The sequence below is a fragment of the Gossypium hirsutum genome, chromosome A11, assembly GCF_007990345.1.
Source record: "Gossypium hirsutum isolate 1008001.06 chromosome A11, Gossypium_hirsutum_v2.1, whole genome shotgun sequence".
In the NCBI taxonomy this organism is placed as follows: Eukaryota; Viridiplantae; Streptophyta; class Magnoliopsida; order Malvales; family Malvaceae; genus Gossypium; species Gossypium hirsutum.
In genome coordinates this window covers 123163088-123222658 of record NC_053434.1, presented here as the reverse complement: position 1 = coordinate 123222658, position 59571 = coordinate 123163088, and the positions used below count along the sequence as shown (strand labels likewise).

At 30.3% G+C, this 59571-nt stretch overlaps 4 protein-coding genes and 2 long non-coding RNA genes across 9 annotated transcripts; all 6 read right to left on the bottom strand.

The window, feature by feature from the left end:
* Positions 1-1516: 1516 nt before the first annotated feature.
* LOC107936787 (uncharacterized) lies at positions 1517-14906 on the bottom strand. 2 transcript variants are annotated; one of them, XM_041080297.1, is made up of 7 exons: positions 14720-14906; positions 4429-4730; positions 4089-4313; positions 3985-4011; positions 3866-3913; positions 3311-3340; positions 1517-2291 (listed from the first exon to the last, which is right to left on the bottom strand). In XM_041080297.1, the coding sequence occupies exons 2-7, from the start codon at positions 4717-4719 to the stop codon at positions 1815-1817; spliced, it is 1098 nt and encodes a 365-aa protein (XP_040936231.1). In that variant the 5' UTR covers positions 4720-4730; positions 14720-14906; the 3' UTR covers positions 1517-1814. The 2 variants fall into 2 exon arrangements, with proteins under 2 accessions (XP_040936231.1, XP_016725043.2); XM_016869554.2 differs by lacking the exon at positions 14720-14906 and adding an exon at positions 4936-5234.
* A 1479-nt stretch (positions 14907-16385) lies between these two features.
* On the bottom strand, positions 16386-35323 carry LOC107936764 (uncharacterized). Of its 2 annotated transcripts, XM_016869527.2 has the most exons (6): positions 35247-35323; positions 34678-35090; positions 33182-33445; positions 33050-33097; positions 31933-31962; positions 31240-31427 (listed from the first exon to the last, which is right to left on the bottom strand). In XM_016869527.2, exons 2-6 carry the CDS (start codon positions 35077-35079, stop codon positions 31383-31385), a joined length of 789 nt encoding a protein of 262 aa, XP_016725016.2. In that variant the 5' UTR covers positions 35080-35090; positions 35247-35323; the 3' UTR covers positions 31240-31382. The 2 variants fall into 2 exon arrangements, with proteins under 2 accessions (XP_040936229.1, XP_016725016.2); XM_041080295.1 differs by lacking the exons at positions 31240-31427; positions 31933-31962; positions 33050-33097; positions 33182-33445 and adding exons at positions 16386-16474; positions 16559-16822.
* LOC107936750 (uncharacterized) lies at positions 17831-22537 on the bottom strand. Its single transcript, XR_001694483.2, has 2 exons — positions 22286-22537; positions 17831-17996 (listed from the first exon to the last, which is right to left on the bottom strand). It is a non-coding gene; the product is annotated as an uncharacterized lncRNA (long non-coding RNA).
* On the bottom strand, positions 17856-21161 carry LOC107936748 (uncharacterized). The gene is made up of 7 exons (XM_016869509.2): positions 20868-21161; positions 20362-20657; positions 20037-20261; positions 19933-19959; positions 19817-19861; positions 19181-19210; positions 17856-18573 (listed from the first exon to the last, which is right to left on the bottom strand). The coding sequence occupies exons 2-7, from the start codon at positions 20644-20646 to the stop codon at positions 18100-18102; spliced, it is 1086 nt and encodes a 361-aa protein (XP_016724998.2). The 5' UTR covers positions 20647-20657; positions 20868-21161; the 3' UTR covers positions 17856-18099.
* LOC107936749 (uncharacterized) lies at positions 23994-27459 on the bottom strand. The gene is made up of 6 exons (XR_001694482.2): positions 27321-27459; positions 26852-27144; positions 26415-26743; positions 26248-26295; positions 25709-25738; positions 23994-24621 (listed from the first exon to the last, which is right to left on the bottom strand). It is a non-coding gene; the product is annotated as an uncharacterized lncRNA (long non-coding RNA).
* A 14425-nt stretch (positions 35324-49748) lies between the features above and the next one.
* On the bottom strand, positions 49749-52823 carry LOC107936759 (50S ribosomal protein L20). 2 transcript variants are annotated; one of them, XM_016869523.2, is made up of 3 exons: positions 52628-52823; positions 52322-52527; positions 49749-50031 (listed from the first exon to the last, which is right to left on the bottom strand). In XM_016869523.2, exons 2-3 carry the CDS (start codon positions 52505-52507, stop codon positions 49840-49842), a joined length of 378 nt encoding a protein of 125 aa, XP_016725012.1. In that variant the 5' UTR covers positions 52508-52527; positions 52628-52823; the 3' UTR covers positions 49749-49839. The 2 variants fall into 2 exon arrangements, with proteins under 2 accessions (XP_016725012.1, XP_040936228.1); XM_041080294.1 differs by having other exon boundaries at positions 52322-52547; positions 52628-52815.
* Between the last annotated feature and the right edge of the window lie 6748 nt (positions 52824-59571).

The following is a 59571-nucleotide window of genomic DNA, read 5'->3' as shown; positions in this document are numbered from 1 at the left end:
TTTTAATTTAATTAAAGTTCAAGATAATTATTAAACACAAAACGATACTGTAAATAATTATATTAATTAAATAGTTTTTTATTTTTATATCTATAAAATGAACTTGACCGTTAGAATACAAAGAAGCAAAAAGAAGAAGATAACAAGCTTTCTAATTTATGATAATCGAGAATTGGGAAGACAAATTAGAACAGAAGATGTAGGAAAGTTGCCGAACATGTGAATATTGTAAGAAGATTAAGAGATTGTAGGGGGAAAAGCAATGGAGAATGAAGGTAGATCCTGTATCTGATCCCACTCTTGTTTGTTTGTAAATGTAGTGTTTATAATTTAGTTAAAATTAAATTTAATTCGGTCAGAGATAGGTTAATAATTTTTTGAAATTTTATTTATCGATTAATTCGGTTAGAAATAGAGTAATTAATCGAATTAATCGAAATAAATAATATATATTATATATAAGATATTTTTTATATTAACAATGTATTTTTTGAACTATTATTTTTTATATTAATAAAAATATATGATAAATTTTTTGAACTGTTAAGAAAAAATGAAAATTATTAATATATTTTTTTATATATTTTATACTTATTTTAATCTAAAGATAAACATAGTGAATCTAGCAGATCTGGAGAAGAAGGTAGAGGAAGAGTTTTGTGATAAGGGGAAATGGGAACTGTCTAGGAAAAGTTGTTGTAGGTCTGACGGTCTATTCGATTCCCAAGGGAGTGGGCGATTACTGTTAGTTATTATTAAGTCTGTTTCTTTTTAGTTTCCTTTCATTTCTTTGTGGTTTTTATTTTAGGCTTGGGTTGATTTGTTTTGCTTTGGGCTTGAGTATTTTTTTTTGGTTAATTTGTTGTATACGTTTTTACTTTTTTTTTTTGTGAATTTCAATAATATAATAAAATTCGAGTAACCAATGTGATTAGCGTGACTCAAATTTAAACCATACTTAGAGTAGTGAACACCCTTGACCATCAAGTCATCACATGGGGTTCGTATAAGTTCTTACTTTGAATTAATAAAAACCTTGCTCCTGTTTTATTAGAAAAAATATTAATTTCAATTAAATTGATTATTGCATCATTTCCTTAAGTTAGTTATGTGGCTTCAAACCTCGGAACTCGAAGCACTATTTGAAATATTAGATTTTATTTTATCTCTTACAAATAAAATTTATCAAATTTTATTTCAAAAAACATTATATTTGTTATATAAAATCTTTATCAAATTAAAACTTAATAACCTCCCCTTTTTATATAACAAAATATTTTGATAAATTTTGTTTTTTAATAAAATATTCACCTTTTTAAAAATTAATTTCAATTAAAGGCTCGATTTTATTTTTAAAAATTGGCCACAAAATTGTAGAGATTAATTACCAACAAATTTACTTTTTCTCCCCTTTTTATTAAATCAAAACAAATCAAAGTAAAGCTTAAAGAGAAAGAAAATGGTTAGTCCAATAATATAAAGCAATGAACTAACATTTGAAATAAGAAAATAAACATTTAAGGATCTCAAAATATTAAGTAATCATTAAAGTGCAACAAACATAGAGATAGGAAAACAATGGAAAATATCCAAAAAAACCATGAAAATCCATGAATGCAAAATGAGTCCTAGCTATCTTGAGGAGGCTGTGGTGGAGGGAATTGAAACATAAGATTAACGATATGTTCCTCCAATGTAGACATCCCAGCACCTAAGCATACTAAGTAATCATTAAAGTGCAACAAACATAGAGATAGGAAAACAATGTAAAACATCCAAATAAAACATGAAAATCCATGAATGCAAAATGAGTCCTAGCTATATTGAGGAGGCTGTGGTGGAGAGAATTGAAGCATAAGATAAGCGATATGTTTCTCCAATGTAGACATCCTAGCATCTAAGCCTCGAACTTCATCACGGATGCCACTAATATCATCTCTCAAAGAGCCAAGTACGTTGAGTATAGCTAAAGTTTCGGCAGAAAAAATTGGATCTTGTGGTGGAGCTTGCGCGGGAGGTGGAACCGAATTTCCTCCTTCAACATCTTCACCTTTATTATCGTGGGGTTCGGCTTGAGCAGCCTTCACCCGTGTATCGGTGCAAGGGTTGAAATTTTTGTTCAATGCTTGTTGTAAGCCAGTGAAGTCTTGAACATTCACTTTGTTGTCGTGGTTGGCATAAATTTCGTTTTCCAACTCATTCATTTTAGACCATAATTCTTCACAAATTAGCAAACTTCCATGATTATCCGTTGCAGCAACTTCTTTCATCCTTGGACATACAAAATAATACTGAAATAAGAAACACGAAAAAACATGTCATAATTTAGTAAAAGTACCCCTATACTAGGAGTGAGATTGTATTTTTCCTCTTTCTATTAAAAAAAGAGCAAATTAATCATTATGTGTTAAATCAAAGAGCAAATAAGTCATTTCTGTTAAAAATTCTATCTATTTGTACGGTTAAAAATTGACATGGCTAACGAAATCAACATACAGTGACACGTAACGTGCCACGTGTACCTCATACAGGCATATAGAAGCTAGTTTTTAAAAATAGAAATGGATGAAATTTTTAATAAAATAGCCAATTTGCTCTTTGATATAAGTATAAAGACCTCTATGATACTTTTACTATCATAATTTAAAAAATATGATAATACTAGTGTTACCTTTTTGGGAATATGGATTTTGTAGTTTCAGATTTCTTTTACTACATAAATTTTTATAATATCGTTGTGTATATGATTATGTAGAAATCAAGTGGGATTCAATGTGTGATTTTGTACTTAAAAAAAAATAAAAACATGAAATTTTAAAACAATTCATATTATGGATTTTGAAAAGGTACATAATTTGATACTTGAATTTGACACTATTTTTTCAATATGGAATTTGTGTTATTTTTTAGTCTAAATTGGTACTTGTATTTGACAAAATTTATATATTTTGGTATTTGAAAGTAATGATGTTAACTTTTTAATCTTTAATTCGGATTTTATGGTTAATTGATGAAATTTAATTGCTAATTATAAAATTTTATCAAATCATTTCTAAAATCCGAATTAAGCACTAAAAACTTAACACCATTACCTTTGGTATCAAAACATATAATTTTTTGTCAAATATGATATCAGATGCATCAAAAAAATAACACAAGTACTATATTAGAGAAAAAATATTAAACTTAAATATTATGTATTAAATCATTTGATAAATAATATTTATGTCTAATGCTATTTTCGAAATTCAAGTTTTCAAATCTACCGATCATCACCTACCAATTTCATTTATATGTATATATGCCATACCTCTCTTTGAAGAGTCGTCAGGTCATAATCCTGAAATTTAGGAGAAATAAAAACAAATTATTAAAGATGCAAATAAGGTCAAGTCTAAGGATAACTTTAGATATTGAGACCTGAAAAAGGAAGATATGGGTAGACAACAAATTGATCAAGAAATATGATTCAACATATACAGTATTTTCAAGCTATGTGGCTTGATGTTGGTGTTTGACACATTTATGAATATGGGTTTAGAATATAATTTTCGAGATTTTTTAAAATATATTATTAAAAAAAAAAGTAAACATGTCAAGATTAGACGTGAACTTATATAAAAACATTTATACTCGAATTCAACTAATATAATTAAAAATGACTTCTTATTAAATTTAGAAAAGAAGTGTATATTTTCAAATACATGAATACGTATTCAATGCATAAACCCGAAACCAAACAAATAGCTGAAAAAAAATACTTTTAGCTATGTCTAAAAACAAGTTTAGTGGATAAGGACATGGGACTTTATTGGTACTATGCCCTACTATATTAGTTAATATCAATGATAAGAAATGTGCATACCTCATTATTAAGGTAGATTGCCTCAAGGTTCTTTACTTTGTTCAACTCCTGAAAAACCAAGTTAAATCGTTAGATCAAGAGGATATCGAACTCAGTAATTATATTGTTACTGTGCTTACCTCAAGGTTGTTTGCTTTGTGCAACTCCTGAAAAACCAAAGTTAAATTGGACAATTAGATCATGAAACCAAACTCAGTAATTCGATTTGTAAACATTAGCACACCTGTAGTTGTACATCTACATGATTGAGCCTCTCTTTTAGTTCGAGCAATTCCTGAATCGCCCCATCCTCTTTTAAACGGCCTGCCTTGAACTCGGTTAGGATTTCACTCCTTTTGTCCTTAATTTTTTGGAGATCAGATAGCAGTGGCCATTTCTCTTCAATTTGCTTGATGATGGACATAACTTCTGGACAGTTACTTAGCCGATCCCAATGTTTTTCCTTCACCTTTATGTCATTAAATATACACAAAGCAAGTGTCAAAAGTAAGAGAGAGAAAAATCTCTCTCATGGTTTTTGCTTCAGTTGATGTGAATGGCTAAGTTCAGTTAAGAGAATTTACTTTACAGGCCCTTCTGTTGATTTGGTCAGTTAAGTTTTTCCCACTATGCTCTACAGTAAGCTCTCCCACACTCTCTTCTCCACCGGTTACCCGGGGCAGGCACTGTTTCTTGATGCATTTTCCTTTTCCTTTAGCTTTCTGATTTCTTTTCTTCTCTCCGGTCAACATCAAGCTTGAGGAATTCACCTGATAATGATAGGCCGATGGTTGTCCATCAGCACCATTTGGCGCTCCAGGTGTGGGTGTCGTAACGATATCCCTATGGCCTCTGAGACTAGACCAATTCGTCATCTTTCACGGATCTGAAAATTTTAACTCAAATCAAATTTCTGAATCTAAAACAATCAAAGTTTTTCCTAATTTAGAACAAAAATAGAAACAAGCAAGCAAGTGACAATCATAAACTAACAAAATTTGCTCAAACGGATATGAAATTATAAATTTAGCAAAAATCAAAGCAATAGATGTACAGAAAGTGAGAGGAAATGAATTGAAATAGCAACTCACTGCTTTGATGTGGTGTAGAGAAGAGAAGAGAAGGAGCTGCTGCTGCTGTGTTGATGGTGAAGAAATGACGAAATCCATTGGAGAGAAAGATCTTAACTAAATACAGGCTTAAGAACTCGATTAGAAAGTTGGAGCGAGAGTGAAGACCAGGGAAGCATGACCGCATTTGACTTTTGGTTAATAAATTACTTTTAACATCCTTTTATTTTTTGAAATTTAAAATTTAGTCTGTACTTTATTTTTAAACTTTGAGATGCCACAATGTAACACCTCCCACCCATTCTACCGTTGGTACAGACAGAAGATGCTACCAGAACCTATACGAGTCAAAATCCTCAAAATCATTGAAGAGTTGTAATTTAAAAATATTTTTGTTAAATCGTTAAATCAAATTTGAATTTTTGGATGATTTTAAAATAATATAAAATCATTTTAAAATGGTTTGAGGTGGGTTGAAGGTGTTCATAACTTGTAACGGGTCTCGAGACATTAAAAAAGCTCAAAACAGTATAGGACCATTCAGTAATAAATTAGACTAAGTTTTACAATATTGTTTTTTATATATATATATAAAATCTTAGGAAGTAGATAGATTCAATTTTAGGAATTTAAGATCAAATTGAAATCATTTAAAAATTAATTTCTGAATGTTCAGAGGTGTTCGAGACCAAAACGAACTTTGAAAGGTTAAAAATGGTTCAAAATAATAAAGTGATCTGGGTCAAACATTGTGATGTCAAGAATGCAAATAAAAGTTTTTAAATAAAAGTAAATAAATAATTAATAAAAATAACTAAAATAAATAATAATAATAGGGATTGAATTGAATAAATAAAACTGAAATCAAAGCCTAAATCGTATAGACCAAAGACTATGGAGGACTGAAACTGCAATGTATGTACATTTGAAAGCCACAAAGTGAAAGTATTTTTATTGTCTTTAAAATTTTAAAGTAACATTATTCCACACTTAACCGCCGTCGTCCGCTCGGCTCACTTTCGCGCGGTCCAACCTGGCCTCCGCGCTTTCAAATGTACATACCTTGCAGTTTCAGTCCTCCATAGTCTTTGGTCCTATTTGGGATATTTATAAAATGTATGTTTAAAAAATAGGATTACACGAAATTAATCCGAATTACATTTTTTGTTTAATAATTAATTTTAATTTTTATGATATAAAAATATTTTATATTTAAAGTAGTAAAAATTATCTAATACTTCTTGAAAAGTTATTTGTTTTTTAAAAATATTTTAAAATTTTGTAAAATAATATTCAAAAATCATAAAATCAAACTCATTTTGTTACACTATGTTTTTTGGTTGAAGAGGCATCAGCTTCTGTTGGAAAATTGGTGGCAGAGGAATGGTCTGATTGGTTACTTCAGCGATGAGGTGTTTCCGTTGGGCTTTGAAGTTTGGAGAAGGTTCTTTGAATCTCCAATGTTGGTTTTTCAAAGCTGTTTCCTTTACCGTTTTGGCTGCGATGGTTTTCTGATGATAAACGGAAAGGTTTTGACTGGTATTTTTTGTTGGTTGTTCTTTTGGGGATTGCTTGTGTTTTTTGGTTTTTGGTTTTTGATTTTCGGTGTTCTTTCATTTTCCTGTTTTGTTTTTGCAGTATCTACTTCTGTTGTCTTTTCATTTTCTTCGGGGTGTTTGTGTTGTCAGATATTTTCTTCAGCCAATCCCTTTATTAATGCATACCAGTTTTCGAAGAAAAAAAAAAAACCGAATCCAAAATCGAATCGATAGCATTCTTACATGTGTGACGTCTGTCAAACCATGGTCCAGGGCATGACATTATCCACATAAAAATAAATTTCAAATTAAAAATTGACGACAAGAGAAAGTTTATTTGTTAAAGTATTCTTATATTTTTAAAGAAATAAATTAATTTTTTTATTATTTTTAAAAATAATTAAAATATAATTTTATTTTTATTAATTTAAAATTTTAAAAATTATATAAAAGATCTAAATAAAAACATTTCAAAGGTGACCTAACTACGAGCTTGCTCTTACTCATAAATTCTTTAAGATTTTTTTTTTTTTTGTTTTGAAGTACCACTTTTTTATTAAATTTTAATTCCACAAAGTTAAAACCAAAGAGTTTCATAGAGAAAATTAAAAATATATCAAACAATCCTTCAAAGTTGAGTGTGTTCTAAAAGGTAACAAAAGATGAGTGATAACAATGATAAGTTTATCTTCACAAGCTGCCAAACTTCCATGATCTTAATCAACAGCATAAAGATCATTATTTACAATAATTTCTTCATATCAATCCATGGACATGCTGAAGAAAGCTACAACAACAACATATATAGACAATAAATTAATATTTCAATGTAAAGTTACTTTATTGAAACATGAATTTTAAAGATTTAAATTTGTATTTCATTTACTACAAGTATAAATTTATTATTTGAAAAATAATCATAAATATTACATTTATGTCGTAAAGCTTGCAAACCAAAATTCAGGTTCTGAAAATTGAGTTCCCAAATAGGAATATATAGAGGCGTTTATGGGCTGAATTGAATTTAAACATGTTATTAATATGCGCTATGCTTGTTTAAACCTAGTCCAATTCGAAATATGAACCTAAAAGTTTACATAAGGCTGTCCGTATTTGTAAATAGCTAATCCAAGCTCATTTTAATAGTTATTTTAACTTTTTTTTAATATTTACATTATAAATTCTATAATATATAATATAAAATATTATAAATTTTAAAAAACAAACTTAAGCCTTAAATGTTCAAGTCTGAACTCGATCCATTTTTAAAATGGGCCTAAATTTTTTACTTAAATTCATTTTTCGATGTAATATTTTTGCCCAAAACGTCCCATATTTGAAATGAGTTTTTGGACTTAGATAAATAATCCAACCTATATATAGATTTAGATATATCGTACCTCTTTCTTTAGGGTCTCCACGCTGAAATTCTGAAATTTAAAAGAAATATAACTTAATGATCAAGAAGAGATTTAAACAGGGTCAAGTTTAAGAATTAATTGAGACATTCAAATATGATATATTGGGAAAAAAAAACAGAGGTACCAGAGAAATGGATGGTGAACAAATTAATAAAGATATACATTTTTTTTCATTCCAAATATATCATATGCTTAGAAAGATTCAACTACATGTGTTATTATCATTTTGCTTGTAATGTCCATGTTCCACATATATTCAGATATGGGCATGCATATGACCGTCAAAGGTTCACCTAAATACATGAAAAAAATTTAGAAAAATCTCACTAAAATAGCTTAAAGTGGTCGGGTGCATGAGGAAAGATATTGCAATTGTAAATTGATTTTTAAAAGATTAAAGGTAGAAACACATATTCAAATGTAGGGATCACATATGATCACCAAGGATTCCTCTAAATACATAAAAAAAATTATTATATGTGACGGGCACGCAATATATGGTATTCTCTAGTCACACTCAAATCCAAGAAAAATAGTTGAAAATGACTTTTTTCTAAGTAAAAATATTATAGAGACTCTTATGTTATAAGTCAGATTGTATTTTACCCATTTAATAAAAAAATACGCAAACTAAGCTTTTCTGTTATAACTATCGTCCATTTCTATAGTTAAAAACTGATGTGGATAATGGAATAATAAAACAGTTACATGTAACGCGTTACGTACATATACCTCATGCTAAGGTATAAGGACTAGATTTTAACAATAGAAATTAAAGAAATTTGTAACAGATGGAGCCATTTGCTCTGATATTATATATAAGAACTAATTGTCCATATTTTTTTAGAGGGGACAAAAAGTAATCTGACTTTTAATACAATACCCTTCATGATATTTTTACCATTTTTACTATCTAGAAAACAAGTCTAATGAATGAGGAAAGAAAAATATAATTATAATGTGATTTATAAATGAGAAATGATCATTTTATTCAAGAATAATAATCTAGGTTAATATCAATCATAAGAAACGTTTATGTGCATACCATATTATTAGCGAAGATTGCATCAAGGTTCCTAGCTTTTGTCATGTCCTGAAAAACCAAGTTAAAAAGTCAGAATAATATGTTACATCATGAAACTAAATGTGGTAATTAAATTTGTTAACAATACCGTACCTTCATCCATTTTTGATCTAATCTTTTAAACTCCTCTTCTAATTCGAGCAATCTCCGCTTTGCCTCATCTGTCAAACCAGTGTCCTTGAACTCGAGCTCGATTTCAAGGACCTTTCGCTTAATGTCATCAAGATCAGATCGAATTGGACATTGCGATTTGATTTGCTTGTGGGAGCCAAGAACTTTTGGCAAGAGAGGAGAGGCTTTCATCTCTATCATCTGATGGAAAATCAAGATCACAGATTCCATATATGCCATGTCGTCCTACATTTCACCAAATATAAACAAGTATTAAGAAACATGTGATAGGAATACACATTTCAAGATATTGCTTTTTTTGGAGATAAACAATTCTTACAGCTTTTTCTTTGAAAAAAAAAGGTGACTACTAGGTATTGTTAGTGTCTACTACGGAGATAAAAACCATTCTCATGATTTTATCATCATTGTTACTGCAAGGATTTTCGGACCGTACCAAGTATTTTCCTAAAACTGTCATTAGCTATATTGTCAGTTGAGAAAAGGTACTTCAAGGAAGGTGTAAAGGGTTTTGTTAGCAAAGTGAGAAAACGTTATAATCTAACAAAATGAAATATCTTGGAGAAATAGTGGAGAGGAAAATTAAGGTAAACTCTAAACAAGTGGTGATAATGGACTGAGAAAAATGAGAGCTACAGTGGTTGTTCTAATTGTAGATAGAAAGTTACCGATAAAATTATAAAGTTCTAAATTTGACACAATATCTAAAAGTCCCCCAACAAAACATTCAAACCCCTATTTATAAGTGTTGCGTGGAAGCGTGTGAAAGAGTAAAAATATTGTACTGAAAAATCACACTAAGTTCAATTCCCAGGAAAGAGAGGTAGATCACGAAGATCACTTAAATACCAAGTCTTTCCTAGCCAGAATATCCCTCTATCGTAATTTAATAACACAATAAATTACTACAATCACATTCACAAAATATGCAAAATAAATAATAAAGAACACCAGAATTTTAACGAGGTTCAGCAAATTTTGCCTACGTCCTCGGGCACTACCAAATATATTTCACTTCAAAAATTACAAGTGAAATTTACAAATAGAGAGAGAGAATAATGCCTCAAGTATAGATGCTATTAGCATATCATCAACATATAAGAGCAAGTATATGAAAGTTCCTTCTTGTAGCTTCTGAAAATACACGCAATGATCAAATTTACTTCTTGTGTACCTTTGCCCTTTCATGAACTGATCAAATCGCTTGTACCACTGCCTCGGAGATTGCTTCAATCCATAAAGCGACTTTGTCAGTTTGCAAACCCAATTTTCTTTTCCAGCAACCTTAAATCCATCTGGCTGAGTCATATAGATTTCCTCTTCCAAATCACCGTGTAAAAACGCGGTCTTCACATCAAGCTGAACTAGTTCAAGATCATATTACGCAACCAAGGCTAGCAAAATCCGAATAGACGAATGCTTCACAACTGGAGAAAACACTTCATTGTAGTCTATTCCTTCTTTCTGAGCGTAACCCTTTGCTACCAATCTAGCCTTGTATCGAATTTCATTTTTACCAGGAAATTCTTCCTTCTTTGCATATACCCATTTGCATCCAATTGCCTTCTTTCCCTTGGGCAGTGTCACCAACTCCCAGGTCCTAGTTTTATGAAGAGACTGCATTTCTTCATTCATTGCTTGCTTCCACTTTACACCATCAGGGTTACTTATTGCTTCTGTGTAAGTAGAAGGAACATCATCATCTGCAATTGGAAGTGCATAGGCCACTATATCATCAAAGCGAGTAGGCTTACGAATCTCTTTTCTTGGCCTCCTATATGCAATTGAATCTTGTTGCTGTAGAGGTTCTTGGGTAGGAACCTCTTCATCATTTGTCCCTTCAATATTAACTGGATCATCGTTAACCTTTTCAAGCTCTACCTGCTGCAAAGTACTACTGGTTTTGTCATCCTTTTGTGAATCCTTGTACTTTAACATGGTTGATTCATCAAAAGTCACATCTCTATTGAAAACAATCTTCCTTGTATCAGGACACCAGAGACGGTATCATTTTACTCCATCAGTTATACCCAAGAATAATGCTTTCTTTGCTCTTAGGTCTAACTTAGATTCTTTTACATGATAATATGCAGTGGAACCAAATACATGCAAAGAATCATAATCAGTAGTAGATTTACCAGTCCATATCTCCATAGGAGTTTTTCCATTTATTGCAGCTGATGGCAAACGGTTAATTAGATGACACGCATATGTAACTGCCTCAGCCCAAAATTCCTTGCCCAATCCAGCATTGGACAACATAAATCGAACTTTCTCCAGTATAGTTCGATTCATGCGTTCTGCCACCCCATTCTGCTGTGGTGTATCCCGAACAGTGAAGTGTCGCACAATGCCCTCATCTTGACATACTTGTAGAAATGGATCATTTTTGTACTCAGTGCCATTATCTGATCGAAGTCGTTTGACCTTTCGACCAGTCTGAGTCTCCACCATCTTTTTCCATTTCAGAAATGCATCCAAAACTTCACTTTTTCTTTTCATTAGATACACCCATACTTTTCTTGAATAATCATCAACAAAAGTAACAAAATAGTGCATACCTCCCAAAGAAGCCACTTTGGTAGGTCCCCACATATCACTGTGAACGTAGTCCAGAATTCCTTTCGTATTGTGAATTGCTGGACCAAATTTTACCCTCTTCTGCTTGCCTAGAACACAATGTTCACAGAATTCCAATTTGCAAGAATTTGCACCTTTCAACAAGCCTTGCTTCGCCAATGTCTGCAAAGCTTTTTCACCAGCATGTCCCAATCGCATATGCCAAAATCTGGTAGCCTCTGAATCTACATCTTTTGTAGAAACTGTTGATGTTGATCCAATAATTGTACTTCCATTTAAAAAGTACAAGTTATTTCTTCTTGTGCCTTTCATCACCGTCAGTTGCCCAGCTACTACTTTTAGTAATCCATCTCTCAAAGTGATTGTGAGCCCTTTAGATTCTAGGGCCCCTAATGAGATGAGATTTTTCTTCAAGCTAGGTACATAGCGAACATCTGTCAAGACTTGGATTGAGCCGTCGTGATTCTTCAATTGGACTGTACCCACTCCCATTGTCTTACAAGCACTATCATTGCCCATAAGAACAATTCCACCTTCTAGCTCTTTAAGACTAGAAAACCAGTCCTTATTAGGACACATATGGTAAGTACATCCTGAATCCAAAATCCACTCATCCGTTTGACATGCCATTGCTATGCCAACCAAGCTAAAGTCTGACTCCTCATCATGCTCCACTACACATGCATTAGAAATAGCCTTGCCCTTTTGTAACTTAGGACAATTCTTTTTCCAATGCCCATTTTCACGGCAAAAAGCACATTCATCTTTGGCGGGTCTCCCTTTGGACTTTCCTCTTCTACCAGATTTGCTGCTGTGTGAACGACCTCTTACTGTTAAGACTTCTGCAGTTGTATCTCTGTGATCTCTTTTATCTTTCTTTCGAGTCTCAGATCCATACAACGCACTACAGACTACATCAAATGTGATCGTGTCCTTCCCATGAAGCAATGTGGTGGTAAGATGATCATATTCATCAGGAAGGGAATTCAACAACAATAATGCCTTGTCTTCATCTTCAAATTTCTCATCCATATTTAGCAAGTCTGCTAAAATTTTATTGAATGAGTTCACATGGTCATTCATCGACATACCGAGTGCATACGTGAATCGATAAAGTTTCTTTTTCATATAAAGCCTATTTTTAAGACTTTTCGTTAGAAACTTTTCTTCCAGTATATCTCATAACTTCTTCGCTGATGTCTCCCTCATGACAGAGTACTTCTGCTCTTTGGCCAAACATAGGCGGATTGTACCACACACCTGTCTATTGATCTTGGCCCACTCCTTGTCATCCATCTTGTTAGGTTTTTCTTCAAGGGCTATATCTAGCTCTTGCTGACATAAGACATCCAGGATCACACATTGCCACATACCAAAATTATTAGTACCGTCAAATTTCTCTACTTCAAATTTTACATTTGTCACAGTAGTCCTTGCTGATGACGATGCTGCTGCCATTTTTCTCCTCAATCCCAACTACTGTATACATGAACAGTACCGTATACGTGAATAGTACCGTATACGTGAATAGTACCATAAATGGTCGTATTCCCCAAGTACGAATCTGGCTCTAATACCAATTGTTGCGCGGAAGCGTGTGAAAGAGTAAAAATATTGTACTGAAAAATCACACTAAGTTCAATTCCCAGGAAAGAGAGGTAGATCACGAAGATCACTTAAATACCAAGTCTTTCCTAGCCAGAATATCCCTCTATCGTAATTTAATAGCACAATAAATTACTACAATCACATTCACAAAATATGCAAAATAAATAATAAAGAACACCAGAATTTTAACGAGGTTCAGCAAATTTTGCCTACGTCCTCGGGCACTACCAAATATATTTCACTCCAAAAATTACAAGTGAAATTTACAAATAGAGAGAGAGAATAATGCCTTAAGTAGAGAATGGCAATTATGGGATGAAGAAAGTAAGAAATAGTTAGGCCTATTTATAGTTGAGGTTCAAGGATCAACTTGCAATGTCCCTATACAATTAGGGACCAAAATTGCAATTATCCCATGCCAACTTTTAACCCAACTTGCCAACTAATCTTACTTTCTACTTTCGGTGCCCACCCTTTTTGACTTTTCAAACAATGGGTGGGTTCCAATAATAAGCTTTAGGTAAAAAGTTAGTAAAGGACTATTAAAATGAGAAAGTAAGAATGGAAATGCTAAATAGGGTTCAACATGGAAAAATGGAAAGCAAATTGTATAGATAATGAGTATAATGCTGGTTACATAAAACTTATAATCATTTCAAACGTTTCAGAAAAAAAATGTTTATTCAATAAAGAAATGGGTAGTCAAGCACTTGTATTTAAAAAAAAAAAGGTAAAAATTGCATTTATTTAACAATGATGTTCTCTAAAACATTGGTAAAACTATCCTTTCTGTTAAAAAACGAGTAAATTAATCTATGTATATCAGATTAAAGAATAAATTAATGCTTTTTTTAGAAATTTTATTTATTTCTACTATTAAATCGGTCATTTATATGTTAATTACGCCAATTTTTAACAGTACAATCGAACGGAATTTTTAACAAAAAAAGAATTGATTTTCTGTTGATTCGGTCAGTCAAGTTTTTCCCACTATGCTCTACAGTAAGCTCTCCCACACTCTCTTCTCCACCGGTTACCCGGGGCAGGCACTGCTTCTTGATGCATTTTCCTTTTCCTTTAACTTTCTGACTTCTTTTCTTTCCTCCGGTCAACATCGAGCTTGAGGAATTCACCTGATAATGATCGGCCGATGGTTGTCCATCAGCACCATTTGGCGCTCCAGGTGTGGGTATCATAACGATATCCCTCTGGCCTCTGAGACTAGACCAATTCGTCATCTTTCACGGATCTGAAAATTTTAACTCAAATCAAATTTCTGAATCTAAAACAATCAAAGTTTTTCCTAATTTAGAACAAAAACAGAAACAAGCAAGAAAGTGACAATCATCTTGCTCAAACGGATATGAAATTATAAATTTAGCAAAAATCAAAGCAATAGATGTACAGAAAGTGATAGGAAATGAATTGAAATAGCAACTCACTGCTTTGATGTGGTGTAGCGAAGAGAAGAGAAGGAGCTGCTGCTGTGTTAATGGTGAAGAAATGATGAAATCCATTGGAGAGAAAGATCTTAATTAAATACCGGCTTACGGTCGACTGCAAACTCGATTAAAAAGTTGGAGCGAGAGAAAAGACCAGGGAAGCGTTGCCACGACTTTTGGTTAATGAAATTACCATTAACATCCCTTTACTTTTTTGAAATTTAAAATTTAGTCTATACTTTATTTTTAAAGTTTTAGATGCGACAAAATGTAACATCTCCCACCCATTCTATGGTTGGTACAGACAGAAGACTGAAACTGCGAGGTATGTACATTTGAAAGCGCACAAAGTGAAAGTATTTTTATTGTCTTTAAAATTTTAAAGTAACATTATTCCACAGTTAACCGCAGTCGTCCGCTCGGTTCACTTTCGCGCGGTCCAACCTGGCTTCCGCGCTTTCAAATGTGCATACCTTGCAGTTTCAGACCTCCATAGTCTTTGGTCCTATTTGGGCGATTTATAAAATGTATGTTTAAAAAATAGGATTACACGAAATTAATCCGAATTAATAATTAATTTTAATTTTTATGATATACAAATATTTTATATTTGAAGTAGTAAAAATTATCTAATACTTCTTGAAAAGTTATTTTTTTAAAAAATATTAATGAAATATATTTTTAAATTTTGTAAAATAATATTCAAAAATCATAAAATCAAACTCATTTTGTTACACTATGTTTTTGGGTTGAAGAGGCACCAGCTTCTGTTGGAAAATTGGTGGCAGAGGACTGGTCTGATTGGTTTCGTCAGCGATGAGGTATTTTCGTTGGGCTTTGAAGTTTGGAGAAGGCTCTTTGAATCGCCAATGTTGGTTTTTCAAAGCTGTTTCCTCTACTGTTTTGGCTGCGATGGTTTTCTGATAATAAACGGAAAGGTTTTGACTGGTATTTTTTGTTGGTTGTTCTTTTGGGGATTGCTTGTGTTTTTTGGTTTTTGGTTTTTGATTTTCGGTGTTCTTTCATTTTCCTGTTTTGTTTTGGCAGTATCTACTGTTGTCTTTTCATTTTCTTTGGAGTGTTTGTGTTGTCAGATATTTTCTTCAGCCAATTCCTTTATTAATGAATACCAGTTTTCGAAGCAAAAAAAAATTAAAAAAAAATACCGAATCCAAAATCGAATCGATAGCATTCTTACATGTGTGGCGTCTGTCAAACCATGGTCCACGGCATGACATTATCCACATAAAAATAAATTTCAAATTAAAAATTGACTACATAAGAGAAAGTTTATGTGTTAACTCGTATTCTTATACTTTTTAAAGAATTAAATTAATTTTTTATTTTTTTAAAAAATAATTAAAAAATAATTTTCTTTTTATTAATTTAAAATTTTAAAAATTATATAAAAGATCTAAATAAAAATTTATAACAAATGGAGCCATTTGCTCTGATATTACATATAATGATTAATTCTCCTATCTTTTTTAGAGCAGATAAAATATAATCTGATTTTTAGTACAAGACCCTCTATGATATTTTTACCATTTTTACTATCTAAAAAACAAGTCTAATGAATGAGGAAAGAAAAATATAATTATAATAAAAAATATAATTATAATGTGATTTATAAATGAGAAATGATCACTTTATTCAAGAATAATAATCTAGGTTAATATCAATCATAAGAAACGTTTATATGCATACCATATTATTAGTGAAGATTGCATCAAGGTTCCCAGCTTTTGTCATGTCCTGAAAAACCAAGTTACAGAGTCAGAATAATATGTTACATCATGAAACTAAATGTGGTAATTAAATTTGTAAACAATACCGTACCTTCATCCATTTTTGATCTAATCTTTTAAACTCCTCTTCTAATTCAAGCAATCTTCGCTTTGCCTCATCTGTCAAATCAGTATCCTTGAACTCGAGCTCGATTTCAAGGACCTTTCGCTTAATGTCATCAAGATCAGATCGAACTGGACATTGCGATTTGATTTGCTTGTGGGAGCCGAGAACTTTTGGCAAGAGAGGAGAGGCTTTCATCTCTATCATCTGATGGAAAATCAAGATCACAGATTCCATATATGCCATGTCGTCCTACATTTCACCAAATATAAACAAGTATTAAGAAACATGTAATACGAATACACATTTCAAGATATTGCTTTTTTTGGAGATAAACAATTCTTACAGCTTTTTCTTTGAAAAAAAAAAGTGACTACTAGGTATTGTTAGTGTCTACTACGGAGATAAAAACTATTCTCATGATTTTATCACCATTGTTACTGTAAGGATTTTCGGACCGTACCAAGTATTTTTTGAAACTGTCCTTAGCTATTGTCAGTTGAGAAAAGGCACTTCAAGGAAGGTGTAAAGAGTTTTGTTAGCAAAGTGAAAAAACGTTATAATCTAACAAAATGAAATATCTTGGAAAAATAGTAGAGAGAAATATTAAGGTAAACTCTAAACAAGTGGTGGTAATGGATTGAGAAAAATGAGAGCTACGGATAAAATTATAAAGTTTTAAATTTGCCACAATATCCAAAAGTCCCCCAACAAAACATTCAAACCCCTATTTATAAGCTTTAGGTAAAAAGTTAGTAAAGGACTATTAAAATGAGAAAGTAAGAATGGAAATGCTAAACAGGGTTCAACATGGAAAAATGGAAAGCAAATTGTATAGATAATGAGTATAATGGTGGTTACGTAAAAGTTATAATCATTTCAAACGTTTCAGCAAAAAAAAAATGTTTATTCAATAAAGAAATGGGTAGTCAAGCACTTGTATTTAAAAAAAAAAAGGTAAAAATTGCATTTATTTAACAATGATGCTCTCTAAAACATTGGTAAAACTATCCTTTCTGTTAAAAAAACGAGTAAATTAATCTATGTATATCAGATTAAAGAACAAATTAATGCTTTTGTTAGAAATTTTATTCATTTTTACTATTAAAAATCGGTTATTTATATGTTAACTACGCCAATTTTTAACAGTACAACCGAACGGAATTTTTAACAAAAAAGAATTGATTTTCTCTTGATTTAATATACAAAATTTAATTTATCCAATTTTTTAAATGAATAAAATAAAATACTAAGTAATCATGAAAGTGCAACAAACATAGAGATAGGAAAACAATGGAAAACATCCAAATAAAACATGTAAATCCATGAATGCAAAATGAGTCCTAGCTATCTTGAGAAGGCTGCGGTGGAGGGAATTGAAACATAAGATAAACGATATGTTCCTCCAATGTAGACATCGCAGCACCTAAGCATACTAAGTAATCATTAAAGTGCAACAAGCACAGAGATAGGAAAACAATGTAAAACATCCAAATAAAACATGAAAATCCATGAATGCAAAATGAGTCCTAGCTATACTGAGGAGGCTGTGGTGGAGAGAATTGAAACATAAGATAAGCGATATGTTTCTCCAATGTAGACATCCTAGCACCTAAGCCTCGAACTTCATCACGGATGCCACTAATATCATCTCTCAAAGAGCCAAGTACGTTGAGTATAGCTAACGTTTCGGCAGAAAAAATTGGATATTGTGGTGGAGCTTGTGCGGGAGGTGGAACCGAATCATCTCCTTCAACATCTTCACCTTTATTATCATGGGGTTCGGCTTGAGCAGCCTTCACCCGTGCATCGGTGCAAGTTTTGAAATTTTTGTTCAATGCTTGTTGTAAGCCATTGAAGTCTTGAACATTCACTTTGTTGTCGTCTTTGGCATAAATTTCGTTTTCCAACTCATTCATTTTAGACAATACTTCAGGAATTAGCAAACTTCCATGATCATCAGGCGCAACAACTTCTTTCATTCGTGGATATATAGAATAATACTGAAATAACAAACACGAAAAAACATGTCATAATTTCGTAAAAGTACCATGGAAATTCCTATATGAGGAGTGAGATTGTATTTTGCCTCCCTCTATTCAAAAAATGAGCAAATTAATCATTATATGTTAAATTAAAAAGCAAATTAAACTAGTGATTTCTGTTAAAAATTGCATCTATTTGTAATGTTAAAATTGACATGACTAACGAAATAACCATATAGTGACACGTGACGTGTCACGTGTACCCATGCTGGCATACAGAGACTAGTTTTTAAAAATAAAAATGTATGAAATCTTTAATAGAATAGCCAATTTGCTCTTTGATCTAATTATAAGGACTAAGTTGTCTCTTTTTTTAATAAGGAGGCAAAATGCAATCTAATTCCTAATATAAACACTTCTATAATACTTTTTATCAAATATGAAATCAGATGCATTAAAAAATAATATAAATACTATATTAGAAAAAAAATTAAACTTAAGCACCAAATTATGTTTTAAACCATTGGATAAATAACATTTATGTCTAATGCTATTTTCCAAATTCAAGTTTTCAAATCTACGGATAATCACCTACCAATTTCATTTATATATATATATGACATACCTCTTTTTGAAGAGTCTCCAGGTCATTATCCTGAAATTTAGGAGAAATATAAACAAATTATTAAAGATGCAAATAAGGGCAAGTCTAAGGATAACTTTAGATATTGAGACCTGGAAAAAGAAGATATGGGTAGACAACAAATTGATATGAAGCAATATGATTCAACATATATAGTATTTTCAAGCTATGTGACTTGATGTTGGTATTTGACACATTTATGAATATTGGTTTAGAATATAATTTTCGAGGTTTTTTAAAATATATTATTTAAAAAAAAAGAAATTAAACATTTTAAGATTATACTGGACCCACATAAAAACATTCATATTCGAATTCAACTAATATAATTGAAAATGACTTCTTATTAAATCTAGAAAATAAGTGTAGTGAATGAAGAAACATATTACATTGTGATTGGATTTATAAATGAGGAACGTAGCAACACATATTTGAATATAAGTATATTTTCAAATACACAAATACGTATACAATGCATAAACCCGAATCCAAACAAATAGCTGGAAAAAAGTACTTTTTGCTATGTCTAAAAACAAGTTTAGTGGATAAGGAGATGGGACTTTTTTGGTACTATGCCCTCCTATATTAGTTAATATCAATGATAAGAAATGTGCATACCTCATTAAGGAACATTTCCTCAAGGTTCTTTACTTTGTTCAACTCCTGAAAAACCAAGTTAAATCATTAGATCAAGAGGATATCGAACTTAGTAATTATATTGTTACTGTGCTTACCTCAAGATTGTTTGCTTTGTGCAACTCCTGAAAAACCAAAGTTAAATTGGACAATTAGATCATGAAACCAAACTCAGTAATTCGATTCTTAAACATTAGCACACCTGTAGTTGTCCATCTACATGATTGAGCCTCTCCTTTAGTTTGTCCAATTCCTGCTTCGCCCCATCCTCTTTTAAACGGCCTGCCTTGAACTTGGTTAGGATTTCACTCCTATTCTCCTTAATTTTTTCGAGATCAGATAGCAGTGGCCATTTCTCTTCAATTTGCTTGATGATGGATATAACTTCTGGACAGTTACGTAGCCGATCCCAATGTTTTTCCTTGACCTTTATGTCATCAAATACACACAAAGCAAGTGTCGAAGTAAGAGACAGAGAAAATCTTTCTCATGGATGTGAATGGCTAAGTTCAGTTAAGGGAATTTACTTTACACGTCCTTCTGTTGATTTGGTCAGTCAAGTTTTTCCCACTATGCTCTACAGTAAGCTCTCCCACACTCTCTTCTCCACCGGTTACCCGGGTCAGGCACTGTTTCTTGATGCCTTTTCCTTTAGCTTTCTGACTTCTTTTCTTTCCTCCGGTCAACATCGAGCTTGAGGAATTCACCTGATAATGATCGGCCGATGGTTGTCCATCAGCACCCTTTGGCGCTCCAGGTGTGGGTATCATAACGATATCCCTATGGCCTCTGAGACTAGACCAATTCGTCATCTTTCACGGATCTGAAAATTTTAACTCAAATCAAATTTCTGAATCTAAAACAATCAAAGTTTTTCCTAATTTAGAACAAAAATAGAAACAAGCAAGCGACAATCATAAACTAACAAAACTTACTCAAACGGATATGAAATTATAAATTTAGCAAAAATCAAAGCAATAGATGTACAGAAAGTGAGGGGAAATGAGTTAAGTGAATTGAAATAGCAACTCACTGCTTTGATGGAGTGTAGAGAAGAGAAGAGAAGGAGCTGTGCTGTGTTAATGGTGAAGAAATGAAGTCCATTGGAGAAGAAAGACCTTACTTAAATACAGGCTTATGGAACGAAAACTCAATTAAAAAATTGGAGCGAGAGACAGAAGAGCCACGCTAAAGTTTAGTCTATATATTATTTTTAAATTTCGAGATACCACAAAATATAACATCTCCCACCCGATCTATGGTTGGTTGGTACAGACAGAAGATGCTACCAGAACCCATACGAGCCGAAGTCCTTAAAATCATTGAAGAGTTGTAATTTAAAAATACTTTTATTAAATCGTTAAATTAAGTTTGGATTTTTGGACGGTTTTATAAACAATTTAAAATCATTTAAAAATGGTTTGAGGTGGGAATAATGTTACTTTAAAATTTTAAATACAATAAAAATACTTTAAATTTTTTATTATAATATTTAAATTGGTAAATTAATAATTTTTAATTATATTTAATAATTTAAATAAAAATAATATTTAATACTAATTATTGTAATAAAAAAGATGTTTAAAATATTAATTAAATATTAAACATATAACATCATATGTGATATTGGAAATTAATAATTTATGAAAATTTAAAAAAGTTTATAAAAACTTTTAAAAAATTTATCGATATTAGCAGTGAAATATACATAAAATATTGTATGAGTTATCACATCAATATCATTAAAATTTTAACATTTCAATGAATTTTTTTAAAGAGCTAAAATGAACTCAAAAAGAATAAGATTCAAAATGATAAAAATGAATAAAAATTAGAAGCTAAATTTATATTTACGTCTTTGGATATTTGTAATTGTTGTAATATATTTTTTTTGAAATAAAAACCGAGAGTTTTTATTGGATAAAATAAAACAAACAATTACATGATAAGGGCAGAAAAGTAAATCAATACCACACCTGTAACACACCAAAAAAAACACAAAAGCCAGACCAAAAACTCTCAACAACTTTAGTGGGAAAATGAAACGACAAAAGAAACCCATAATCTAATCAAAAACAATAAACCAGCAGCAGAAAATGAAAACCAAACATTTCTCAAAAAACCCAACACATCCCATCCCTCAAAAACTAAGAAACCATTCCTGAGAGATCTCTGGTCAATTGTTGTAATATTTAAGTGATAACTTTTGCATCAGATTTTATTTCACATATCTCTCGTGTTTGTGATGCCTTGATCATAGACGTAACAAGTTTAATGGTATTAAAGTCTAAATTTTCGATTTTAAAACATTTTAATCATGCTTGTAATCTTTGTGAGATTTTTTTTTCTTACATGTGTATAGGACTAAGCAAGAAAAATTCACAAAACCAAAAACCAACTCAAATTAAAATATTTGGACGATATGTTCCTCCAATGTAGACATCCCAGCACCTAAGCATACTAAGTAATCATTAAAGTGCAACAAGCATAGAGATAGGAAAACAATGTAAAACATCCAAATAAAACATGAAAATCCATGAATGCAAAATGAGTCCTAGCTATACTGAGGAGGCTGTGGTGGAGAGAATTGAAACATAAGATCAGTGATATGTTTCTCCAATGTAGACATCCTAGCACCTAAGCCTCGAACTTCATCACGGATGCCACTAATATCATCTCTCAAAGAGCCAAGTACGTTGAGTATAGCTACAGTTTTGGCTTGAGCAGCCTTCACCAGTGTATTGGTGCAGGGGTTGAAATTTTTGTTCAATCCTTGGTGTAAGCCAGTGAAGTCTTGAACATTCACTTTGTTGTCGTCGTTGGCATAAATTTCGTTTTCCAACTCATTCATTTTAAACCATAATATTCCATGATTATTCGTTGCAGCAATTTCTTTCATCCATGGACATACAGAATAATACTGAAATAAGAAATACGAAAAAACACGTCATAATTTAGTAAACGTACCATGGAGACCCCTATACTAGAAGTGAGATTGTATTTTGCCTCTCTCTATTCAAAAAATGAGCAAATTAATCATTATGTGTTAAATCAAAGAACAAACCAGTCATTTCTGTTAAAAATTCCATCTATTTGTACTATTAAAAATTGACATGGCTAACGAAATAACCATACAGTAACAAGTGACGTGCCACGTGTGCCTCATATAAGCATATAAAAGCTAACTTTTAAAAATAGAAATGGATGAAATTTTTAATAGAATAGTCAATTTACTCTTTGATCTAAGTATAAATACCTCTATATAATTTAAAAAATATGATAATACTAGTGTTACCTTTTTGGGAATATGGATTTTGTAGTTTCGAATTTCTTTTTCTACATAAATTTTTATAATATCGTTGTGTATATGATTATGTAGAAATCAAGCGGGATTCAATGTGTGATTTTGTACCTAAAAATAAAAATAAAAACATGAAATTTTAAAACAATTCATATTATGGATTTTGAAAATATACATAATTTGATACTTGAATTTGATTTTTTTAATATGGAATTTGTGTTATTTTTCAGTCAAAATTGGTACTTGTATTTGACAAAATTTTTATATTTTAGTACTTGAAAGTAATGGTGTTAACTTTTTAATCTTTAATTCGGATTTTATGGTTAATTGATGAAATTTAATTGCTAATTATAAAATTTTATCAAATCATCTCTAAAATCCGAATTAAGCACTAAAAACTTAACACCATTATCTTTAGTATCAAAACATATAACTTTTTGTCAAATATGATATCAGAAGCATCAAAAAAATAACACAAGTACTATATTAGAGAAAAAATATTAAACTTAAATATTATGTATTAAATCATTTGATAAATAATATTTATGTCTAATGCTATTTTCGAAATTCAAGTTTTCAAATCTACTGATCATCACCTACCAATTTCATTTATATGTATATATGCCATACCTCTCCTTTTTTATATAACAAAATATTTTGATAAATTTTATTTTTTGAATAAAATATTCACCTTTTTAAAAATTAATTTCAATTAAAGGCTCGATTTTATTTTTAAAAATTGGCCGCAAAATTATAGAGATTAATTACCAACAAATTTACTTTTTCTCCCCCTTTTTATTAAATCAAAACAAATCAAAGTAAAGTTTAAAGAGAAAGAAAATGGTTAGTCAAATAATATAAAGCAATGAACTAACATTTGAAATAAGAAAATAAACATTTAAGGATCTCAAAATACTGAGTAATCATTAAAGTGCAACAAACATAGAGATAGGAAAACAATGTAAAACATCCAAATAAAACATGAAAATCCATGAATGCAAAATGAGTCCTAGCTATCTTGAGGAGGCTGTGGTGGAGGGAATTGAAACATAAGATAAGCGATATGTTCCTCCAATGTAGACATCCCAGCACCTAAGCCCAGAACTTCATCACGGATGCCACTAATATCATCTCTCAAAGAGCCAAGTACGTTGAGTATAGCTAAAGTTTCAGCAGAAAAAATTGGATCTTGTGGTGGAGCTTGCGCGTGAGGTGGAACCGAATCACCTCCTTCAACATCTTCACCTTTATTATCACGGGGTTCGGCTTGAGCAGCCTTCACCCATGTATCGGTGCAAGGGTTGAAATTTTTGTTCAATGCTTGTTGTAAGCCAGTGAAGTCTTGAAAATTCACTTTGTTGTCGTCTTTGGCATAAATTTCGTTTCTCAACATATCCATTTTAGACCGTAATTCTTCACGAAATAGCAAACTTTCATGATTATCATTTGCAGCAACTTCTTTCATCTATGGACATACAGAATAATACTGAAATAACAAACACGAAAAAACATGTCATAATTTGGTAAAAGTATTATGGAAATTCCTATACAATGAGTGAAATTGTATTTTGCCTCTATCTATTCAAAAAATGAGCAAATTAATGATTATATATTAAATCAAATAGCAAACTAGTCATTTTTATTAAAAATTGCATCTATTTGTAATGTTAAAAATTGGCATGGCTAACAAAATAATCATATAGTGAAACGTGACGTACCACGTGGACCTCATACTGGCATATAAAGACTAGTTTTTAAAAATAGAAATAGATGAAATCTTTAATAGAATAGTCAATTTGCTTTTTGATCTAACTATAAGGACTAATTTGCCCCCCTTCTTTTTAGTAAGGAGGCAAAATGCAATCCAACTCCTAATACAAACACTTCTATGATACTTTTGCTATCATAAATTAAAAAATATGATAATACTAGTATTACCTTTTGGGAAGATGGATTTTGTAGTTTCGGATTTATTTTACTACATAAATTGTTATAATATCGGTGTGCATATGATTACGTAGAAATCAAGCGGGATTCAATGTGTGATTTTGTACTTAAAAAAAATAAAGCATGAAATTTTAAAACAATTCATATAATGGATTTTGATAAAGGTACATAATTTAACACTTGAATTTGACACTTTTTTTCAATATGGAAATTGTGTTATTTTTTAGCCTAAATTGATATTTGATAAAATTTATATATTTTGGTACTTGAAAGTAATGATGTTAACTTTTTTAATCTTTAATTTAGATTTTATAGTTGATTGATGAAATTTAATTGCTAATTATAAAATTTTATCAAATCATCTCTAAAATCCGAATTAAGCACTAAAAACTTAACATGATTACCTTTGTTACCAAAACATATAACCTTTTGTCAAATATGAAATTAGATGCATTAAAAAAATAACATAAATATTATATTAGAAAAAAATATTAAACTTAAGTATAAAATTATGTATTAAACCATTCGATAAATAACATTTATGTCTAATGCTATTTTCGAAATTCAAGTTTTCAAATCTACTGATCATCACCTACAAATTTCATTTATATATATATATACCATACCTTTTTTACAAGAGTCTCCAAGCCATATTCCTGAAATTTAGGAAAAATATAAACAAATTATTAAAGATGCAAATAAGGGCAAGTCTAAGGATAACTTTAGATATTGAGACCTGAAAAAAAGAAGATATGGGTAGACAACAAATTGATGAAGAAATATGATTTAACATATATAGTATTTTCAAGCTATGTGACTTGATGTTCTTGTTTGACACATTTATGAATATTGGTTTAAAATATAACTTTCAAGGTTTCTTTTTATAAAAAAAGAAATTAAACATGTCAAGATTAGACATGAACCCATACAAAAATATTCATACTCCGAATTCAACTAATATAATTAAAAATGACTTCTTACTAAATCTGGAAAATAAATGTTACATTATGATTGGAATTATAAATGAAGAAGGTACCAACACATATTTGAATATAGGTATACTTTCAAATACACGAACCCAAACAAATAGCTGAAAAAATACTTGGGCGTACATTATAATTATAATACTATATTAGTTAATATCAATGATAAGAAATGTGCATACCTCATTATTAAGGAAGATTGCCTCAAGGTTCTTTACTTTCTTCAACTCCTAAAAAACCAAGTTAAATCGTTAGATCAAGTGGATATCGAACTTAGTAATTATATTTCCAAACATTGGCCTACGGTTAGTTGTTGATGAAATAATGACAATATTGTTACTGTGCATACCTCAACGTTGTTTGCTTTGTGCAATTCCCGAACAACCGAAGTTAAATTGGACATTTAGATCATGAAACCAAACTCAGTAATTAGATTTGTAAACATTAGTACACCTGTAGTTGTCCATCTATATGATTGAGCCTCTGTTTTAGTTTGAGCAATTCCTGCATCGCGTCAGCCTCTTTTAAACGGTCTGCCTTGAACTCCGTTAGGATTTCACTCCTTGTCTCCTTAATTTCTTGGAGATTAGATAGCAGTGGCCATTTCTCTTCAATTTGCTTGATGATGGATATAACTTCTGGAAAGTTACTTAGCGGATCCCAGTGTTTTTCCTTCACCTTTATGTCATCAAATACACACAAAGCAAGTGTCACAGTAAGAGACAGAGAAAATCTTTCTCATAGTAAATTGAATATGAATGGCTAAGTTCAGTTAAGAGAATTTACTTTACACGTCCTTCTATTGATTTGGTCAGTTAAGTTTTTACCACTATGCTCTACAGTAAGCTCTTCCAAACTCTCTTCTCCACCGGTTACCCGGGGCAGGCTCTGTTTCTTGATGCCTTTTCCTTTAGCTTTCTGATTTCTTTTCTTTCCTCCGGTCAACATCGAGCTTGAGGAATTCACCTGATATTGATCGGCCGATGGTTGTCCATTAGCACCATTTGGTGCTTCAGGTGTGGGTATCGTAACGATATTCCTATGGCCGTTGAGACTAGGACAATTCACCTTTCACGGATCTGAAAATTTTAACTCAAATCAAATTTCTGAAACAATCAAAAGTTTTTCCAAATTCAGAACAAAAATAGATACAAACAAGCAAGTCAAAATCATAAACTAACAAAACTTGCTCAAACAGATATGAAATTATAAATTTAGCAAAAATCAAAGTAAGTGAATTGAATTAGCAGCTCACTGCTTTGATGTAGTGTAGAAAAGAGAAGAGAAGGAGATGCTGCTGTGTTAATGGTGAAGAAATGCTGAAATCCATTGGAGAGGAATATCTTAATTAAATAGAGGCTCAAGGTCGAATGCGAACTCGATTAAAAAGTTGGAGCGAGAGTGAAGACCAGGGAAAGCATTGCCGCATTTGGCTTTAATTTGGTTAATGGAATTACCATTAACATCCCTTTACTTTTTTAAAATTTATAATTTAGTCTATACTTTATTTTTAAACTTTGATATACCATAAAATGTAACACCTCCCACCCGTTCTATAGTTGGTACAGACAGAAGATGCTACCAGAACCTATATGAGTCAAAATCCTCAAAATCATTGAACCTATATGAGTCAAAATCCCCAAAATCATTGAAGAGTTGTAATTTAAAAATACTTTTGTTAAATCGTTAAATCAAGTTTGGATATTTGGATGATTTTATAAACAATTTAAAATCATTTAAAAACAATTTGAGGTGGGTTGAAGGTGTTCATAACTCGTATAGAATCTCGAGACAGTTGAAATATCTCAAAAGTGTAGGACCATTTAGTAAAAAATTAGATTAAATTTTAAAAAGGGTTACCACAATATACACATATAAGTATACAACAATATATCTTTAAAAAAATAATTTTAATTTATCAAATTATTTATATACACATCAATATATCAGCCAAAGTTTACATAGTTCAATTAAAAAATTATTGTTTAAAATTTTCATATATTAAAAATAAAATTATAATAATATGAAAATGTATAATATTATTTAAATATAACAATAGTTACTTATACATTTAAATAAGATTAATAATTACCATCTAATATTTTAAAAAAATCAATCATAGAAATACTAACAATATTATATGAAGTAAGTCATACAAATACTTATAATTGTCATGTCAAGAATGTAAATAAAAAATTTAAATCACAGAAAATAATTAATTAGGAAAAATAAATAAAACTGAAATTAAAGCCTTAATCGTATAGACCAAAGACTACGGAGGACTGAAACTGGAATTATCCCATTCAGTAAAAAGGCAAAAGAGCAAGAACCAAATGCCATTGCAAGGTATGTACAATAGACAGCGCGGAGACCGGGTAGGACCGCGCGATCGTGCACTGAGCAGACCAGTGCGGTCAAGTGTGGAATAATGTTACTTTAAAAATACTTTAAATTTTCTATTACAATAATGTTTCCAACATTTAATCTTATATTCTTCTCTTGTACGTGCAATATACGTTTCTGTTGCATTTGTTGATATTAAATGTAAAATGATATTTAAAATATTAATTAAATATTAAATATATAAAATCATATGTGATATTAGAAATTAATAATTTATGAAAATTCAAAAAGATAAACTGTTTTTTTCTAAATCAAAAGAATTTAAAAAAATCATAAAAACTTTTAAAAATTTTATCAAGGTTAGCAATGAAATATACATAAAATGCCGCATGAGTTACTGATAGCATATTTGTTTTGTATATTTTACGTGCTCAAATCAACTTTTTTTTGAATTAACTCCTGCTAATTGGTAAATTTTATGTTTAAAACTTGTCAGGAATGAAATCTCGATACTTTAATGAAAAAAAAAGCAAAAAAAATTCAATTGGAACATAAACAATAGAAGAGGGGCCAAATCAGAAATTTAGAGATATTAAAGGACGGATCATATACCACCTATTTATAATATATAGGTAGGTGGGATTAACTTTATGTATAAATAGGTGGTAAGGAATTAAATTAAAATTGTTTTTTATTCTTCCATTTCCTGCGTAGGCATTCCGCCACTTTCAGGTATCTTCCCCTTTTCATCTTTTTCTATTACCATTAAATACACTTCCATGACCAAAAAAAGCATGTTAAATTTCATGCTTCATTAAATTTAAATTAGCTTTAGGCCGGTGTTCTTTCCAGTAAAAAATCGTGAGAAATTGTATCCATACTAAAAATCCTTCATATCGATATTCACCATCTCTCTGAAATATCGGGATTGACAAATTCATCTCTTAAAGTTAACTCAATTTCAATTCAAAAGGCATGTTCAGTTGGAGTCGTTTTGGCGTACAGTTAGGAAGACGAGCCGGCCGTGCTATATTCAAATTTTCGCGAACAAATTAAGGGAGATTGTAATCGGATTTAAACGTCCCACGCGGTTGAGGTCGTTAATCCAAGTTGGGTTCTTCAAAACGCAAGGCTACCAGGGTCTTGAATTGCAAACGCGTGTAATTTTACGGGTTGGTTTGCAGGGTGTACCGGGATCAACTACGAGAGGAAGATTTGGTGGTTAGAACGTTCTTAGCCACTATAACCACCTTATTGTTTGGAGGAGAAAACTAATTTTTGAGGATCGATTCAAAAATCGAAATCCGAATTTCTACTTACAAAATCTGAATTTATTTCCCAACTTAATTTAATTTTCGATTTATTTAATTGTTTATTTCTGCTATTTCATTTATTTAATTTCTAGTCATTTTGAAACTCTCCTAATTTATTTATTTTTTAGCAGGTCGTTTGGAGTTATGGACACGTCTATTGTCACGATTATCGACACGACAAAAAATTCTTTTCATGAGAAAAAACACGAAAGTTGATCATAATCACCAATCCCTGTGAAATCGATCTTACTACTCTTTACTACTGTTTAGAGTTATTTTATTGTAGAAATTATTTTTATTTGGTGGTTTCGACACCCATCAGTTACCACATCAATGTCATTAAAATTGTAACATTTCAATCATTTTTTTTATTATCAAAAAGCAAATAAATTGACTAAATTTTAAAGCTTAAAGACTAAATTGACCTAAAAAAGAATAAGATTCAAAATGATAAAAATGAAAAAAAGTTAGAGGATAAAGTCTTTGGATATTTGTAATTATTGTAATATTTAAGTGATAACTTTTGCACGAGTCTTTATTTCACATATCTCCTGTGTTGATTGCAAAACATTTTAATCATGCTTTTATGTTACTTGGTCGTAATCTTGCATATTTGTGAAATTTTTTTCTTACATATGTATAGGACTATGCAACAAAATTATAGAATGTATGTTACACGAAATTAATCTGAATTATGTTTTTCTATTTAATAATTAATTTTAATTTTTATGATCTAAAAAATATTTTGTATTTAAAGTAATAAAAATATCTAATACTTCTTGAAAATTTATTTATTTTTTTAAAATATTTATGAAAGATATTTTAAAATTTTGTCATATAATATTCAAAAGTCACAAAACTAAATTCATTTTTTTAAAATAAATTTAAAATTCCAAAATAAAAAATTTAATAGAAAAAATAGAAAAACTTAGCATTCTTACATGTGTGACGTCTGCCAAACCTCATTCCAACATTATTCACACAAAAATAAATTAAAAATTAAAAATTGACAATAATACAAAAATTATTTGTTTAAAAATGTTTTAAATAAAAATAAAAATAATTAAAAAAAAGGGTTTTTTTCTATATTTAATTCTTTTTAACTATAATGAATGGCATAATATAATTTCAATCTTTATCTTGAATCCAGTTCAAGTTGAAACCACACTTCAAATCTCTAAATTTCTAGCTTCAAGTAACTCAACTAAGCTCAATTATACAATCTTAATTAGAGACGAAATTAGAAATATTTTTTAATTAGAGTTGGAATATATTTTTTAAAATATAATTTTTAAATGATTAAATCAAATTTTTATTAATTTTAAAGATAATTAAAGTGTAATTTTACTTTTACTAATTTAAAATTTTAAAATTTATATAAAAGATCTATATAGAAAATTTCCATGCCTGCCCTTGTTCATAAATTCTTAAGATTTTTTTGTTTTTGTTTTTGTTTTGGAGTACTACTTTTTTTTTTTAAATTCAATTCCACAAAGTTAAAACCAAAGAGTTTCGTAGTGAAAATTAAAAATATATCAAACAATTCTTCAAAGTTGAGTGTGTTCTAAAAGGTAACAGAAGATGAGTGATAACAATGATAAGTTTATCTTCACAAGCTGCCAAACTTCCATGATCTTAATCAACAGCATAAAGATCATTATTTACAGTAATTTCTTCATATCAATCCATGGACATGCTGAAGAAAGCTACAACAACAACAGATATAGACAATAAATTAATATTTCAATGTAAAGCTTGCAAACCAAAATTCATGTTTTTAAAATTGAGTTCCCAAATAGGTTTATATAGAGGTGTTTATGGGCTGAATTGAATCTAAACATGTTATTAATACGCATTATGCTTGTTTAAACCTAGTCCAATTCGAAATATGAACATAAAAATTTTAGGTAAAGTTGTTTATATTTGTAAATAGCTAATTCAAACTCATTTTAATAGTTATCTTAACTTTCTTTTAATATTTACATTATAAATTCTATAATATATAATATAAAATATTACAAATTTTAAAAACAAGCTTCGGCCTTAATTGTTCAAGCCCAAACTCGACCCATTTTTAAAATAGGCCTAATTTTTTTTGCTCAAAACTCATTTTTCGACCTAATATTTTTGCCCAAAACTTCTCATATTTGAAACGAGTCTTTGGACTTGGATAGATAATCCAACCTATATATAGATCTAGATATATCGTACCTCTTTCCTTAGTGTCTCCACACTGAAATCCTGAAATTTAAAAGAAGTATAACTTAATGATCAAGAAGAGATTTAAACAGAGGCAAGTTTAAGAATTAATTGAGGCATTCAGATATGATATATTGCAAAAAAAAAAAAACCCAGAGATACCAGAGAAATGAATGGTGAACAAATTAATAAAGCAAGAAATTAATAAAGATATTGCAATTGTGAATTGATTTTTAAAAGATTAATGTAGAAATAGGGGCGAAGCCAAAACAATTGTTTAGGGGGGTCGAATGAAATTTTAATGTTTATAGTCTATATATTTATAATTTTAAAAGATTAAATCGAATTTTTATAATTTTAGGGGGCCAAAATATAATTTTACCTTTACTAATTTAAAATTTTTAAAAAAATTAAAAGACCAAAATAGCAATTTTCTATTTTAAGGGGGGCCAGCGCCCATACCAGCCCCTCCTCTAGATTCGCCTCTGTGTAGAAACACATATTCAAATGTAGGTATCACATATGATCACCAAGAATTCCTCTAAATACATAAAAAAAAATTATATGTGATGGGGAATGCAATATATAGTATTCTCTAGTCACACTCAAATCCAAGAAAAATAGTTGAAAAATGACTTTTTTCTAAGTAAAAATATTACAGAGACTCTTGTATTATAAGTCAGATTGTATTTTACCCATTTAATAAAAAAATACGCAAACTAAGCTATTCTGTTAAAACTATCGTCCATTTCTATAGTTAAAAATTGATGTGAATAACGGAATAACCAAACAGTTACATGTGAAGCGTTACGTATATCTCATGCTAAGATATAAGGACTAGATTTTAACAATAGAAATTATTGAAATTTGTAACAGATGGAGCCATTTGCTCTGATATTACATATAAGGATTAATTGTCCATCTTTTTTAGATGGGACAAAATGTAATCTGACTTTTAGTACAAGACCCTCTATGATATTTTTACCATTTTTACTATCTAAAAAACAAGTCTAATGAATGAGGAAAGAAAAATATAATTATAATGTGATTTATAAATGAGAAATGATCATTTTATTCAAGAATAATAATCTAGGTTAATATCAATCATAAGAAACGTTTATGTGCATACCATATTATTAGTGAAGATTGCATCAAGGTTCCCAGCTTTTGTCATGTCCTGAAAAACCAAGTTAAAGAGTTAGAATAATATGTTACATCATGAAACTAAATGTGGTAATTAAATTTGTAAACAATACCGTACCTTCATCCATTTTTGATCTAATCTTTTAAACTCCTCTTCTAATTCGAGCAATCTCTGCTTTGCCTCATCTGTCAAATCAGTGTCCTTGAACTTGAGCTCGATTTCAAGGACCTTTCGCTTAATGTCATCAAGATCAGATCGAACTGGGCATTGCGATTTGATTTGCTTGTGGGAGCCGAGAACTTTTGGCAATAGAGGGGAGGCTTTCATCTCTATCATCTGATGGAAAATCAAGATAACAGATTCCATATATGCCATGTCGTCCTACATTTCACCAAATATAAACAAGTATTAAGAAACATGTAATAGGAATACACATTTCCAGATATTGCTTTTTTTTTGGAGATAAACAATTCTTACAGCTTTTTCTTTGAAAAAAAAGGTGACTACTAGGTATTGTTAGTGTCTACTACGGAGATAAAAACCATTCTCATGATTTTATCACCATTGTTATTGCAAGGATTTTCAGACCGTACCAAGTATTTTTCTGAAACTGTCCTTAGCTATATTGTCAGTTGAGAAAAAGCACTTCAAGGAAGGTGTAAAGGGTTTTGTTAGCAAAGTGAGAAAACGTTATAATCTAACAAAATGAAATATCTTGGAGAAATAGTGGAGAGGAATATTAAGGTAAACTCTAAACAAGTGGTGGTAATGGACTGAGAAAAATGGGAGCTACAGTGGTTGTTGTAATTGTAGATAGAAAGTTACCGATAAAATTATAAAATTCTAAATTTGCCACAGTATCCAAAAGTCCCCCAACAAAACATTCAAACCCCCATTTATAAGCTTTAGGTAAAAAGTTAGTAAAGGACTACTAAAATGAGAAAGTAAGAATGGAAATGCTAAACAGGGTTCAACATGGAAAAATGGAAAGCAAATTGTATAGATAATGAGTATAATGGTGGTTACATAAAAGTTATAATCATTTCAAACGTTTCAGCAAAAAAAAGTGTTTATTCAATAAAGAAATGGGTAGTCAAGCACTTGTATTAAAAGAAAAAAAGGTAAAAAATTGCACTTATTTAACAATGATGCTCTCTAAAACATTGGTAAAAATATCCTATTCTACTAAAAAATAGTAAATTTATTTATGTATATTAGATTAATGAATAAATTAATACTTTTGTTAGAAATTTTATTCACTTTTATTATTAAAAATCAATCATTTATATGTTAATTACGCCAATTTTTAACTTTAACAATACAAATAAACGAAATTTTTTATTAAAAAATCGATTTTCTCTTGATTTAATATACAAAATTTAATTTATCTAATTTTTTAAATGAATAAAATAAAATGCAAGGTTACTTCTTCTTCATCCAAACTGTTGTTTCCCATCGTAAGAACAGATTCCTAGTATAAAAAAGAAAAGGCATCTACAGAAGGCTAAAAGCAGGGTTCAAAGCAGTGGATGCAGTATTTATCTAACTTCAACATATACTAACAGTGATGAGAATTTAATACGAATTTTTTAAATTCAATTAAGAAACATTACCATCTTTATCTGGCTGTTAATACGATCCTTGAAAGCTTTCACCATTTCCAGCTTAGATAAATCCTCTTCTTTACTTTCCGTTCCTCGTTGTTGCTGCGGATTTGATGATTCACCGATATAAAAGCCTCCTCGGCGCTGCTTCTTTTTTTCTTCTCCTTTATCTCCCGAGAAATTATCGAAAACAAATTCCAGGTTTCTTTTCATTCTACTACTCGACATCAAGCTCAACGAGTTGACCTGATTATCATCGCCCGGCAACGGCGGTACGTTCGCGCCAATTTGTGCTTCAGTTGCCGGAATCCCATACTGTCGAAGGTCTTCTCTAAGTTCCAGGCTATTTTCCGGCGAGGGATCAACAAACGTTCCTTTTATAAGTTTGTCCAAACTGTCATCGCTGCTCATCTTTCACAGATCTAGTGCCATTCAAATTGAAAACAGGTAAAAACATTACAGATATAAACTAACAAAAACGAAATGATATAAAGCAAGAGATTTCTCCAAATGAAAAACAAAACTCCGCAAAATCAAGTTAAGATATCATAATCAATTAGTAATTCAGCAATACTCACTGTTAGGGAAGACGAACGAAATCTATAGTGGAGAGCTAATACAGAAAAGAAAATAAGGCAAGTGCTACAGCCAAGTCCTTGAAGAATGAAGATATTATATATAACAAGGTTAAACTTTGCTATTAGTCACTTTACTTTATGAAAGTTGTGAATTTGGTCCTTATACTTTTCAAAATTTAAAATTTCAGTACTCACCAAATGATAACAGTAAAATTCATCAAGTTCTGTTACTTTCAGAATTCGATGCGGTAAACATATTATCATGTATGTAATGTTAAAATCTAGTTAATGGATTAACGATTGTTATTTACATCAAAACTAAAATTTCAATTTGGAAAAAAAATATAGAGAGTTAGAATGATCTAATTGAAAATCATAAACTAAATCTACAATTGTACGTATAGTACATAACTAGTAATTAATTTTAACTAAAAAATTTAACTTCTACTGTTTGGTTCAAAATTAAAAAGTATAGAAACTAAAATTAACTAATTTAAAAATTATAGAGATTAAATTTAATTAAATTAAAATATAGAAACTAAAGCAACAACTTTCACAAAGTATAGAGACTTAACAGCAGAATTTTTACCTGGAATCTGTATTAAGTGAAATTATGAATTTTTATTTCCTCCGTAAATAAATTATAAATGAATTTTTTTATGGATTTAATCCCTCTATATAATTTATTAATTTCTAGTCCCATTTCTTTTCGAAACATGTATTTTCAGTCCTAAAGCCATTTCTTTTGTGCATTCTATATGTATTTTAATATTTTTTTGTATAATTAGATAAATATTATACATTTTTCTTTTGTTTTTTAAATGTAAAAAAATTATCTAGATATATAAAGTAATAAATTATACATTTCATCTCATCTCATCTCATCTCATCATATGTTTTTTTTTTTTAAATCTCAATGTTGAAATTACACATTTTAAAAAGTAAAAAGGCTGGAAATGTCCAAATTACAGAGGAGAGACTAAATCAAAAAGAAAAACATAGTGCAGGTACTGAATATGAAATTTGACCTATTTTGTTCAAAAAGAGTCGTTGATTATGATCTCCTCGTCAATCAACGGTCTTAATCATTGCTTGGGCCGAAAGGTACGGGTGATTTTAGGCCCCAAGCAGGAACTGGAGATATTAGGTCCCAACAAGGACAACACCTTTAAGAATTTAAAGGCCGGAAATACAATTCCAATTAAACCCTAGAACTATTCACGGGTTTACAAATTACACCCCAGAACTATTCATAGGCGTAAATGCCAAATCATCATTTAGCCTTTGAATTAACCATTTTTTCACATTAGTACCTATTTTTTTTTCTCACTTTCGTACTTAAAATTTTAATTTCTTCCATCGATTTGGTACACATATTTTTGTTTAATTTCATTACAATTTTAATGGTAGTTATAATGTATGATGGATAAATGTATAGCTAAAGGGTAAGACAAACAAAATACTGAATTTAAAATGCTAAAACCGTAGACTTTAGAGATATAGAAGAAAAAATACCATAACCATATTGGGTTAAAATAAAAGTAACTATAGGCAGAACTTCGAGCAATTGTTGATGGGCCGGAAACGGCTTGGGAGAAATGGGTGTGTTGGTTACTAATTGCAAGTGAAAGTAAAACAATAGTAGACCTAATACTTGGAACCGAAGTAATAGGATCGTTGAGATTGGCATTGGAGGTTCACAGCTGGATGACGAGAGATTGGCAAGAGAATATTCAACATGTACCACGAACAACGAATATGGCTACTGATGCTGTACACAAGGCGATAAGGTGTTGCCAAACAAGTTTTTATTTTCTCACAATTGCCTTCAATAGTGCAAAATGTAATGTCGAGGGATAAGTGTTAAGTAACTAGTCTATTGTTATCGATAGCGTTATAGTTCAACTTCTTTTTGTAGCTGAAAATAAATAAATAACTATAGAAACCCCAAATTCTATGACTGAGTTCAAGTACCAAAACCATTATGAGTTCAAACAAAAGTATCCTTAGAAGCCCAAGTACAGGACGACAACTAAATTGAAGCTCATCTCCGACGGTAACTGCAACAACAACATACTCTTCCACTCATAACTTGATTTCGCGAACTTTTTTTTTCTTTAGTCAACCCTCTCCAACAGTTTCTGACTAAGTAAAATAGGCAAGAAGATTCATCAATAGATGCTGAAAGCCAATGTAACTTCTAGGTAAAAGCCAAAACTTAACTTTTAAGAGATAGTTTCTTTAGAATATTCTAGCATATAAAAATTAAAATATATATATAGGATATTATCTTGATGACTAGATATTGTACATTAACATTCTAGTTATAAGATATTTGTAATATTAATGATAAGAATGTTGACATGTGTGTGCCATATTGCAATTGTATTGTGCATTAATAAAAGTGTTCTTTTCTGTTGTAATTATTAGTCTCAGTTAAGCCTTAGGTTTCTAAGCATTTAGTGTACTTGGATTAGCTTTTATATATAGTCGGCCCTGCCACTTGAATAATATATGGTTGGCCTGCCGCATGAGTATTATAGTACACTAAGAAGTTAGAAAATAAAAGGTTAACCGACTTTAAAGAGTTGGTATAATGTTACTTGTAGGTCCTAGGTCTTCTATAATGGGTGTGTCGGGCTCATCAAGTTCCCAACAATAGATTATTAGCAAATCCCACTACAAAGCAATGTTCTTAGCCTTGTTGAGCATCAGCAGCCCACTTTTTCAACATGCCCCAGTCGAAATCCTCAGGTGTCACCTCTTCCATCCCTTGGATTGAGGCGCAAACAATTAATTGAATATTTTCATGGAAAACTCAGTAACTTCTCCACGAACATTTTGGATTCGTACAACTATATGTTTGAGGCTGTCTAGAATACAAACATTTTCTTCGGGTGCTTGTTTTTAAGGCAAGGTAGTCTGCAACATCCACTTTGTTGTTATTCTTGTTAAAAACTTGGGATTCCAAGGAACTAAAATCACGTTGTAACTTCTCCCGAGTAAGCAAACTTCTGCGGTGTTGATCAATAGGAATAACAACATCATTAATTTCAGAACCTTGTCCTCCAGCTTATGAAAAGTTAATGATAACCAATTCCTCGTTTCTATTCTTGCTTCCACTCAACGAGCTCTATCTAGTTATCATTGAGCGAAAATGGTAGTCTGTTCGCACTATATTGTGCTTCAAACGACTCACTCCCACACTGTTGAAATTTTCCCTAAGTAATAGTGTTCTGGTTTTCCAAACATTCATGATCATTAGTTGCAGCAACTTTTTTCATACATGACACCGCAAAATAAAGCTAAAATAATATGGAAAACAAATCAAAATTTCAGAGATATGATATATTAGTGCTACCTTTTAGAACATGGATTTTGAAGTTTCAGATTTCATTGACTACATAAATAGTAATTTGTTGTGTATATGATTATGTAAAAATCAAAAGAGATTCAATGGGGGATTTCATCATTAAACAACCATTTAATAAATCCATATTATAGATTTGAGAAATAATTACATTTATATATTACATTATTTTTTAAATTCAAGTTTTCAAATGCCACTTGGAGAAATTGTTATCGTTCACCACCTACCAATATCATACACACATATACCATACCTTGTTTTTTAGAGTCTCCACATCTTATTCCTGAATTTTAAGAGAAACATAAACAAATGATGAAGATATGCACTTTTTTCTTTCCAAGTTTATAGCTTCAGCCATTTATAATATTTTCAAAGCATAGAAAGTAACACTATATTGTTTTCAATGCAAACGACCATGGGAGAGACTACCAAAGCATTAGGTTTTTCAATCTAATCTTACTGAAATCTATGTCGCTTGAACTATTCATTTTGATTGAAGAATTAGTATTTGATATATGTTCGAACATTGGTTTAGAATATGACCTATGAGGTTTCTCAAAATATATGAAAACCAAATCAACAAAATGATGACTAGAGTAAATTCTCTTCATTGAACCTAGTCATTCATATTCAGTTAATATTTTTGTTAATTATGATATATATAGAAGGTAATAAATTTCACATCAATTGGAGAAAAAATCATGAGAAAGATTCTCTCTGTCTGTTCCTTTAACAGTTGCTTTGTGTGTACTTGGCGACATGAAGGTGAAAGAAAAACAATGAGATTAGCTACGTAACTACCCACAAGTTTCAGCCGCTATCAGCTAAATTTTAAGAAAAAATGCCAACTTCCCACGCTTATAGTTAGGGGTGAGTATTTGATCGACTCGAGTCAAGTTGAGTTGAATCGAATCGAGTAAAAAAATTTCGAGTTAGTCGAGTTGACGGATCCTATTTTAGCAACTGAACTCAATTTGATTTTTTTTTTCAAATCGAGTCAAGAAATTTCGAGTCGAGTTATATGAGTGAGCAAAATAGTCTCTCTGTTAAAATTATACCATTAAATGTATGCTTTGGTGTTTGTATATGGTATAAGAACAAATTTAGCCCTTAATGTTTACACATTTATTCAATTTGACCCCTACTCTTTTATTGGAAGTCCTAACCCCTTCTTACTTTTACAAGTAGGGACGGATTCAAGATTTTACTTCAAGGAGGGGTAATTTTTTAAATTCGAAAGATTTTTTTCGTAAAAAGTATCGATTCTTCTCGGATACTTTTTTTTCTGTTATCAAACAAATCAATTTAAATCATCAATGATAGAATCTGTTGAAAATTATTCTCAAATACTTTTTGATATGCAAAAAAGAATAACTAATACTATACTAAAATTTTCATAAATATCATTATAATTCCAAAAATTAAATTAAAAAAAATTATCCTTAGTCCTATTTCTCAATACTAGGCATCTTAAATTGCACACTCCGCTTTTTCATAAGATTGAACTCATCAATGATAGAATTTGTTAAAAATTCTCAAGTTATCTATTTTTCGATGTATACCACCAAGTTAATTGAAAGAAAATTATCCTCCATTCTGTTGTAAAGCCTTGTCTTCACAATTTTCATGGTTGAAAATGCTTGTTTGGTTGTTGTAGTAGACATGGAAGAGTTAGCACAAGACGAATAATTTGTTAACAATAATTTAATCGAAAAACCTAAAAGTTGTAATAATATATTAAACAATAACATATTAGGAAAAAAAAGTCAAATAAATAAAGAACATAATTTATGCAGAAATATTTACCGAGAGGTCTTTTACATAAGGAGCCGAGAGGAAAAATAATTTGTATTTTTTTTACTCTATGCTCTCAGTCTCGACATCAAACTTCTTTCTTTTTCTTTTGGCAGTACCGGCACCTTACCAGATGAAAATAATTCATTAGCAAGACATACAAACCAAAATACAAGAAAGTCAGTAACCTAATATGTATGGATATGGGCTAAATCAGTTAATTCTAAAATTCGGCTTTAAAGTCCTCATTGGGCCTCTAAGTTTAGTCTCTTAAGGCCCATCACACATTAATATTTGATTTATATTATTAATGTTATATAATTGAAAATTTTAAAAATATTTTGTTAATATAAAATATAACCTTATGACTTAATGAGACGAATTTTACGAAATATAATTATGTATTAAATTATTTTAAAAATAAAAAACTTAATTACCATGTAATAAAAGAAATTAATATTATGAGGTGACAAATTTGAGAAAATAAATGAATTAAATAAATAGAAAAGACAATGAACATATTTTTAACTTAAAAAAAAGTCAAACTCTAAAAATAATGACCCGACCCCACTTTTATCCCTTATTCCTTGTTTTCCTTTGGTTTTTTGTCTTATTTATTCTTTCATGCCCTAAAATTAAAATTTCCATTCCTTAAATTCCCACCCTTTTTACCATTGTCACTCTCATCAATTCTGTGTAAAAATTCCCTATAAGAAGCCATGCAACAATTCCTAGTTGACAACTTTTCAAAGTTAACTGTTAATGTCGAAGAGAAGACACCACCACCAGCTGATAATTCACTTTCCGACCCTGAAACTTGTCGGACTCCGACCTCTGAAGAACATCAGATCCCTGAACTCTTGTCTTGTCCTCCTGCTCCTAAGAAACGTAAGGGTTCTTTCTCAACAGACGTGAATGAATCCAAAAAGATTGTGGAAGATAAAGAGATTATTCAGATTATTTTTCCACCCGACCAAGATTCATCGTCTTCTACACCACCACCTAAGCCGTCTTCTTCCATGGAGTGATGATCGGGTTGGCTTCTGTTTCTTTTTTCCTTACCTTTTAATCTGTTAGAAATTTGAAGGAATTTTAGGGATGTATATCTGATTGTTTTTTTTATAGAAAAAAGAAGCAGCCAAAAAAAAATCCCAATTATGAGATATATTAATCTAATAGAATAGTTTTAGGGTTTAGAGCTATCCACAATGAATCTAGGATTTTATTTGATACATTGGCGGCAGGACTTTTTAATTTTATAAACATATTTGTATCTAATTAATTAATATTTAAAAATTTAAATGAATGAATGAAACTTTTAAATTTGTTTGTGAAATTAAAAACCGTCGTTATTAATGTATCGGATAATAACCTAATATAAATGTTAAATGATTTAATAGATACATTTGTTTGAATACTTGTAGCATTATGTTAAAAACTTAATATAATATTTTGTTAATTGATGCCCCATGATAGTTTTTATGTATTTTATGATGTTTATTTTTTTTGTTATGAAATGTTTGTTCTTTTGTTATTCTTGTGTACGATTTGTATGATAACTATTAATGTATGTTGTGATTTTTATAATGATATCATTTTGCTTGATTCAATCTTCATTGGCTATAAAGTAGTTGGACTATGAAATTTGTTAGTGAATATATATTAGAAAGGCTTTTGGGGAGCATTGATGTAAAGAAAATTTGTTAGTGAATATATATTAGAAAGGCTTTTGGGGAGCATTGATGTAGGACCATGTTATTTGGGAATCAGGAAGTCAAAAAAGGTTATTTTTTAAAACAAAATAAGTATTTGGTTCATTTTAAAAGAATAGAATGTAGATTTGGATTTTAAAGATAACATTGTTATCTAAATACATTTATAGATGTTGTTAGATATGTGAAAGAATTGAGTATTAATGATTTTAATGGTTATAAGGAATTTTTCATTTAAAATTCTCTCTCAACAAAAATATTAGTTTAAATTTATTTTGTATCTTATATACCAATATTACGTGAAATGAATTTAGATTGATTACCTTTTAGTATGTACCTGTAAAATATTGTTTTTAATTTATCTTGTATTGAACGTATTAATATTACACAAAAAAAAAGACATTATTTTTTACCAATTTAATTACTTAGTTTAGTTTGATGATTTAAATCTCTAATCTAACTCTGTAACTTTGTTCAAATGCATGTTGATATTAATTAACATAATATAATTATTATTTATTAAATAAAATAAAGTTTTTTTATTTATAAATCATATTGCACTAGAGTTGTTATCAGACATAGCAAAAAAAAGTCATTTTTTCCACTATGATATCCTATCATATGTATATAAAATCTGTAAGGTTCTTTGTAAATGGTAAGAAGCAACATTTTCACACTCTAATAATTTGACATTTAGTAACATATTCTATTAGCACGTGGAACTATAATGATTAAATAAAAAGGTAATAAAAATCGTATTATTTGATAGATTTTGCTTAGTGTTAGCCTTAAATAAAAGTATCACAAAATTTATTTACTTATTTTATTTAAAAAAATTAATTAATTAATCCTTACACATTATCTGAGTGAGCAAAACAGCTTCTTTGTTAAAATTGTACTATTAAATGTATGCTTTGGTGTTTATATATAATATAAAAACAAATTTAACCTTTAACGTTTACACATTTATTCAATTTGACCCCTACTATTTTATTGGAAGTAAATTAATTTTTTTAAAATTAATAAGACTAAAGAGTCAAAAAAACATTACTAACAAATTAAAAAAAATCAATTAAACACTTAAAATTTTAAATTATTAAAAATTATAAAAACATTATAAAAAATTTATTAAAAAATAACAATACCAAGGCATATTTGATTACCTTATTTACCACATATTGAACATAATTTTTATTATTAATTCATATTTGAATACAATATACATGTTAAAAATTGGTAATAACTTGTTTATGGAAAGACAATTAATGCTATTTAAGTTAAAAATTTTGTTATTTTAGGTAAAAGTTTGAATACAGGTTTTTTTTTTTAAAGCAAAAACAAGCTGGCAGCTAAGCTAATTATACAAGAAGACTTTGAGCAAAGATTATCTCTTTGCCTGAACAACAACAGAAATAGCTAGCACCTCCCTTGAAATTTCTGTGAACACCTTTAAGCTATGTTTCGTATCAAATGTCATTCTAACAATACAATCAGCAATTTTGTTGTAGTCCCACTCCCATGGAATATCCTATCTTAGCCTACAGATAATGAATAACTCATCAAAAATCTTGATTTTCTTAAAAGCTAGCCGAGAACCAGTGAAAAATGTGATTTAAGCAGGGAGATAACGAGAGAAACAAACTATTGATGTTCTTAAAAGAGATGAGTGAGAGGCTGTGTAAGATTAGCAGCTCTACGTCTAACCTTCAAAAATATGCAACCGGTCAATGCCCCAACAACACAACATTAGAAGGTATCCAAGCATGCTATTAACACATGAGAATTTATGAACAGTATAAGAACAAAACAAGGAAATTAACTTATCATTACGTACAAAAACCATGCTACAGTGGAACAAGCGTGGAGGGGGTTCTTAACATAACAATGAACAAAGAAGATTAAGCCAATTAACAAAATTCACAAACAAATATTTGAAGTTCCATTTACTAATTCTTGAAATGTTCTTTCAAACAAAATTATAAACTAACAAAACTTACTCAAGTAATTAAAGAAAACGGATATGAGATTCTAAATTTAGCAAAAACCAAAGCAAGAAGTGTACAGAAAGTGAACAGAAACAACACTTACTGCTTTGATGGAGTGATAATGAAGAATGATGGAATCCGTTGCTGGTAAAAGTAAATTTGATGCACGAAGAGCAGGGAGTCCGCCCTATCCAGGGAGAAGTTCCAAAGTGGAAATCTCGTATCCTTTCTTATTAATACTTTGGCACATAATAGTTGACTCACTCACCCAACACCCTACACCTTTCTTCCCCAATCAAAAACATGACAGTGGCATTATAAAAAAAAAGGTTGTTCTCTCAAATTTTGCACTAGATTTGTATTTTTTAAAATCAATTTCCAATAGACAGCTGAGAGTCTAGATATTATTCAACGATTCCTTTTGAAAACGAAGAGAGCTAAGAACCTGGAACGAACTTTTCTGCAGGCTAGAGGGAAAATTTAACAGTAACCAGTTCTTTACTTTAATAGTACTGCTGATGTCCCCAAAATAGAATGGCAAATGGCAATCAATGTCCAGACTGGGTACAATATCTAGGGTAGCAAACTTCATAGATTGGGAATGCAAAACTTGCACATCAGGAATGAATAGAGCAAACCCAATCTAATCCACTAATAGATAGTGGCAAACATGGAAGTTCATCATAGCTCATGTAAATCATCCATTCAAAAACTTTATTTGTTAGATTAAGAATTGTTAGGATAATTATCATTATTGGCCCAAACCCATCTCAGGTTTGGGTCTGGGTTAGACCTTAATGAGTTCGTAGGCTTGACCCAAGTACTAAGTTCGCAGGTAAGTTCGTCAGAACGGACCCTAACAAGTTGTAACAGCCTAATTTTTAGTGGTGTCGAAACAGTGATTCGAGATCACTAAATCCGACAAATGAGTAGGAAATATTATTAATTTAGTGACTATAAATTAAATGTGAAGTTAGGAAAAATTTTGAAATAGTGAATAGTGTACTAAAATAAATAAATTTTGAAATAGTGAATAGTATCGAGACCTCGAGAATTTTAAATCGAGCCATAAATATTTTTATAAATATTTATGGAGTGTTAATATGTTAGTATTAAAGTTTCGTCAAGAAATTTTAAAGTTTTGATAGTTAATTGAACAAAAAGGACTAAATTGTATCAAATGCAAAATTGTGAGAAATGATTAAATAGTTTAATTGATAAAAGAAATAAGGTTTAAAAGGAAAATAGACCCAAGGTCCATTTGGGCTGGACGGCAAGGGCATGAAATCAGCAATAAAATAAGGAGAATTAAGGGCAAAATTGGAAAATTGCAAAATTTATTTAATAAAGCTAGGACTAAAGTGGAATTATCTAGATTTCTCTTTATTTTTCTGCATTCTCATCAGAAAAACGCCATGGAGGAGTTCTATTAAGCTGGGTTTTCATATTTTTACTCCAATTAAGTTCAATTATTGATTATTTCTTGAAATTTTTGTGTTTTTGTGACTTTTACAACTAGATCCACTTGTTGAAATCATTAGTTTTTGATTCTATGAAAGAAATTGAAAGTTTCTATACATATGTGCTGGAAGTATATGATGATTTGGCATGGAATTAGAGCTTTAAATTGTTTATATGTTGATTTTATTGTAAGAATTGAATAGAAAGTGAATGTTTGGGACCTAATTGTAAAAGAGTTTGAAGTTAGAGTTTTATGTGGAAATTCTGAATTTCAATAGTAATGAAATAACTTATAATGTTTATAAAAAGTATTAATTGAGAAAATTATCTTAATTGAGGGGTTAATTGAGCAAGGACTGAATTGTATGAATTGTGAAATTTGGGGCAAAATGGAAATCAACATTTTGCACTAAAACTGTTTTGGACAGCAGCAGTAGTCTAACTTTGAAAAATCACCAAAAATTGTATAAATGGAATTAGAGGATGAATAAAATATGAAATTAAAGCTTATTGAGTCTAGTTTCTTATAAAAAAATGATGTAAGCAATGGAATTGTAAATTATGAGATACAATAACTTTTGTGAGATAAGGTCAGAATGATTTCGGGTTTCCCTGTTCTGACTTTGTAAAATCATAAAAAAATCGGATAAAAATAATTAGGGGCTTAAATTAATATGTTTGGAATCCTGAATGAGTATATTTTCAAGATAAACAAACGGGAACATCATTTCAATCTTGTACGAGGAGATAATTAATTTTTAGTGAAGAAGGGTCGGAACTGTCAGACAGCAGAACAGGGGAGACTTCAATGAATAAACTGTATTAATTGGCCCAACCAAAAATTATGAAAATTTTATGGTAAGAAGATAGGTGAATCTAATTTCTGGGAAAATTTATGGATCTTAATTTGGACTTCTGTAGCTCAAGATAAAAATAATTTAGTGACTATGACACGGATGGACAGCTTGAATATTCACATAAGTAGATAGTCAAAATTATGGATAATGTTACCTACAAGTGTGTTGTTTATACTAAAGATGTGGATGGAGAGGAGGAGGAGGAAATATACAAAAAAATATATGAATGACTCGTGTATAAATTGATCACATGCCCGATTATAATCGATAAGTGTTGAATTAGAAACGATATAATGTTTTATTTGGAATATTTATTATGAAATTATGATTATCGCTATAATACAAAAATCGAACTTGTGAGTTTATATAACTAAATTTAGTGACCATTTGTTAATATTGTTAAATTTCAATATTATTTTATGAATGATGATTAATATTTATGTATATTAATTGTTGAAAATAAGTAAATTATGTACAAAAGTTATGAAATTAAACTGAGAATTTCGGAGGAACGGAATGCAGGAAATGAGTACAATCTTTCAGTGAAAAAGATGAATTGACGGTAAATTACCCAAGTAAACCGAGATTCAGCATTTGTTGTGAATTCTCGTGTTTGCTTTCCGTTTAACTCTTACGAGCTTCCGTTAACTCATATGAGTTTCAGTTAACCCTTTTGGGGTTTTAGTTCAGCTCTGGTGAGCTTCAATTAGCCTTCGGGCTTCCGTTTAGCACTTCTGTGCTTCAATCAGCCTTCGGGCTTCCGTTTAGCACTTGTGTGCTTCAGTTAGCCTTTGGCTTCCGTTTAGCACTTGTGTGCTTCAGTTAGCCTCCGGGCTTCCGTTTAGCACTTATGTGCTTCAGCTAAACTTCGGGCTTCAGATCACGAAGGACTCAATTCCGTAAGATGTTCTCTAATTTGACAAAGATTGGTAAGTGAGATATGAAATTAGTATTGGTAGACTTATGGTTATTATTGATATTGATCTGAAATAAGTGTACCCATTGATATTTAAATGATTCAAGGGGTGAAGTTCTGATATGAAATAATATGAGTTTGAAATGAATTATTACCGGTATATACCTGAAATATATGGAAATAATGGTACGTGAAATATTAATATAATGAAATGAATGATAAATGTTTATAAAGAAACAACAAAAGAATGATATGTATCATGATATGTAAAAACGTAATTATCTTTTAATATGTTGTTACAAGGGAAATTATGTATGTTGAGACGAGCAATAAACTCAAGTGTGATATGATGAGAAAATAAGTTTATCTATGTTGAATTTATATGAATATGTTCAAGTATGCTAACAAGTGTTGCTATTGATGCTTAGACAAGTGCCAAGCTATTGGTTAAATGGTAAAATGTTTATTTTTGTATGATGTGTTGAAAGGGTAAGCGCTCAAATGAAAATGTACTTATGCTCATGAGAGAGTGGCAAGTTTTAAGTTATGCAATATCTTATGAAATGACTTATCATGTGATTAATTGAAAAGAGGTATGTCCAAACGCACTAGCTTGTGGGTATGATGGCATGGTATGCTTATAACCGGTGTGTTACACATAAAGAATGAGTGTGGAAAGTAAAGAAATACATATGAAAATAAAGGAACTCGGAAAAGTTAAAATTTTATTAAGCTAGAGATGATATGTATAAATAATACTGTGGATTTATTTATTTTGTGAATTGATGAATATAACTTCCTGAATATTGTGTGAACCACACGACCTAGCCACACAGCCTGTGACCCCTTACAGTATTGAAAAAAAAATTAAATATTTTCGAAAAAATTTTCTGAGTTCTCGGTTAAATCCCGATATATATATTTTGGGCTTTGATGGCTCACATAAGAGACACTATGATTAAATTTGATTGATTTCAGGTATGAATGTTATGTGAAGCGAAATTTCTGTTAAATGATCTGTAAATTTTGGTAATACTCCAAATACTTATTCCGGCGACGGATACGGGTTAAGGGTGTTACAAGTTTGCAGGTTTGACCCAAGTACTAAGCTCATGAGGTAAGTGCGCAGGTTAACCAATCAAACTTGGTCTCTGTATTACAAGGTCCTATATTGTGAAGCTACATTTGCATGAGCTTAGAACCATGAAGACACGTGTTTAGACTAGAATAGAGAACGTGTCTTACATGCATGGAGCCTACTTAATATGTTTTATCGATGAACAATACCCTATCTTAAATAGGTAGAAGATTACATGTAAAGGACACATAGAAATTACTCAACAATGTTAATTTTTTTTACTTTTTAAATTTAAATTAGAAGAAAACTACTTACTTTATGCACTTGGTTTTTAAGTCTAATAGAACTATTTATACGATGCTTTATCATATATTTTATCTGTATGAATTAAGTATTTGCTAGCAAACGTTGGCTTTCTTTTTGGCCAATTCTTGGTTTATTTATAAAGTTCATTCTTTTAAATCTTCCCCTAGAAACATCCTCGATTTCGTATACAAATAATAAACTTTTGATATTGAGTTCTTCATTTTAGTCTCTATACTTCTTTGATTTATGATTTAACAATTAAAAATACAGTCAAAAAACTTCTGTTAAATTAGATTATATATTGTTCTCAAAATAAAAGTTGTTCATGTGGCCAATTTAAAGCTACGTGAAAACCATGTAAGCAAAGATAATGTATCTACTTTCACTTCTTTGTAGTAGTGCTGAAAAATCTTCCAACACTCAAAATCGAAAACCTTATGACACAAACTTAACATTTTATTTGCTTGACCTTCCATGCTTGCAATATTGATCACGTGAACAATCTTTTTTTATTTAAAAAAATCACATCATCTAATTTAACGAAAGATCTTTGACAATATTTATTAAAACTATATAATGTAATTCAAATTATTTAATATGTAGACATAAACCTCAATTGAATCCACACCAATGGTTAAAAGAGAAGTTTAGGTGAGACCTCACTCACAAAATATAACAGTTAGATTAGATAATAGTTTGATTGTATAGCATCATGTAACTCATCCATAATGTTTAGGGATGTAAGAAATGGCATCTGTGTACTCAAAATATCAATGAGGGAAAGATTTTAAACTATAAAAATCAGGATGAAGGTGTCCTTTTTATCTCTCAACTGCACTTATTCATATGCTTTTTATCATCCTGCTGAAAAGTAGGTTTCTTGTCAAAATTTTCCCAATAAACTTCGATTTTGTCCAACATTAATATCCGACACATTCAAACATGATCCTTCTTTAAATATATGAAAAACCCCTTTCGAAATGATTAAACAAGAAAACAGAGAAGCAGAAGAAACAACTCAGGAAAGCAATAACTCTCTCTTATTTCCCAAAATGTTCAGTTGAAATTAAGTGTTAAAGAAACAGTCATTACTAAAGACACCAAAAACAAGTAATTATACATTGATTGAAACATCTGCTTTTCTTGTAGGGAGCACAACATTTTTATTTCCGGGGAAGGCATTCCGGGAAATGTCTACGAGAGCCCTAAAACTGTATGGTTCATGCATAGATATTTCAGACAGTACTTTCCTGTTCAATTGTATGTTCTCTTTCATCAGTCCATGCATGAAGTTACCATAGTTTACCTGTAAACAAAAGCAAATCACAAAAAAATCAAAGCATTAATGCATGTGAGCAGTTAAAATTTACCAATTGTAATTAGTTTATTCCTAACTCATGTACTAAAACATGTGAAAAAAGTAATATTCCTCTACCAAACATAGCATTCATGCACTCAATTTGGTATTTCTTAAGAGAAAGATAACACATTGGATACAATTATAATTATGGTTGAAAGTACAAAAAATAACTGCATACTGATAGTAAATAAAACTTCATAGATCAAATAATATCTTAAGACTTGATACTCCAGCAATGACAGATTTATGTACCATAGAGATAAAGTTCTGGTCTATGTTACTGGGCTTGGAGGTGAGGTCAGGTAGAAGCATGTATTCGATACCGGTATGCACAATCTTTTTAAAAAATTCCCCACATTTGAAGGATCATACCCCAAGAACAATGTCCGACTACGTGTCAGAAAAAGGTAATTTAGGAAAAGTGAAGAGCAGGAGTAACATTTTGTGGTTAAGTTTTCTATACTATAAAGTTATGGGCTTATAAATTTGACTTATATACAGTAGAGCGTGAGTGACAACAAAGAAACAGGTATAAAAGGGCATTGTACTCAGCAGCACATGCCCATAGTCAACAACCAAAGCAGTACATGCATAGGCATCATTTGAATGACACATCAGGCCAAGGTGCCCAACAATCATGCTTACAGCAGCAAGCTCATACCCCCAAAATATAGCACACTAAATTCATGCAAGGCAAGCAAAATAAGGAACTTCAAATTCAATAGATAATCAGAAAATACACCAACAATAAAGCTGGCCTAGTATTGGTAAATGGTTTTAGCATTCCACACGCAGTTTATGAGGGGTACATTTAGACTCCAAGAAAATTAAAGTTTAACAATCCAAGAAATCTCATGAGAGCATATCGGATGAAATGAAGCAAGTGCATCCATGGAAGAATATTGAAAAAAAGAAGGTAATTATGGTTGATATTAAGCGATCAAAACTTTTGGAGAGAATACAACTTGCATGTGTGAAAGGAGATGTGATAATTAAAAAACCATTCATGAAATCATTATTACTTACTCATTTCTCTTTTTCTTTTCCAGTCTTTTCCAGATAGCATACATGAGAAAAACACGAAGACCAAATCTATGATCATAATAAGCATTAATCTATCTATTATCTTTACGCAAACCCTACACCCCCAAACAACTAGAGTTAAGCTGAGGTGTTGCGATTACTTCCAAATTCATTTCACCAATACAAACTTATTTCCGCTTTTTGTATTATATACAAAAAGGTCTACTATGTCTTGGTCAGGGGAACCTTATTTCTTGTTTTCAAATATTATAATCATGAATGAGAGGAAAGAAAAATGGTTAAATAATAAAATTCAATTGCTGGCCTCTTTTGATATAACAGACCTTCAAAAGGTAGTATAGAGATTCCAAAAGATTATGTTAAATGAAATGCTTAGATATCTTTATTGACAATCATAAAATATTAACTCAACCTACTAGAATTCCTTCAACAATTGAATGCAGGTTTCTTGTGTAAACTACTTGAACACTGACTATATAAGATTTTGATCCTATATGATTAATCATATGGTGTTTTTATTGTCACTAAACCATAGGCACCAAAAGAAAAAAAATACACTTATTTATGCATTCTGTTACATGATATAAATACAATATGGTATGCTCATTCCATTCCTAGCTTTGAGAACTTCAAACAATGGATCAAGATGTTAGAATCTATAAGAAAAAGCAAAAATCACACATGCCATGTGAAGAAAAAACCAGACTGATTGATTAAACCCGGAACTGGTGGCCTGTCTGGTCTGGTACATCCCCAAGAATTGAGGAAGCAATGAACGGGGAAAAGACAGGTAAAAAACCAATCTCTTTCAAGATTTGAACTTTTAAACTCAAGATGATATATTAAACAGCATATCATTAAGCCAAATACATAATTTTATTAACTTTTAATTTATATTTTAATTGCATAATCCGGTTTAATTGTTGTTTGAACTCTAATCCGGTTTTTAATTCATTGATAAGAACTAACTAGTTGTTGAGCAAAAATGGCGTCTACAAGTTACAACTTATATCAGTTATCTTTCAGTAAAGCTAATAAAATCAAAACCATAACAAGATCCAGAAGGACATTATAAAATATGATTCATAAAATGAAGGAATAGCAACATCAAGAAAGTTTGAAGAGGAGGAATACGGTAAGCAAATAGATATTTCAGATTCAAAACGACCAAGGGGAGGAAAAGAGAGATTACCCCATGTTGACGAGTGCCAGCATTGATGCTTTGAATCCATAAAGAACGCATGTCACGCTTCTTGTTTCTGCGATCTCTATAGGAATACTGCAAGGCCTTCTCAACCCGTTCTCTTGCTATCCGTATACAGTTCTTTGCCCTTCCCCTGAATCCCTTGGCCAACTTTAATATCTCCTTCTTGTTCATTTTTTTCACTTTTCAGCTATCTGTACAAAATTTTATACCCCTATTTTCATTCTTTTCAACATGATATGTGTTTATAATAAACTAAAAGACAGACATGAAAATGATACGATTATTGCTAACCTTGAATTTGACTATAATTCTATGATGCTCGTACTCGCCTGAACGGCGGCCACAACAGTTTCGACACGACGCGGATAAGGACACTGCTATTGGCTTTTGAAGAAGAAGTGGCGGTGGCCGATTAAAAGAAAAGCACCGGAAAAGAATAAATAATTAAGCTGTGCGGAGAGAAGAGGAAGAAGCTAGGGTTTATGGGCACACTTGTATGGGCTGAGGGTTTATGTGCTTTGGGCTGGGCCATATTTGGATTTTAATTAGATAATAAGACATTAGCCCAAATATATTTCAATATGTTTAATAAAAAAAAAGTAAACTTTCAAAATAGTAACTTTTTTTTAAAATATTATATTTTAATTATTTATACTTTTATTTAAAATATTATATTTTAATTATTTATATTTATATTTACATTTTAATCACTGACATTTAGTAAGTTAACGTTAACAATATTTAGGTTAATTTATATAATCACTTCCATACTTTTTGCAATTTAATATTTTTCTTTAAATGTTTTTTTTCTCTTTAAACAATTAAGATCATTTTTGTTAAGTCTATAATGTAAATTTCTTACTTATAACTAAAACACATAAGAAAAACACATAAGAAAAGAAATCTTTAGTACTAGTACTGGAATAGGGGCATTCAACAAGGAATACCCTACCAAAAATTAGAGTATGCCGCTAATACGAGCACACGGTATTCTTTAGTAAAAGGCGAAAGTGCCCATCACACGGCTCCGTGAGTTCAGAACAAACTACAAGTTGCTTTATAAATACGAGGAGAAGCCGCTGCTTGCTTTTCCGGTGCAATGTGGGACTTGACTTTTTGATAGTTTTATCCACTGTAATGCTGATTTATAATTAAACCAAGCTTTTAACGTTTTGAGAGGATTTGAACCTATCACCCCAAAGTAAAATAATGTAGTTTACCCCAAATTAGTAGTTGGATCTGTGAGCGAAAATAAGCAGAAGGAAAATAGGGCAAATAGCAATACAGGCCTAGGAGAAATTAGAGCTAAGCCATGAGCTAATGACAGAAGAATGGAAGAAACTGTAAGTGCATATGTGGAGAATTATCTATATTTTACAAGCTATCATCAAAGCCAGAAGGCATTACTCTATTTAAAGTGAACCAAATATGAAGAAGGATTTTTCTTTTTTGCTAAATCAAAGCAAGAAGTGAGTGTTCCAATCCAAGATCAAAAGAACATGACAAATTTTACAATGAACAATAAGAAAAAGCTATCATCCATTCAAAAAATTTTCCAACCTAAACCAGATAAAAGAAATAACAAAAACATAAAGCATATCAATTGATTGAAGTTCATACAAAATACAACATACTCACACAATACAAATCTACTGAGTTCAAACTCTCACACAATACAAATTCACTGAGTTCAAAATAACAATAGAAACCCAAGTTCTTTGACTGAGTTCAAATACTGAATACCAAACCATATGAGTTCAAACAAACCCAAGCACAACAACAACAACTAAATTGAAGCATGAGCATCACACCCTTCCACTCACAACCATATGAGCTGAGCAACTCAGATTTCTCAAACTTTTTTTCTTTTGGTCATCCCTCCCCAAAATTCATTGAGCAAGCAGAACAGGCAAGAGAAATATTCTCCAACATATTATCCGCAAATTTCACTTCGAAACTAAATTTCTTACCCATGTTGAGTGTCCCCGCCCACTTTTTCAATTGGCCCCAGCCGGAATCCTTGGGTGTACACCACTCTTCCATATTTGATGGGAAAAGCTCAGCAGCTTTCCACCAGCATTTTCTATTCGAGCCGCAATAGGTTTGAGGTAGCCTGGAATTCCCCCACAGCCAGCTTCTATTTTCAACTTCAATATTTTGATGGGAAAACCAGTAGCTTTTGAACTTTTTTGTTTTCCATTTTCACTTTTTTTTCCTTAAAAAAACAATTTTAATTAACTAAATATTTTTAATTTTTCAAGAGAACGAAAATAAAAACAATTTCTATTTTACCAAACTAAACATACCATTAATTTTTCAATATACGTTAAAGAAAATGTGATGAAATTAAGCAAGTGAAGCGCACATAACGTCTAAAAACGTTAACTACTATCGCTCTGCTTCTCTCCTAATTCAATTAATTGATTTACTTTATATATTAAGAAGTATGTTTGTATTTGTTTAATACGTAATGTATATATTATAAATATGTTAATTAACTAATCTTTGAAATATCAATCTTATGGTTTAAAGAAACCACGTGTAAGTCCATGCATCATTCATTATTACTTTTGACTTTTTCTTGAAGCTTTTATCATTTCATAATAATTATGTTGCACTCTATTTACTTATATATAATATTCGAATTTAAAATCTTATTTAAAATATTCTAAGTTTTTTATAACTCCATCCAACATGTATAAATTAAAAAGTGATATTAAATGTAAAAATTTTAATTTTAATATTTGCAACATTTTTCTTTATTTTGCGACTTAATTTATTACAAAAAGAAAAAAAAACAATTAGTTTCTTCTATCAATGTTATGAATAAATAATTTGTTAATTTTTTTCCACTTTAAATCTTAGCATTTGCAACTAATTGCGGAATTGAATTCACCTATTGTAATTTAGTTTATTAATGATTTGTTTGATGAGTCTTGATCGTCTAATATCTTAGTGCAGGATTACAAGGAGTCAATAACATGATTGGTGAAGTTTGAGTAGTTAATGTTAGACATATTTTTAGAGGGGATAATAGGTGTGTGAGTTATCTCACTTTGTACCAAAAAAAAAAAAAAAACAATTGCATTAAATTAGTTTTGTAAGATTAAAATGTGTTTTAAGTTCCCATATTTTTTTGTATATTTAATTTTTTTTAATTTTTGTTTCAAGGAATTTAATTTTCAATTTTTTAATTTAAAAAATGCAAGTTCATTTGTTAACACTAATGAATTTAAGTTTAAGTTTATTACAAAATTTGTTTTTGTTACATAATTGTCAAAAGATTTTTTTTTTTTCAAAATTTCACACTAATGAATTTAACAATATTCATAAAGATTTATTTTCTATAAATAAAAATAAAATCAATAAACTTAACGAAATTAATAAAAATAATTAATAAATCTATAATAAGACACTAATGGTTAGTCGCCCGCAACAGGTTAAATTTTTATATTAAGTTTATGTACAGTTTTTTTAAAATTTTGAAGGGATTAAAACTAAAAAAATTTATGTTAAATTGTTGAAATTGAATTATTAATTTAAATAGAGCCAAAATACAAATTTTTTTATATAATTAAAGAGCTAATGACTAAAAAAGATATTACACCCTATGCCGAAGGGGCCGATACTGGGCTTCCTTTCAGTATGTTGGTATTGTTTATGTTGGAAAAGTTGATGCCAAGGGTACTGGCTTGTGGGCTTGTAAGAGTTCCGGCTGGGCTTGCCCCAGTTCTGCCACAGTAAGTACTTTCGAATGGAGTACCGTTGCATAGTTGCTTCAGACTTGTGAATGGGAAAAGCGTTTTTAACTAGTTTCAATAAAAAATTAGGTCAAATTATGGTTTTAATCCCTCTACTTGGCTTAAATTGATTTTAGTCCATATTTTGATTTGACATTTCAGTTAACTCATTTGATTGGTTTTTAGCCCAACAAAAACTCGATTAAATTACATTTGAATTAAAGTAAAATTTTACAACTTTAGAAATAATTTAATTTAATTAATTTATTTGATTTGAAATTAAATTGGACAATTGTGAAAATTGTTCAATTAAAAATTTTAATTAAAGAAATTTCTTAAAAAATAATTCTGAAAAATATAAGTGATTTTTGAAAAAAATTAATTTTAATTAAATTAAACTAAATTAATTAAAATTAATATGATATCTAAGTTGTGTTACAAACAATGATCGTATAGAATTGGAGTCACACGATCGTGTAACTCATTGAAACTATGTGGACCTAAATGCAAAAATTTACAAATAATCACACGATCGAGTGGCTAGACCTTGTAACAATTGAGACCGCGTGGAAAATTAAATAATCATATTAAGAGTACCCACACAGATGTGTGGCCAACCCATGTGACAAAAGGAAACATGTGTTACCAAAACTTCTTAATTAACAAAGAGCACATAACAGTGTCATACACCCGTGTGTGAAACAGCCGTGTTAAGTCGCGTGTGTAAACAAGTATCTTTTAATGTAATCTAAAATATAGTACATGAAGCTTTTTATGATATTTTTACCATAATGGAATTTTTTGTTATAATGGAAGTAATTAACTATTTTATTGCTGAAAATTAAAAGGTTAATGGATAAAGGGAAAGCAAAGCTAGAGAAGATGATTGTGATTAGAGTTGTCCATGGTCGGGCCTAAATTTTTGCTCAAGCTTGGTCTGGATAAAAATTCAAAACCAGAACTTAGTCTAGTCGTATTAATTCTTTTAATTTTATTTTTATATAAAAAATTAAAAAACACAATACATAAAAATACTAAAAATGTTAAAATAAATATTTTCCAACAAATTAAAAATAAATTAATTTTTTTATATTTTAACACTAAGATAAGTGCAATTTAACAAGTAAATATCTCTAAAATATTAGAAAAATAAATAATAAAACAAGTGTTATATAATATTTAAATATTAACAATAAAATAGTATCAACATAATAATAAAAAATAGTAAAATACCGGCAAAAAGTAATAAAACAAGAGCAAAAAATTAAAATTTTTTTATTGAAAGTTCGTGTCGGTTCAGACCAAAAGTTGACAAACTTTCATGACGAAGATCCGTACTTTTTTTTTTAAAGTCTCCGTACTGAATTTCTAAAATGTAAGAGAAATATAAACAAATGATCAAGATATAAACAAGGGAAAGTCTAAGAATGAGAAATGTTTCGTTGCTTAATATAAATGATCAAGATATACACCATGGCTCACATCTTTCACCTCCGACATATTAACCTTTCTATTCTGGCCTGTGATAGTTATCAAGCTCGATGAGTTCACCTGATTAACGTCAGCCAGCAACGGTGGTTGATTCGCACCATATTGTCCTTTAAATGGCAACATAGTTCATCTTGAACGGATAAAGGGAAATGTAAAACAATCAAAAACAGTAACTAATTTTCCCAATTCAGATAAAAAATAAAAGTAACAAGCAAGTCGGCCACACCAAAATTCAAACAAGAAATAAAATTTTGCTCAAGTAATTAAAGAAACCTGCATTAAAGGGAAATTATTAATACGTAATAAAAAGCTTTAGGGTTAAACCAGAAACCAATTTTTTTTTTAAATACGAAATTAAATTGTAATTCTTACTATAGTAAAAATACAATTTCACTATTGTTTAAATATTTATAATTTTTAAAAAATTAAATTAAATTTGTATATTTTTAAAGGGATTAAAGTGTAATTTCACCTTTATTAATTTAAAATTTTGTATTACAGTCTACCTACCTTCAGGGGCCAACCCGCAGGGAACGGCCTCCAGGGAATAGCCTACCGTCAGCCATTTCTTGAGAGATTTTGTGGTATAAATTTACACTTTCAGCTTTATGTATACTGAACACAAACAACACAGCATATGAACACAGCAGCGTCAAAGGCGCAGTAAGTTGCTTTCTCAATTTACTTCATTCATTTTCCCTCTGTACAGTTATTGCTTTGGTTTTTGTGAATTTATAATTTCATATTTATTATTATAATTTTTGTTAGTTTATGATTTTCATTTCCTTTCTTTGAAAGAACATTTCGGTCGGCGTTCACTTGCTTACTTGTTTCTATTTTTGTTCTGAATTAGGAAAAACTTTGATTGTAATTTAGATTCAGAAATTTGATTTGAGTTGAAATATTGTGATCAGCAGGCATCTGAATATCGGTATGTTACCTACACTGGAGCATCAAATAATGCCAACGGACAATCATCACCAGAAAATAATCAGGTGAATCCGTTAAGCTTAATGTTGGCTGCACGAAAGAAAAGAAATCAGGAAGCTATAGGAGAAGGCATCAAGAAACCGAGCCAAACCCGTGGATCACCAAGTGTAGAGCACAGTGGGAAAAACTTAACTGACCAAATCAACAGAAGGATGAATAGAGTAAATTCTCTTAATTCAACCTAGCCATTCATATTCAATTTACATTTTTGTTATTTATTATATATAGATAATAAATCTCACTGGAGCAAAAAACCATGAGAAAGATGATCTCTATATATCTGTTCCTTTTCATACTTGTTTTGTGTGTATTTGGTGACATGAAGGTGAAGGAAAAACATTGGGATCAGCTACGTAACTATCCAGAAGTTTCAGCAGCTGTCAGGCAAATCGAAGAGAAATGGCCACTGCTATCTAATCTCCGAAAAATAAAGGAGAATATGAAGGAAAACCTGGCCGAGTTCAAGTTAGGCTGTTTAATGGAAGTTGACGCAAAGCAGAAATTGCTCCAAGTAAAAAAGGAGCTAAATCATATAGATCAACAACTACAGGTGTGCTAATGTTTACAAATCTAATTACTGAGTAAATGTCCAATTTAACTGGTTTTTCTTGAGTTGAACAAAGCAAACAACCTTGATTGGATGTTCGTTAATAATATAGTATGCACAGTAATAGCATCATTATTTCTTGGAACATTTACCATTTACAAACGTGCACTAGACTTGTTTTTGGACATAAAAAAGCCAAAAACTATTTTATTTGGATTTGGGTTTAAGCATTAGATACGGATTCATGTCCAATATAGGTATGTTAAACTTTTTTTTTCTCATGCACCTATATTTAAAATTGTGTCGATACATTACTCATTTATAAATCTCATCACAATATAATGTCTTAATTTCCTCATTCATTACATTTCTTTTGTAGACCTAGTAAAAAGTTATTATTCAGGTTCGAATGTTGCATGTGGGATCACCTCTAACTTTGATTTGTTTAATTATTTTTCTAAGTTTTT

Bases quoted from the DNA above. Each gene is read 5' to 3' on its own strand.
- LOC107936748 (XM_016869509.2), bottom strand. From the start codon at position 20,646: ATGACGAATTGGTCTAGTCTCAGAGGCCATAGGGATATCGTTATGATA. The intron at 19,960-20,036 runs GTGTGCTAATGT...TTGGTTTTTCAG, and splicing joins ATGTAGATGGACAACTACAG to GAGTTGCACAAAGCAAACAA. The intron at 19,211-19,816 runs GTATGCACATTT...CCTAAATTTCAG, and splicing joins AGGAAATGTTCCTTAATGAG to GATAATGACCTGGAGACTCT.
- LOC107936764 (XM_016869527.2), bottom strand. From the start codon at position 35,079: ATGAGCAGCGATGACAGTTTGGACAAACTTATAAAAGGAACGTTTGTT. The intron at 33,098-33,181 runs GTACGGTATTGT...TTGGTTTTTCAG, and splicing joins TAGATCAAAAATGGATGAAG to GACATGACAAAAGCTGGGAA. The intron at 31,428-31,932 runs GTACGATATATC...TTGTTGTTGTAG, and splicing joins TGGAGACACTAAGGAAAGAG to CTTTCTTCAGCATGTCCATG.
- LOC107936787 (XM_041080297.1), bottom strand. From the start codon at position 4,719: ATGACGAATTGGTCTAGTCTCAGAGGCCATAGGGATATCGTTACGACA. The intron at 4,012-4,088 runs GTGTGCTAATGT...TTGGTTTTTCAG, and splicing joins ATGTAGATGTACAACTACAG to GAGTTGCACAAAGCAAACAA. The intron at 3,341-3,865 runs GTATGCACATTT...CCTAAATTTCAG, and splicing joins CAATCTACCTTAATAATGAG to GATTATGACCTGACGACTCT.
- LOC107936759 (XM_016869523.2), bottom strand. From the start codon at position 52,507: ATGAACAAGAAGGAGATATTAAAGTTGGCCAAGGGATTCAGGGGAAGG. The intron at 50,032-52,321 runs GTAATCTCTCTT...TTTTGTTTACAG, and splicing joins CTGGCACTCGTCAACATGGG to GTAAACTATGGTAACTTCAT.